Here is a 60,948-nt window from a genome sequence, read left to right as displayed (position 1 = left end):
ACACGACGCACAAAGACATGCAAAAACGTCTATACCATGGCCGACATGGTATTAGGTGTCTGTAATTACTGTTTAGATAATAACAACCAAGCATAAGAAAAGAATGTGCTGAGTTGTGTTATGCTGTAATTAAATTATGCTTTGAAGAACCTGCCTGTGCAAACAAATATCAAAAACACCCAGGTAGCGTGTAAAACCGTAGTTACTGATGACAAACATTAAGATCATAAATTATCCAGCATGCTGCTATTAGAGTTACCTTAAAAAAGTGAGAACCAAACAAGTCTTATTTCTCAGTAAAGTCATTCCTACTAGTGTTTGATGCACAAAACCAAAAAATTATTTGAATCTCCCAAAACCTGTCAAGAATTTCACCTGTCGTATTTCAACCCAAAATAAAAAAAGAATTTTTTTTTGCAATGTTACAATATTGTCATTCATTTTTTCCAATTAATTATATTTATTAAGAACATTTTCTGACAAGTTTTCATTACTGTAATGTGAAAAAAAGTTATTAATACGTTTGTGAATACGAAGAAAAAAAGAAATATTATTTAAAATGTTAAGCATGTATAGATAATTGTAATCTAAATATATATATATATATATATATATATATATATATATATATATATATATATATATTAAAAAAAATCTAGATTACAATTATCTATACATATCTATATATAATTTCTTTTTCATATTACAGTAATTAAAATTACATTTGGGGGGATTTTTTTTTCTTTTGGCTTGAAATATGAGAACCTAGAACTTTTTTATTATAGCTTTGTACTTGTGAAACGTACTATAAATGAAAAAAAAAAAAAAATCATGATAAAAAGCATTCAGGATATTGAGGATTTCATGTGGAAAAACAAATGTGATGACTAATGAAGAAGGTTAAAGCTTTGTTAGGGAAAAATGCAATTAGTTGGATTAATCTGGAAAAAAAAATGAAAAGAAAAAAAGTCTAAAAGAAAAAATGAATGATGGAATGCAAGAGCTGAGAAATATGTAACCTATAGGATTTACAGTTGTGACTTCGCAACGATGTAAAGAACAGAGGTAAAGCTCTTAGTTAAAAAAAAAACAAACAAAAAAAAACAATGGTTCCAATTCCTGTGTGTTTGCATAAACGCGCAGTTAGATTGTAGTCTTTACATATTAATTATAGCAAGCCAGGGCTGCAGGGTCTTTCTCTGCTAGATTCTACCTTAAGCCACAAGAAGCGCTTATATTAAACTCTATTTACACTAATTGAAAAAGGTAAGAATATAGATACCAAGTCCTATTTACAGGTTAGCTGTGTGGCAAGCGCTAATGCTGCCCTAACCACTTTGCAGAGGCGTCAGATAATAGGCCAATCACAGCAGAGGCAAACATTAGAGAAGACAGCCATTGTGTAGCAACCTATCAGAGCTCTGGAGGCAGAGGAAGGGGGCGGAGCTGCCGTTTAATTGGTTAAGTGGCTAGGCGAGGGGTGAGTTGGGTGAGCTGTGTGCTTGCATTAGTATTTTTAACCCTGTGCATTTAAAGGCAGGAGGTGAAGAGATGGGACATCAGCAGTAGTGGACAGCGCTTTGGGGACCATGCAGAGGTTTAGAACAGGACCGCACACTCACACTCTCATCCTACACATGCAGTGTAATACTGTTGGCTATTGATAATACAGTAAAATTATTACTGTATTGAGTTGCCACAGTGAAAAACACCATGACCTTACATACAACAAACAAGAGGAAACATCTATGGCACTCCCTTAGCCGATCTGAAAATGATGAGGGATACACACACACACACAAACACACATCACTCACAAACTTCGTCCTGGAAACTCTGTATGCATTATAAGGTGATTGTCCGTACATTCACTCCACACCTCTCCGGGTCACACCGTTTAACCCGCACATCTTGGATCTGACTCGGGTGAAGTTACTAGGTGACCTGTCCTCCGAATACTTCCAGCACCAGAGGGGTCAGCTGCATGCTGTGTTCGGGCTGGAAAGAAAGGGAGCGGTACTGCTTGGAGTGCTCTTCGTTCAGGCTACGGAGGTCCGCCAGCTTCTGGATCATCTTAGCATAGAGCAGACGGCCCCCAGGGTGATGCGCGAGGATGTACGCCTGCAGGACCTCAGATAACCTGTCCTGCAACGCTTCCACTCGCACGTGGTCCTGCACACCGGGCCGGTCTACGAGCACACAAACACAGACAAATGAGATTCCTGTTTGCAAGCATGGGCATGTTTTTAAAATGTCTAAGTCTGTCTAATGTTTAGCATATTGTGAATACACACTGACCTGGAGACAGCAGACAAATGCCCATCAGCAGCACATGTTCCTCCTCATGTAGGTTGAGCTTTTTTAAGCCCACCTGAAACTTCACCAGAGGCTCCAACAGCTCCAGAGTGTGTCCAGCTGCGCCCCCAAACATACACAAAACCAAGATGATTTCATAAGGCATAACCACGGGTGCTGTTCATCACAAACTAAGGACATTTTTTAAAATTTAATTATTATTTTTGAGAACCCAAATGTGATTGGATTTAAAAAAAAAATGCTGTACAAAAAATAATTAATTGTTAGTTCATGATATCTAATGGTAATGAATTGTAAAAAGTAACCCAAACTTCTTTTTGTAAAGTGTCTGTGCTATATTTCTTTAAAAAAAAAGATTGACTTATTTTGGTATTAATCATCAATACAAAGATTTGCATACATTTTCAAGTGTGGTATAAGTGTCAAAATATTTTTTGCAGCCAGTGTAATTTTCTCCATGCATAAAACTAAAAAAAAAAAAAAAAAAAATGTTTTAAAAATAAAAATAACACATTTCACCTTTAACCTGCAATGCACTTTTAGAAGATTAACTGCTAATGAGAAATAAAATACAGTAAAACTTCCTCTTCAAAATCAAGGAAAACTTAACATAACATGCAACTGTTCAGTGTTATTTTAGTATGATTACATATTACTGCAGTATTTATTAATGTTTTAAATTAGCTTTTATATATATATATATATATATATATATATATATATATATATATATATATATATATATATATATATATATATATATATATATATATATATATATATATATATATATATGTGTGTGTGTGTGTGTGTGTATATATATTTTTTTTTTTTTCTTCAGTTTTCATTTTAATTTTTAGTAATTTTGTTATGCGGTCTTTTCATTTTTATTATAGTTTTTAACATTTATATTTTGCTTCAACTTTTTTTTAATTTAAACTCAACTTCAATTTATTTTATTTTAGTTAGTTGCCAAGGCAACATTTCTAATTTTCGTTCAGTTTTTTAAATTATGTAATATCTATATCTTTTGTTTCAGCTTTCAACAATAACAACACTGCAACCAACTGTCTTATCCCTGTGAGCTTGAGTGTGTACCTTTTGTCACATCATTGACGCAGTATTTAAAATCTGGTCCTCCACAGCTCCAACTCATGTCCTCTAGACTGAAAGACTGGTTAGACCTTAGCATGATCACTTCTATAGCACTGGACTTTAGCAAAGCAATCTGATCTTCAGCTGTCAGCTCTCTGAGACACACAAGAACAGACACAAACACATACACGTCAAATGTTGGCTCATGCTGGATTCTGTGAATGGCAGATGTAGAGGGAGTGGGTGAATCCAGTTCAGATAACATGACACTCCTATGGTTACCACAGCAACCTGCGCTCCGTAATGCATATGTATGTACACACATTCTTAGGAAGCGGGAAAATACATGGACGTGCACAGAGGAAGGCGAGAAACATGTACCGAGAGTGACGGTTTAGAAGGTCAAACCTATTTTTATGTTCCTGAGGAAATCAAATAGATGACAGTCATGTCAACAATAACCTGTTGGGAAAATGGTGGAACTTTCCACAAACGAGCACCACTAAATGGATGAAAGGAATATAGAACACCCTTGCTCAGGGTCCACAAAAGATTTCAGTTCCAGGCCTTGTGAAATTAAGAACCAGCCCTTGCCATCAGGGATATTCTGTTGAATTGAGCAAGACAATTCAATTCTGAATTCAAACAAGACTTAGAATTATAATTTACATTCAAATTTAATCAAAGAATTAAATGAATGGAATGGAATTAAAGAAATATAGCTGCTTTAAATGTAGTTTTTAATAAATGATCTAATATATAATTTAATATAAATTAAATAATACATCATTTAATATTACTTTAGTAATCCTTTAGATTACTGTTGAATTTCTTCAAATTGCAATTCAGAAATGAAAGCCATTGTAAACCTAAAAGTAAATGTAAAACGTAAAAGTAAACGAACTCATGAATTTACTTTACCTGAATCCAGGAATCATCTTAGCAAAGCCGATGACTTTTTGAATGCTGTAGGAAACCAGGTCGGCCAGGTGAGGAAGCATGGAAAGACCGGAGCCCTCATCCTCCTTTGAATCCGGACTAGAGCTCAAACCCTGCTCCTGATACATCATCAACAGATTACTCAGATTCATCTTACAATCTCCTGACTCTACAGATGTGGAGAAAGAGATGGGGGGGGGGGGGGGTAGAGAAGAAAAATAATTAATGCTTTTGTTTCATCCCAGCAACCTTCAACAATTCATGTAACACGTACACTGACTGCAGTCTTCCGTTACTTTGCATGAAATAACATTTTTTTTTAATTAATTATTCTTATGGTGGGCCAGTGAAAATGTTGGTAGGGCATGTAAAAATCTGAATCAATGGCCCAGGAAAAAAAATAAATAAATAGACAGGCACACTATTTTAATACACTGGCTTGTAACTCTGTCTACTTTGCTAAATAACAGAAGCGTTATCTCCCCCTTGTGTCTGTTCCAAAATCTGCCATCACCTTATATAATACAGTTGGATAACATACAACTTCTGTTGTGAATATTTAGTGAATTGTATGGAAATAATGTGAAAAAAAATCTACATTTCAGCAATTTTGTGCACATGTGCTGTCATTTAATTGCATTATGTATTATGACTGCACGATTATGAGAAAAATCATATTTGTTGCTTTTTACCCTTGATATTGTAACTGCTTATTCATCTGGATTTTTTTGTTATTCAGATTTGTAATAAATTATGCAAAGCTTGCAAAAAAATCATTGAAGACATCTTTCCCTGCATGTTTCCAGAGGTACACGTGACTGGTTGAGCCTGCTGCTCAGCACAAGCTCACTGACTGTCAGCGTACTGTGTTCTGCACTCTTGCAAACGCCTTCATGACAATAAACAAAGCTGTCAACAGGCAACACAGCCGAATAAATCTCTTACTTACATTTTCCCTATAGAGCAAACAATATCAACATATCTGAACAGCTGAAAAACAATGTTTTGATACAACACGAATAGATATAATTGTAATGCTGTCATTGACACTTTTCACAACGAAGTAAATCAGAAGCAAAAAGCCAGAAAAAAGGAAACATATAAAAACTATGAGAAAAAAACCCCCAAAAAACTGTGAGAAGTAAGATTATGGTCATACCAATTATGCCTAGTAGAGAATTTATAACACATGTCATATTTAATGTAAAAAACAACAACTTGCTGCTTCCTAAACCCTAAGTTATGGGGACTAAAATGTCCCCACAAAGTATTTTTTTTAACTTGTGGGGTCATTCTTTTGGTCCTGATGAGAAAATCAGCATATAAATCATATTAAATTAGGTTTTTTTTTTTTATGTTAAAATGCAGAAAGTTTTCTGTGATGGTAGGTTTAGGGTTAAGGGATACAATATACAGTTTATATAGTATAAAAATCATTATGTCTATGAAAAGTCCCCATAAAACATGGAAATGTGTGTGTGCACGCATGTGAATAGTCTGTTTGTCATTAGAGTGGCTCTCCTGTGACGTCAGGCATGGCGAGATGGACGGAGCCTGCTGTGCATATAAGACACACAAACCTCTAACACACAAACACTCATGCCTGCCTACGCCTCACACTGGGCTGAAAAACATTTCTCAGAATGAACTTTACAGGTGATTTACGCACAAACGACTGTGTGTACATTTGTTTAGCATGTATACACGGGTGTGTGTGTGTGTGTGTGTGTGTGTGTGTCACCTGGAGAGTGGCTGAAGGAGTCTGAGGAGGCGTCTGATAGTGAATGAAGAGACGCGGCTCGGCTGGCACTACGTGTAACTGGACCCTCTCTAACTGGAGGCTGCAACACAAAACACACACATAGACATATGAACGCACTGAACAAATTAGCAATGTATGAATGCCTAATAAACAAAAAGGTGGACCATAAAAGTATTTGAACACTTAAATTATGAATGTCTCTATATTATATAACAAAATATCAAATCAATTACATTTATTTGACACATAAACATTTGGTCAGAAAAAAAGTCAAGGTATGTTAGGTTTCAAATAATACAAATATTGTTTGAAATTATTGTTCGAAAAGTTATCTGGACACTTCGGTTGTCAAATGTTAGTGGAAAATGTTAACGTACTAAACTATGGTTGCTCTACAAGGAGATATATACACCACAGTTTGGGGTTAATAAGATGTTTTTCATTTTGAAAGAAATCAATACTTTTATTCAGCAAGGACACATTAAATCGACCAAAAGTGACAGTAAAGACTTTTTACATTGTTACAAAAATGTATATTTTAATGCAGTTCTTTGGAACATTCTATTATTCATCAAAGAATCCTGACAAAAATGTAGCACGGTTTGCACAAAAATATTATGCAGCAAAACTGTTTTCTAGGGCTGAACAATACATCGAATTTTCATCGTCATCGCGCGATGAACACATCGCAACAGACAGCCTGACACGATGAATAATGCCTGGTTCAGATGACAAGATTTTTGTGTCTGTTACGATAGTCACGGTGTCAGATTACACGATTTTGACTCCTAAAATCTTGTCGTGTCGTGGACAAGAAACATGTCAGACTACGTTGCTTTCCGACCAGTCATCGCGTGCCGTCACACGCACACATTCACTCGCAAACGTTCACTCGCACGCACACACACACTCGCTCGCTCGCGCACACACACTCTCACTGTCCCTCGCTTACTCACTCACTTCACTTCACTTGCGCTCACTCACTCACTCGCTCACACACACACACACACACACACACATACACACTCACTGTCCCTCGCTCACTCACTCGCGCGCGCGCGCGCGCACGCACACACACACACACACTGCTCGCACTCTCGCTCACATACTCAACCCGACCCGTCGTGGAGGACCGTTAAAAAATTAAACATGCTAGTCTTTCTGTTGTGATGTTGTGAAGCATCGCAGACGCTACGTAGGTTGTAGCCCACATATGAGATGAAACGATCGAATCTTGCGTCCCGACGCCCGTTGTCGTTTACGAATCCCCACGACACCCTACGTCAAACGGATCGTGCCAAAACCGCGCTAAAATCGTGTAATCTGAACCAGGCTGGTAATAAGCGTTTGACCTAACATGCAAAGAACCTATTAAAGCACAGTGGGAACAGTATAGCTAACATTCACATTTGAATATTTATCGTAAGTCATATGGTCATCGCAATATTAAACAATGTTATCGCACATCGCAGCTTTTCCTCATATTGTGCAGCTCTACTGTTTTCAACACAAAAATAATAAGAAATGTTCCTTGAGCAGCAAATCAGCACAGAATTATTTCTGAAGGATTGTGTAAAAGGCTGCTGAAAATTGTAACATTTGACTTAAAATCACTTCAGCACCAGTTGGTAGAGAAAAGTTTGTTCTGCACTTGGTTTGATATTTATTATTATTGTATTTTTTTTTAAAGTCACTCAAGAGTACAAAAACACATTGGGGCCACTGTAAAAGAATATATTAAAACTGGTTGAAAATAAGAGAAAGATATGCAGAGGAAAAGAACATAAAAGATTAGATTTACTCTGAAACGTGAGAAGTCAGAGTAGGAATCGTCATAGGTTTTGTGATGCGCATCCACCAGCGTGTCGATGATGTTGCGCTGCTCCTCTGAGAGCCGGGGCTTCTGCGCCTCCCTCTGTGCCTCCTCATCCTTTCTCCTCTGGATCAGATCCTTTTTCCTCTGAACCTCTTCATCCGTCAGGATAACTGAAGGAAAAGACAGACGAGTATCATCACTATACCCATGTACTATCATTTTATTACAGGTAAAATTCATCTAAAAAATAAAATCGAATATTGCATGTTGTTCTCCAGTGTTCTATTATGACCATAATGCATCATAATTTAGTTGTTTGCTGATGATAATCAATAGCTTTAAATTCAGTCTCACAGACACTGATGAGGGGGAGAACAATTCCATAAGACCAATATTTGTAGAAATATATGAGAAAAAACTGAACCACAATATCAAATATAAAAGACCTTTCCCCCCTTTCTAAAACAGCTAAATCTACTGGATATTTTTCTTCATTTCCTACACTAAGCTGATAATAATAATTACTATTCATTTTCAATCTCTCTGAATAAAAACGTAATTATTAATTTTTAAGTTTAACTGAATTTAACATCATTCTCTGTGCCTTCCCTGATATATTCTGGAGCACCAAACAATTTTACAACATGGGGGCGATGTCCTATATAAGAACCTGCATTACTACCAGGATCAAATTGTGACCTTGAGCAATATTCAGGTTTATAGCTATTATGATTGTTTGGGTCAATAAAACATTTCCATCAAATATTGCCGCTTTATGACTTGTTTACTTCAAATTTATCTTATCTTTCTGTGTGTGGTGTTTGTTTAAAAAAACAAGTAATAAAAACTCAGTGAGTGTTTTAGCGCAATTTTCTCACGTCATGGGATCACAACACTAAGAGATAGTAAATCTTTTCCTGGATTTTTTTGGTGCGTTCCCGAGATTAGACCTTCCTTAACATAATGCCGAAAACCCGAAGTCTCTAGGTGGTCTGGTTGAGGAGTAGATAGAAGTGCAAGTTTGGTGCGCACAGACAGAACAGAAATCATGAGTTAACAATCGCAATTTTGTCCGGTGGAAAATTGCGCTAAAAATGGCAACATATAAGCTACACTTTCCGCTGATGATTCTTCAAAACACAAGAGCAATTGAGCATTTCGAAATCCTGAAGTACCTTTCACTTACAAAATGATTAGCAAAGAACTGCCACTCAGGATCATGTGCTCACAAATGGCAAAACTACTTCCTTATCCGAAATATCACTTTGCTAACAGCTTTGTATAAGGGAACTATCATCAATGAACCACCTTACTCGCTTCTGTCTGAAACAACCTTATAAATAACAGTCCCTTCCTGGAGAGCCCTTCAACCCTTCAACACTGTAAAAATGACAGTTGGGACATGTTGAGACTTAGCAAGGTTAAATAAAATCGAAACTATAATTAAAACATTATATAACAAAGTGACTTTGCTACCCGTGATCACTGTTCCAAGATGTGTCATGTTGGCTAGTAACTCACACTCTTTCATCATGCCAATATCCAGGCAACGCTTGAGTCTGCAGGCCTGGCAGTGGCGACGGTTATCTTTAGTGATGGTGCAGCTTCCATTAAAAGGACAGGTAAAACTGGCCTTCCGCTTCATACTGCGCCTAATGAACACACACGCAAAACGCAGACACACAAATTATAAATAGTCTGGCAGAATCACATTGGTTACAGATAATACATGTTAATGTGTTTCTTAATGAACATCGGTGTAAAAATGTGCGAATACCAAATTGGATGAGAGAAAGTGTGTGCGTGTGTACCTGAAGAAGCCTTTGCATCCCTCGCAGGTCATCGCATTAAAGTGAAAGCCAGTGGCTTTGTCTCCACACACACCACAGATCCGTGGAACATTACGGTCAAACTCATCTGGCACTTGAGTGGATGTACTTACGGCTGACTCCATCACTGTAGGAGACGAAGGAGAAGAGACAGTCAGAGACATAAATACAGAATTGTGCATTTATGGGGGTGATGGGAGGAAGAACACTGACTGTGTAATGTACACTACTGGTCAAAGGTCTGGAGTAATTAAGGTTTTTATTAAAGTCTCTTCTGCTCACCAAGGCTGCATTTATTTGATCAAAGATACAGTAAAACAGTTATATTGTGAAAAATGATTCCAATTTAAAAGAACTATTTGAATAAATTTCATGTCACATGATCCTTCAGAAATCATTCTAATATTCTGAATTGGAGAACATTTATGATCATTATCAATGTTGAAAACTCCATAATTTAAAAGTTTAGTGTGAGTACGATTTAAAAAAGAATAAGAAATTTATACTTTTATTTAACAAAAACATCTTAAAATTATCAAACGTGACAGTAAAGACATTTATCATATTCTTTCGAGCTTCCTATTCATCAAAGAATCCTGAAAAAAGTGTCACATTTTCCATAAAAATATTAAGCAGCAAAATCTGTTTTCAACATCGAAAATATTGAAATATCTTATTATTAATAATAATTGAGCACCAATAATAATTGATAAAAACTGAGCACCAAATCAGCATATTAGAATGATTTCTGAAGGATCATGTGACACTGAAGACTGGAGTATTTATTGCTGAATATTCAGCTTTGCCATCAGTGGAATAAATTACATTTTAAAATAGAAAACATTTATTTTAAATTGTAATAAGATTTCGCTATATTACTGTTTTTACAGCATTGGTGGGCATAAGAGATGTCTTTCAAAACCATTGTATTTATTCCAAAGTTTTGACCGGTAGTGTATGTAAGGCAAAAAAAAAAAAAAAAAAAGGAAATTCCCTATTTCTTCAGCACTGACCGACAGCATAACAAAACCACTAATCATAACTGACATTCTTTAGCAAGTGTTGAATAATTAACAATCCTTTAATAGAACAATATATCATTCTGATTAAAGCCATGAGACCAGTATAAAAAACCGAATGGGGGGAAAACAGAGTTCTTTATATAAGCATCACTAATGTATGCGCATTGATAAACAGCGTACGAGATAGAGGGGAATATTAATTAGCTATCAGTGCTAAACCACTGAGAAAGGGCTGGACCGCTCAGAGAATTGGAGTGGTTGTAGGAGACCGCGCAAATGAAAACAAACAGATGTCAGCTTCAAGATCTCCATAGGAAGCTTTTTTCAAAGAATACAAAAAGAGCAAGGTCAGCAAACACATGAACATGATAAAATCATTATAGCTCGATGGAACAACCCATGAGAAAGGGCAGCCATGCTGAAATAAGCAAGAGGTCACAGTGACACGCCAACTCAAACAGGTTAAAAAGCATCAGGGTGATAAGAATATTGTCACAGTAAATGTGTATATGATAACAGCACGTGATTAACCGTTTCACTGTCGTAGAAAATGAAACCAGTAGTTGAGTTGAGATCTATGTGAAAGGTCGCAGGGACATCACAATTCTGTGTACAAACAGGAACAGCACAAACCAAATAAACACAACTATGCATAGAGAGTGATGTCACGGTTTTCCTGTTTTCACTCCTTTTTGTGAGCTTTTCTGTATAAACGCAAAATCTTTCAAATGGTAAATATGCTGAAAGCTTCATGTAGTGCAAGTTCCACAAACACCAGTTCAGGTCTAGTACATTACACACGCACACACATGACGTGACCTCTTCAAGAGAAAGTTTTATTACTCTATTCAAATTACTCTAACGCACACCGAAATCTCACACTAATAAAACCATTTCAAAACACTTCAGCACATAATGATGCATTTATCTAAATTGGGCTGTTCATTTATTCATCTATTCAAAATGTGTGAAACATTTGCAATCCCAGTTTGTGAAGATTTAGTTGGCAGTCAGCCATAAACATGGCACTACTTATGTGCATATTTTGGAAGGTAACCTGCAGATGGATGTTATTTTTCTTGACTTTTCAAGTAATGATAATGATTGTTATTGGTTGTCAATATTTAGACGTCTTCAAAAAGGTGGATGGAAGTAAATCAAATTCAAATGAATAAATAATAAATAAATTATCTATTTACTTTATTAATCAAATTTGTGAACTTTGAAGTATAGGCCTACTGTCAGGGAATTACCAGACTAAAACACAGGTTTATTGCAGCATTAGGATATGAGCACACAGGTAAGTAAACAGGAAAATAGCAGGTTGGGGAGAATAAGTGGACAATAATAGCAGTCTTTACTGTGTTTTTTTTACTGCAGTCCTTGTTGTAGACCAGACCATCATTGAATATGAAGTGTGCACTCTTATAGTGCCCTAGATGGCTAGTAACTGGTGTTAGGAGCGGACGATAGCTGAATGAGTGCAGGTGAGAACCAGGAGGGATGCTGGGAAATGTAGTCTAAAATGCATGTGACAGAACCCCCTTATCCCTCCTAAACGAGCTTTGATCGGCCTCTGTGCCCGTGACGAGGGAGCTTTGATCGGCCTCCGTGCTCGTGACGAGGGTGCTTAGACACCGTGCCCGTGACGAGGGAGCTTTGATCGGTGACCCTGCCTGTGACGAGGGAGCTTTGACTCCGTGCCCATGACAAGGGAGCTTTGATCGGCCTCCGTGCCCGTGACGAGGGAGTTATGATCGGCCTCCATGCCCGTGACGAGGGAGCTTTGACTCCGTGCCAGTGACGAGGGAGCTTTGATCGGTCACTGTGCCCGTGCGAGGGAGCTTTGATCGGTCCCCGTGCCCGTGACAAGGGAGCTTTGATCGGTCACCGTGCCCGTGACGAGGGAGCTTTGATCGGCCTCCGTGCCCGTGCGAGGGAGCTTTGATCGGTCACCGTGCCCGTGACGAGGGAGCTTTGATCGGCCTCTGTGCCCGTGACGAAGGAGCTTTGATTGGCCTCCGTGCCCGTGACGAAGCCTTTGACTCCGTGCCCGTGACGAGGGAGCTTTGACCGGCCTCCGTGCCTGTGACGAGGGAGCTTTGATCAGTCACCGTGCCCGTGATGAGGGAGCTTTGATCGGCCTCCATGCCCGTGACGAGGGAGCTTTGATCGGCCTCTGTGCCTGTGACGAATCCTTTGACTCCGTGCCTGTGACGAGAGAGCTTTGACCGGCCTCCGTGCCTGTGACGAGGGAGCTTTGATCGGCCTCCATGCCCGTGACGAGGGAGCTTTGATCGGCCTCTGTGCCCGTGACGAAGCCTTTGACTCCGTGCCTGTGACGAGAGAGCTTTGACCGGCCTCCGTGCCTGTGACGAGGGAGCTTTGATCGGCCTCTGTGCCCGTGACGAAGCCTTTGACTCCGTGCCTGTGACGAGAGAGCTTTGACCGGCCTCCGTGCCTGTGACGAGGGAGCTTTGATCGGCCTCCGTGCCTGTGACGAGGGAGCTTTGATCAGCCTCCGTGCCTGTGACGAAGCCTTTGACTCCGTGCCCGTGACGAGGGAACTTTGATCGGCCTCCGTGCCCGTGACGAGGGAGCTTTGATCAGCCTCCGTGCCTGTGACGAAGCCTTTGACTCCGTGCCCGTGACGAGGGAGCTTTGACCGGCCTCCGTGCCCGTGACGAGGGAGCTTTGCCCGGCCTCCGTGCCCGTGACGAGGGAGCTTTGATCTGCCTCCATGCCCGTGACGAGGGAGCTTTGATCGGCCTCCGTGCCTGTGACGAAGCCTTTGACTCCGTGCCCGTGATGAGGGAGCTTTGATCGGTCACCGTGCTCGTGGCGAGGGAGCTTTGATCGGCCTCCGTGCTTGTGACGAGGGAACTTTGATCGGCCTCCGTGCCTGTGACGAAGCCTTTGACTGTGACGAATCCTTTGACTCCGTGCCTGTGACGAGAGAGCTTTGACCGGCCTCCGTGCCTGTGACGAGGGAGCTTTGATCGGCCTCCGTGCCCGTGATGAGGGAGCTTTGATCAGCCTCCGTGCCTGTGACGAAGACTTTGACTCCGTGCCTGTGACGAGGGAGCTTTGACCGGCCTCCGTGCCCGTGACGAGGGAGCTTTGATCAGCCTCCGTGCCTGTGACGAAACCTTTGACTCCGTGCCCGTGACGAGGGAGCTTTGATCTGCCTCCATGCCCATGACGAGGGAGCTTTGATCGGCCTCCGTGCCTGTGACGAAGCCTTTGACTCCGTGCCCGTGACGAGGGAGCTTTGACCGGCCTCCGTGCCTGTGACGAGGGAGCTTTGATCAGTCACCGTGCCCGTGATGAGGGAGCTTTGACCGGCCTCCGTGCCCGTGACGAGGGAGCTTTGATCAGCCTCCGTGCCTGTGACGAAGCCTTTGACTCCGTGCCCGTGACGAGGGAGCTTTGCCCGGCCTCCGTGCCTGTGACGAGGGAGCTTTGATCTGCCTCCATGCCCGTGACGAGGGAGCTTTGATCGGCCTCCGTGCCTGTGACGAAGCCTTTGACTCCGTGCCCGTGATGAGGGAGCTTTGATCGGTCACCGTGCTCGTGGCGAGGGAGCTTTGATCGGCCTCCGTGCTTGTGACGAGGGAGCTTTGATCGGCCTCTGTGCCCGTGACGAAGCCTTTGACTCCGTGCCTGTGACGAGGGAGCTTTGCCCGGCCTCCGTGCCTGTGACGAGGGAGCTTTGATCTGCCTCCATGCCCGTGACGAGGGAGCTTTGATCAGCCTCCGTGCCTGTGACGAAGCCTTTGACTCCGTGCCCGTGACGAGGGAGCTTTGCCCGGCCTCCGTGCCTGTGACGAGGGAGCTTTGATCTGCCTCCATGCCCGTGACGAGGGAGCTTTGATCGGCCTCCGTGCCTGTGACGAAGCCTTTGACTCCGTGCCCGTGATGAGGGAGCTTTGATCGGTCACCGTGCTCGTGGCGAGGGAGCTTTGATCGGCCTCCGTGCTTGTGACGAGGGAACTTTGATCGGCCTCCGTGCCTGTGACGAAGCCTTTGACTCCGTTCCCGTGACGAGGGAGCTTTGACCGGCCTCCATGCCCGTGACGAGGGAGCTTTAACCGGCCTCCGTGCCTGTGACGAGGGAGCTTTGATCGGCCTCCGTGCCCGTGACGAGGGAGCTTTGATGGGCTTCCGTGCCTGTGACGAAGCCTTTGACTCCGTGCCCGTGATGAGGGAGCTTTGATCGGTCACCGTGCTCGTGGCGAGGGAGCTTTGATCGGCCTCCGTGCTTGTGACGAGGGAGCTTTGATCGGCCTCTGTGCCCGTGACGAAGCCTTTGACTCCGTGCCTGTGACGAGAGAGCTTTGACCGGCCTCCGTGCCTGTGACGAGGGAGCTTTGATCGGCCTCCGTGCCTGTGACGAGGGAGCTTTGATCAGCCTCCGTGCGTGTGACGAAGCCTTTGACTCCATGCCCATGACGAGGGAGCTTTGACCGGCCTCCGTGCCCGTGACGAGGGAGCTTTGCCCGGCCTCCGTGCCTGTGACGAGGGAGCTTTGATCTGCCTCCATGCCCGTGACGAGGGAGCTTTGATCGGCCTCCATGCCCGTGACGAGGGAGCTTTGATCGGCCTCTGTGCCCGTGACGAAGCCTTTGACTCCGTGCCTGTGACGAGAGAGCTTTGACCGGCCTCCGTGCCTGTGACGAGGGAGCTTTGATCGGCCTCTGTGCCCGTGACGAAGCCTTTGACTCCGTGCCTGTGACGAGAGAGCTTTGACCGGCCTCCGTGCCTGTGACGAGGGAGCTTTGATCGGCCTCCGTGCCTGTGACGAGGGAGCTTTGATCAGCCTCCGTGCCTGTGACGAAGCCTTTGACTCCGTGCCCGTGACGAGGGAACTTTGATCGGCCTCCGTGCCCGTGACGAGGGAGCTTTGATCAGCCTCCGTGCCTGTGACGAAGCCTTTGACTCCGTGCCCGTGACGAGGGAGCTTTGACCGGCCTCCGTGCCCGTGACGAGGGAGCTTTGCCCGGCCTCCGTGCCCGTGACGAGGGAGCTTTGATCTGCCTCCATGCCCGTGACGAGGGAGCTTTGATCGGCCTCCGTGCCTGTGACGAAGCCTTTGACTCCGTGCCCGTGATGAGGGAGCTTTGATCGGTCACCGTGCTCGTGGCGAGGGAGCTTTGATCGGCCTCCGTGCTTGTGACGAGGGAACTTTGATCGGCCTCCGTGCCTGTGACGAAGCCTTTGACTCCGTTCCCGTGACGAGGGAGCTTTGACCGGCCTCCATGCCCGTGACGAGGGAGCTTTAACCGGCCTCCGTGCCTGTGACGAGGGAGCTTTGATCGGTCACCGTGCTCGTGACGAGGGAACTTTGATCGGCCTCCGTGCCCGTGACGAGGGAGCTTTGATCGGCCTCCGTGCCTGTGACGAAGCCTTTGACTCCGTGCCCGTGACGAGGGAGCTTTGACCGGCCTCCGTGCCCGTGACGAGGGAGCTTTAACCGGCCTCCATGCCTGTGAAGAGGGAGCTTTGATCGGTCACCGTGACGAGGGAGCTTTGATCGGCCTCCGTGCCTGTGACGAAAGCTTTGACTCCGTGCCCGTGACGAGGGAGCTTTGACCGGCCTCCGTGCCCGTGACGAGGGAGCTTTAACCGGCCTCCGTGCCTGTGACGAGGGAGCTTTGATCGGTCACCATGCCCGTGCGAGGGAGCTTTGATCGGTCACCATGCCCGTGACGAGGGAGCTTTGATCGGCCTCCGTGCCTGTGACGAAGCCTTTGACTCCGTGCCCGTGACGAGGGAGCTTTGTTTGGCCTCCGTGACGAGGGAGCTTTGATCGGCCTCCGTGCCTGTGACGAAGCCTTTGACTCCATGCCCGTGACGAGGGAGCTTTGACCGGCCTCCGTGCCCGTGACGAGGGAGCTTTAACCGGCCTCCGTGCCTGTGACGAGGGAGCTTTGATCGGTCACCATGCCCGTGACGAGGGAGCTTTGATCAGCCTCCGTGCCCGTGACGAAGCCTTTGACTCCGTGCCCGTGACGAGGGAGCTTTCACCGGCCTCTGTGCCTGTGACGAGGGACCTTTGATCGGTCACCGTGCCCGTGCGAGGGAGCTTTGATCGGTCACCATGCCCGTGACGAGGGAGCTTTGATCGGCCTCCGTGCCCGTGACGAGGGAGCTTTGATGAGTGATGATGGAGCATGAACTGGGAGGATTTCAGAGACAGGTGGAGATTTGATCGGCCTCCGTGCTCGTGACGAGGGTGCTTAGACACCGTGCTCGTGACGAGGGAGCTTTGACCGGCCTCCGTGCCTGTGGCGAGGGAGCTGTGATCGGTCACCATGCCCGTGCGAGGGAGCTTTGATCGGCCTCCGTGCCCGTGACGAAACCTTTGACTCCGTGCCCATGACGAGGGAGCTTTGACCGGCCTCCGTGCCCGTGACGAAGCCTTTGACTTCCGCTGTGATGACCGCTGGCTCCTGAAGGACTGGAGTGAACTGGGGTGGCTGTGACTGAGGGGCAATGATGTCTTCAATTGTTTCACCTACTGCGAAGGAGGATCCACTCAGCCACTGCACATATTCAATGTATTGCTCCAGGAAACACGTGCTAGTCGCCGCCGAAATTTGTTGCAAAAAGATAATCATCCAAACCACTCCAGAAGATTATAGGGTATCATCGTTCCATGGCACCAATAGGGAGAGCTCAAGGAACTCCTCCACATAGACTTCGACCGGTCAGCCATCTTGTGAGATGAAGAGGAGCAAATCGGCGGGGTGGACTGGTGAATCTGTCTGTGCTCATATTGCTGTTTGCTTTCAGGTAATTATCAGACTCAAAGGCAGATAGACAGTGAAAACCAGACAGGTTTATTGCAACATTAGGATGTGAGTGCATAGGTAAGTAAATGGGAATATAGCAGGTTGAGGAGAATGATTGGATAATAACAGAATAGTGTTGCAGGTGCAGGAGGAGATCGCAGATACATGGACGGTGAACGTGGAGAGAACACTTCCCGGGATGGTCCAGACAGGTGAGTATACTGGTTAGGGTAGAGGCTTACTGGAGTGTAAGAGGGATCACTAGAGAAATGGAGATCAAGGGGCAGGTAGAAGATCGCTGGGGAATTGTTGGGAAATCGTCAAAGTGGAATTTATTTCAAAGAAAGTAATGATAAAGATATAATCTTAAGTCATTTTTACTTTATACATGCTTGTATAAGCATTCACATATCGGTGCGGTCAAGTGCAGGAAAAAAGTCATTGCGTTTCTTTATTCAGGATTGTGCCTAATTTCTCAACAGCCTGTAGAAAAAATAAATATTTTAAATAATGAAGTAGACTTAGTGAAGTGAGCTGTATGACTGATTAGCCTAGCTATACAATACAGTCCTTACCAACTAATATTATAAACAATAACATTCAAGGTGCAACACAAAAAGACAGAAGGATAGGACAATGTTTGGCAACCCCCGGGTAATCATTTAATACTATAATACTATTCACCTGAAAATAAAAACAAGGGTCACACTTTTCAATATAGCTGCTCAATATTGGAAAAAAAACGGACATTGCGATTTTTTTTTTTTTTTGCAATATATTTTGTGGTATGAAAACACGTTCAGATGATAAACTCTCGCTCTATGATGGTTAAACTTTGCAATGGGAATCACATGAATTTCGAACTGTGGTGCCAGGTCTGCACAGATCAACTACGACCCCAATATTTGACATCGCACATCCTGCGATTTGACTTTCGCGGCTACACACATCGCGATATCGATGTTACAAAATATATTGTGCAGCCCAAGTAACACTTAATTTTAGGTGTCTTGTCTTTAACTACTATGTACTAAAATCATACTTTTTAGGGACAATTTTCTTATTAGGTACAATGTTCACTTTTGCTGCTATTGAGGTGGGATATGGAAAAGATTAAGGACAGGTTTGGTGGTATGGTTAGGTCTAAGGGGGGGTTAAGGTGTAAGGGAGGGGTCAACAGTGTAATTATAGATGTAATTACAGAAACTAATTACAGCTGTAATTACATGATGGTATTTTTTAAATATAAGCACAATGTAACAACATGCATATACACAGTAAGTGCTTTCTATCAAATGATTAATTGAAATGTTAGAACATAGTAGTTTAATACACTTGATATAAAGTGGGACCAAAACAAGAATATAAAGCTGAAAGTCTCACAGAATTCTCTTTCCTTTTAAAAAAGGATGCTAATTGCAAATTGTTAGATAAATTTAGTCCTTGCTTTTTCAAGTCTCCAAAATCATTAACTGTGTATGCACACTGTGTGTTTTGTTGAGATTCTGGACTGTGCACAATGCACATGCCACATCTCCACTTTTCGCACTTCAGTATATGGCTCTTGTTATCAATGCACACATAGCATGAAAGAGATAAGAGACTTTCAGAAAATGTTAAATGTGTCTCAACTGGGCAGTCAGGTTAATGTTCCATCTTATGCCACATAGCATCTTATGAACTCTTTTTATTTTAGGTCTGGACATGTGAAGACGGCATGACTGACACTTTGACTGTGGCCTCACTATATGTATGACCGTGCTGCCCTTTAAGGTAGTGCAGAGTTAATGATTGAATGGACTGAAGCATCACATAGCACTAACAAGTATGTAGGCCAAGGTGTACGAGAAAGATTGTCCCTCTTCAGAAGGATGACCTGGTTGTGAATTTAATGGCCTGTTTATTATATAAAAGAACATGATGTACACCGGAGAAGATCAGCATCGAAATGACATGCATTATCATTATCTTTTAATCAAAATTGAAAACAAGGATTGACTGAGAATTGACTTTGACCTTCTCAACACACACAAAAAAAAAAAAGAGCAAAGTCATTGTGGATAAACACGGATTAGCATATTCCATAACATATTGCTAGTGGTAATTGTGTAACATACAGTTTTCATGCTACAGTAACTCTATAACATGTAACTATGGTGATACCTTAACCGTCATGCGTAACTATGGTTCCTTCGCAATAAATACTTCTAGTAACTGCATAATGTGGTTCGACTTTGTAACGAGTGCAACATTTAAACATAGTTAGGTCATAAATTTAAGTAAACAGAGAAAAGCACCACAGCCCTTACAGCAGAGGTCGAGGGGCGCCTGTATGCAGGACAGGACAGAGATGCTGTCAGGGTTTCATAAACCTTCATTAGCTATGACAACAGACAGAGACAGACTCACAAGGCAGGAATGCCAGGCCTGGCATAGAGACCATGTGGAAAACACAGGAACACATGCAACAGCACATACTAAAGCTTCGTAGAAATGTTCTCACACTTGGAGCATCCCGGCAAACTGGCGTTGACGGCTATAATGCAAGAACGATCAGCAGACTCATAAAAACCATAAAAACAGACAGAGACATAGAGACAAACTGTCCTACACATTTCCTCCGCACACACACACGCAAAGGAAATCTGTGCGTATGTGTAGTGTGCAGAGCCAGTTGGGTCAGTTCGGGTCCAGAACACACAGAAACTGCTGTTGTCCTCAAACGAACCTGACTGGAAACACACTGCCAGATTATAACACTGCCACACACTCACACAAAGTCTTTCTCTCACATACACAACACACAAAATTCCACAAGTACACCACACAAATACAAACTTAGACTCATGCCAAGCAACACTCTATGAGGACATGGTAAAGTAATTTTTCTGTCAGATTCTTTCAGAAATTTCCATTTGCTTAAGCTAAAAACATTCACATTATGTGAACATAAGTAATTGTTTATAGTAGATGCTTAACCACAGACAGCATTTACATTAACATACCGCTCAGGAGCCGGAACAGCCGATGTATTCCTTAAAAATCAAGCTGGTTTAGATTTAACTTCAAGAAATGTGGTAAACTTGAGGAGAAACACAAATTCAATCCGGTTCAAATCCGGTCCTGGAGGGCCACTGCCCTGCAGAGTTTATTTCCAGCCCTAATCAAACACGCCTGAACAAGCTAGTCAAAGCCTTCAGATTTACTAGAAAATTGCAGGAACGTGAGTTCGATCATGGTTTGAGCTAAACTCTGCAGGACAGTGGCCCTCCAGGGCTGGATTTGAGGAACCCTGATATAGGCAAACATCACATCCTCAAAGGACAAACATTTTTGCATAAACACTATTTAAAGGGATAGTTCGCCCTAATAGTTCGATAGTTTCTAATGACAGAATTTAAATGAAAATTCTGTCATTAGAAATGGAAATATTTTGAGTTTTTCTTTTCTCAAAACTATCCGTTCTGTTCTGCAAAATGTATTCTTTTATGTTCCATTGAATAAGCAAAAGTCACACAGGTTTGGAACGACATGGTGAGTAAATGATGATAAAATTAAAATTTTGGGGGTACCATCTCTTTAATACAGTGGAGAACGCTGCATTGCTACATTGTGAAGAAGAACCTCAAATGAGCCTCAACAACATCAACTTCTGATTGCGACATTATTTTTGTGTAATGACCATTATAATTATAATTTATGTATTTATCTGGTTATTAATATGTAATTAGGGTGATACAAAATCCCTCCGCTTCATGATAATGACTGACTGAAGGCTATATTATGCCTTACATACTAGAAACTATGCAAGGGAAAGAAATGTAAAAAAAATTATCATACATCTGTGTCAAGCATCTGAGCAAATAGTACCAATCCACAGTAGCTGAAGATATGCTGCGCAAAGACATACATTAATCATTTATCGTTCCATCATGCTGAAAAACCTCCACACACTGAACATCAATTATTTCTGAACTGTTAAATTCACCATAAGCAAACAAATATTATTTATAAAAAGATGCAAAAACAAAGATAGCACTGTAAAACATTAGCCACAGTAAACAAACAAGCATCAGGCCAACACTGTTCAGGTTACATTACTAAATGGCCTGAAGTCAAAATTAGCTGTTTGCTAATGAGAAATCTTTCTCAGCTGTGAATAGTCTCTTTACGTATTCGTCTTTGGTTACCCTTGCCATAACGCGACCACTCACTCTGCTCATGCAAAACACGGGGCAAGAACACACACATGACCAGAAAAGTGTAACTGACTCCTCCTTCCTCTTTCCTCCCTTTTCCCTCCTTCCGTACAGGGGGTCTTTCTACCCTGTGTCCAATCCCAGTGGTCTGCATGCACACACACGCATACACACACACACACACACACACACACACATACAGAGCCAATGTTCCCCTTCAATGGGCCTCTCTACAGGGCTACAGTCAAGGCCTCACAGCTTCTGCCTAGAGTTACAGAAACTACACACAGGCCCACACATTCCAGCCTCTGAAATGAGCACCGCCACAATAACAACCTAAACATCACAATCCAGTTACTTTAAACAAAAGAAACATATCATCAGTGCAACCTACATAGAGCAAGACATGTACAAATGAAGGTCCAGTATGGCACAGGCTCAGACACTATAGTGATTGTGAACATAATATACAGGTGCATGGAAACTCTGGAGCATACTGAACACGTATCCTGTATAGAGTAATATAAATTTTGCTGCTGCGGTACATAATCTGGAGCTCAGCACAAAACAAATCCATGTATTTTTAATAACTTATCCAGCACTGATAATCTAATAAAATTAACAAAAATTAAGAGAAAGAGGACAAAATTAGATATGCGTATAGTTTGTGTATGTATACATTACAGATCAAAAGTTGTATAAAAAACTCTCACTAAGAGAGTAGAAATGTTCATTTTTATTGCATTTATTGGACCAAAAAAGCAGTAAAAACAGTAATTATGTGAAATATTATTACTATTCAAAATAACCGTTTTCTATTTTAATATATTTTAAAGTGTCATTTATTCATGCGATGGATGGCAAAGCTGAATTTTCAGCAGCATCATTACTTTAGTCTTCAGTGTCACATGATCCTTCAGAAATCATTCTAATAGCATATTTGGTGCTCAAGAAACATTTATTTTTTTATCATTGATGATAAAAACAATTGTGCTGCTTAATATTAATGCATCCCTGCTGAATAAAAGTATTCATTTCTTTTTAAAAAAATTACTGACTCCTAACTTTTAAAATGGTAGTGTACAAAAGACAAAGGTACTGAATAAAAGGGAAAGAGGGTTTTGAAATCTTTCCAGGGTATCACGTCTAATCTTGTTACATGGTTGGATATTTCATACTATTTCCACTCAAATTAGAAAATAGCAGACCTGAATTTGCACAATGGAGCATCGTTCACAAAGCAACCACTTTTACCATATGCATTCTAGCCACACAAAACACAAACACATTATCTGATGCAACTAAGGCATAGCCAACCAAGCCATTCAAACGTGGGACAAGGGTAAGCATTACGTTTATTTTGAAAGTCTACTACATGACATAAACCAAATTTTTTTTTTTTTTTTAAATATGTCCAGGTATTTTTCTTTTTACCACGCTTATCTGACATGCCCTAACTAGTTGTCCATTACACTATCAAAATGTCTGTAAAACTAGGGCACAATGTACTCTATAAATATGAAGGAATTTTCTGCATTGTTTTTTACAGGTGTTTTACCTGCATTTTAAATGATGCATTGCATTGTGTTTTAGGGATAGCAGAAATTTCCATAAAATTAATGCATAATGTCCTGGCAGAAAAACTACCAGTACATTTTTCGATTTTATTTCTTTACAGTGTAGGAAAGCTGAAAAAGTCCAAGCCCCGTTCAACAGACATGTTAAACAAACTATGCGGACTACAACAGATTCTCAACATACCAACAGCACAATGTGCTTTCATGTGAGTCACACGCTCTCTCTCCACAAGGGCATTATGTTTAACAATACTGCTGAGGTTAATATGATTTATATAGCAGGGTTTTAATAAAGCACTTTTATCATAAGGTTTTATAAAACATATAGACCTCCATTACAAGAAAGCAGTTGGAATAATTATTTTCACTTCAAATTAAACAGGAACAAATAGGCAAGTGCATAATATATCTTGTATTGATGTACATTTAAAAATGCCCATATGTGAAAGCATATGAATGAAAGTTGAATTATATTGTAACTATTCTAATGTATATTAACTAATGATCTACAAAGCATTAATGTATGGTGATATTATCAAAGTAAGTTATTATAAAATGATACCGCAAATACGCTCTCTCACAAAACACTTGTCGGATGTGAATCAGTAGTACACCAAAACCTGCGTTTTTGTTATGAATTCGTAGTTCAGTATATCTCTGACATTACAGTATGTGGTTAGAAAAGTGAGCTAAATCTCTAAAGCAGTAACTTTTAAAGTGCTGGTAAAGCTATAGAAGCGATATTGTCGCTGTGGCTGTATGATGTCGCAGTTACAAATTACTGCAACAGATGAGCTGATACGCAGCTATACAATCAAACAAAATACACTCTTTTTTATTGCTTAGAATAGGATAAATGCTCATTAGCAGGAATTTTCTGCTTTAAGTCATTCTTCGGAACTATCTGTTCTTGGTGGCATGTGCAAAGTTTTCCACGTTGTATAACTTGCCAAGATCGGTGTTTAAATTGCATTCAATCAGTGCAACGAGAAAGATGCATCGAAGACATACAACGAATGAATAAACAAACAGGTATTATAATGACAAACGTGTTTTATCTCAGCAAGTACCACATAAACTCTCTCTCTCTCGCTCTATCTGGAGCTCATGTGCCATGTTAAAAAACAGTCACTTGAGTAGGTTACCTAACATTAGCAGACTAGCAGCTTTTGTTGTGAATTGCATTAGTGTGAGCACAAGGTTCACTTTGATAATAGTGTGTGTCAGAGTAAACAGCTCGCTTCGTACCTGCGTGCAACTTTTCCGATCAAGCGTGATGTGACTTTTGCTGCTTCACTCTAGCCCGTAACTTGTAAATCTTGTTTTTTTTTCACACCGAGAACTTGGCGCCAGCTCACATGCTAGCACGCCGAGAAAACACGCCCACCGCCTCGGCAGCGCAGCCCGCAGAGGGTCGCCTCGCTCCGCGTCCAGCCGCACCGCAGCCCCGTATTCGCGATCGAGCCTCCGGAGGAGCTAGTCGATGAGATGCTAACGAATTACGCTGGCTATTGCAGATTTGCAATCCATCTCGCTAGTCTATGGATTAACTAAAGACAAATAAATCAAAAATATCGGTCGAATCTAAAAGCACCAACAGTTACCTCCGCGCCCCGTGGGTGATTCGCAGTATCCGGACACAAAACAAACTTTGAACCCACGCTGGTTAGGACTGTAAAAATGTTGTACTTGACCCTAAATAGATGGGACTCCGTGTAATTACGCCCCGCCCCGACTCTACCCTGTACGGCGGATTTTCCTCCAAAGACTGTGCTGTGAGCGTTCGTCCGCTGTTTTGGTTGGTGTGACATCCTCTGCCACGCGAGCACTGTTTGGACAGGTCGGTTGTTCGTAAAGCGCGTGGGGACAACTCCCACATTCCACAAGCAAAACACACTCACACGCACAAACCCCACTGCATTCACAGGCAGAGACTGCGCGCGCACACACACACACACATACACTCACGCGCGCGAGGGGTGTGTCATGACGTCAGAGGCATCAACGAGGTAAACAGTTTGTCCGCATGAGGTCGAACATTATGTTCCTGTATATATGTGGAGAAATGTGTGTCAGCCACTTGATCGGTATTGGACTGCATTCAATTAATTCAAAAGAATTTACTCATCCTGTTGCAAACACAATTTTCTTCTTCGTAACACAAAATATGCAGAAGGACTGCACTATTCACTTTCATTGTATGTCAATAAAAAGCTGCAAGGCTATCATTCCCTATCAGAAGGGTGAGTAAATGGTGAGAGAAATTATTATTTTTGTATTTTACTGTTCCTTTAAGAAAAACAAATACAACGCAAACAATTTATGGCCGAGCCCATACTTAACCTAAATTAGCAGTATGCGATTTCCAGTCAATACAGTAACCGCAGTAATTCATGGAAATGTTCAGCCATGCGTGACGGCCAGTCTTTTTAAATATAATATTTTGGTTTGTAAGATGAGTTCATGTTTTTTGGGTGTGTCTGCCTGAGTAATATAGCAGAGGCTTCTGTTTTAGGCCTCGAACGCAGAACACAATGTTGTGTGCGTGTGTGTGTATGCATAAGATCACATGAGGAAATTCATCGCTGTGACACCCAGTGGGAGAAGAAAGGTTTTGTGTCGTGTTTGTGTGCATATAATATCTTAGCAGTAAGGATTGATGGTGAATGTTTAGATAAAGGGAGAGAAACGTGATGGAATCACGTTTGAAGAAAGTAAGATTTTAGTCGTAGGCATGAACGGAAGTAAAAGATACAGAGAGAGGGCCCCTTATGGTTATCCCCTGGCTGTTTCCGTTGTTCTCTCACGGGAACATATGGGCTATTGTCTGGAAATATAGAGGGGCACGTTTAGGGTACCGAGCATTCTTTGTACATGCAATGCAAAGAGAAATAAAAGATTCGGAGGCTTACGGATATATTCGGAATATGTATAGTCTCATTACAATATTAACAAAATAATATGTGAATATATGTGCTTGTGATGTTTAATCTGGTCTTGTGACCTTCAGATGACTCTTATGGTGTTCACCTATAAAAGATCCCTCTCGCCCCTCCGTTTGCTAAAGACCGATAATAATCTTTTTTTTTCTTTTTGCAAAACCTTTGTTCTCTCTCCATTTCTAATGCACAAAATGTTCTGACGGTTACAGTGATGTAACAGGTCATAACCTCTCATTGACTACAAAGATCGCGTTGGAATGTGTGAGGAACAGGAATGCTTCTTCATTTTAGGTCAAAGGTCAAGGACAGCAAGCTAATCGGGATTCTGCGTGGAAATCATATAAAACATGCCTTAAAATACCTTTTTTTAAAGCTATAAATGATAAAAAATATATCAGCAAAACACTTTGTAAACAGCAATTGTAGGCTATTATCACAGTATGCTTTTGTATATGCTTTAATGTTGTGCAACACAAGGAGTTGTTTGTCGGATTCATAGTTAGCATAGTAGTTAGCATAGTAGTTAGCATTTAGATTAATACGTAAATTCAATTAACCCTTTAGCGTTCCTGTAAAATTTGCCCTAAAACGACTAAAAAAGGCATACCTTTTTTGAAAGGGGACACTTTGAGGTTTGTTCCTAAACAGTCAGAATCACTGTAAGTCTTACTGGTATTGAGTAATAGAACTTTGAACACACTAAAAAAGGGGAAAAATAACTTTCTGCCTACCTTTTTTCTTTTTTGTAAACAGATGCCTGCAGGTAACTATAGCTGAGAGCTATAGCTGGAAAACACAATGGGATCACAGCATGAAGCCTTACCAAGCCCAATTTAAAATTTGATTACAGTTGTGTAAAATTAGATAAAACTGGGGTTACACTTTATTTTAAGGTATCCTTGTTACTATGAAATTGCAAAAAATCTTTTGTTGACTGAACTCATATTTTGTTTCTTTTTTTGCATGGGCTTTTCAAGTTTTACTTTTTTTTTTGGAAAAGTATATCTGACAAATTATAAAGTAATCTGATCAAATTAAGTTATGAAAACTTCACTGTAGATTAATTTAAATTGGATAGTTACGAAATCTTCATTTAGTGTAGCAGCAAATCAATATTGACTGTATTAGACTAAAATGGCGAATTAAAATCACAGCAACACATATTTCAATACACAATTGCATTTATTGCAATAACAAACACCTAAAATCAACCACAAAGCTATCTTACGCCTCACTCAATGAATGGCTTATGCTTGCCTCAGTTTCCAAATAAAGCAATAAGAGCATATATCACCAAGCTGGATTAATTTGCTGTAAAAAAATTAATTTAACAAGCTCACCCCACAACATACATTATAGAAACGTCCTTTGTTCAGAACTTTCCTTTCAAAAAGAAACAGTGAAGATTGTTAAAGACCTTTGAATTGACTTCATGACATTTTGAACTCATCAGTGTGAACTCTCTCAAGCTTCAACAAATTTATTTTGTTCTCTCCACTCAAAAAAGAAAAGAAAAAAGAAAGCAGAGGTTGTATGCGCCAGTGTTTCCTCACTGCATTTTTTTTCCAGGCCATGAATCTTTGCTTTGCATAGCTCTCCCTACCAACCTTCATACAAATTTTGATGGATCACCTCAAAGGTGTATCGTAGCTCTTTGGGATAGTCAATGTACAAAGCATAAAGGAGTCCAAACAGTGTGTCAAAAGCATTTTGAACATCTTGGAGATCCAAAACCTCAATCTCCTCCTCCAGTATCACAGCCACATACAACATCATCTGGGAAGACACTCGTGTCTGGTGTCCTCATTCACGGTCAAGATGTCCACATTAACCCTGCAAACAATGTCTTGCATCATCAATAGGCTGAAAAGAATGAGAGAGAAAAAACTCAGCGGTGGACTACAACTTTCATTAATACTGCAGAAAACAGACAATACCTAAACATTTAAGGAATTCATTGGCATTTTCCCTGCATTTATTTACAGGAGTAAATATTGAATTATGTTGTTCATGCAACAGTTTACATCAGCGGCTTGAACACTGAACAGTATATGTGTTTGCGTGGACAGCTGTTTATTTTTTTCTGAATGTAATCATTCTTGTTGATGATTCAGAACATAAGATTTACACTAAATAATTGGATTGATGTGTCTGTTGGATGAAATCGGAATTATAATATATATTGGAAAATAACTGACATAAGTGCAATATTTTTTGTTTCTATGACAGTGACACATATTTTGATGTGAAAAATGAGAATACAGGAATTTCCAGAATACCTGAATAGCTCTATTTGGAGAGAAATAATAATTCTAGTTATCTAGTAATTATCTAAAAAATAATTACACCTGAATTTCTTCATTTTTAAACCAATCAAGCTCTAATTTTGGCTGAAAACTGCAGGGAGTCCTTAAAGCTTCTCCTTTGTTGGCATTTATTCAAAACCATGCTGCTCTGCAACACTAAACACACCGGATCCTGAGTGACTCGCATTACTCGCATTCAAAGATCATGCTGGAATGTGCGAGGAACATAGAATGTTACTTCATTTTAGGTCAAAGGTCAAGGGCAGCCATCCAATCAGGATTCTGCATGGAAATCATATAAAAACATGATTCATGTTTTTAAAAGCCATAAAATACTTTTACTAAAAAAATAAAAAGACGCTATAAACAATTAAATGTTATCAGCAATACACTTTGTAAACAGTAATAGTTGTTTGATACATGTTTGATAACTTTATGTAGATTAATACATAAATTCAATTAATGTCACGGTTCGCAGATTCATTCTTGTCTTCTGTGATTTGTGTGTGTGTGTGTGTGTGTGTGTGTGTGTGTGTATCACCTGTGTTGCTGGGCAACCTTGATGCTGATTAACAATCAGCTTCATCTGCGGCTCGTCAGCCTTTGCTATATATTGAGTCAGTGTTTGTTCATTACTTGTCGGTTCATCTTGTGCTTACTGTTTGTTCTCTGTTAGTGTCTCAGATTCTCCTGTGTTCCAGTTTGCCTGCTGCTTGTGGAATTGTTCCTGCCCGCCTAAGGACTTTACTTTTGATTTTTGGAATATTTGACTGACTTTGGGTTTCTGCCTGGGTGGATGGTCTATTTTGGATTTCTGCTGGAAATTCATCCTCACTGCCCACTGTAGTCGCTGTGCTACCGAGGATATTCCATTTTCACCCACGACACTCAAACTCTCTCTGTATCTGTTCACTTATCTTCCATTAAATGTCTTGTGCACTTGCAAGTGAATCTCGTGTTTTGTATCCTGACAATTAAGAGTTGTGTAAAATTAGATAAAACTGAGGTTACGTTTTATTTTAAGGTATCCTTGTTACTGTGTAATTACAGTAAGTAATTTTAAGAAGACTATAATACTTAGTATAGGGTTTGGTTATGGGTTAGTTATTGCTTAATGGTGTAATGTACTGTAGTAAGTAGCCTACATGTAACATAGGCTTAGGCCTACTACAAGGGATTGTAAAATAGTGTTGCCAAAATTGGTTAGAATTTTTAGTCTGTTATTTGACCCTTATTTAGTAATTAAAATATTTTCTTAGATTAGCTCAAAAGGGAAACTGAAAGAGATAATCTTCTACATCTTTGTTCATAAACTGCACAACGAAAAAAGGCATTTGATTTCCTGGAGAAAGTGTGGATCACAGCGAAAAAAAATGAAAATTTCAGTTTCAGCCTCAGATTCTACTCTTGCAAATAAAGAATCTGCTGCAGATGTTTTTGTCACAATTATACATTTAATAAGCAGGCTATAGGCTACCCTGGATTGTTCGTGCACGACAGTCGTCTCTTGTTTTTGATTTGAGATTTGAAAATAATAAGAGGCATGCCGTTTTGTAATCTGATGTGCCTGTTGCTCGGTAGAAAGGTGTAAATAATACTATTAAAACCTTTTTCGACAGAGGAGATTGTGAGTTTGAGATTCCCTTCAGTCCGAGCCACTGACTGTAGGCTACAAGGTGAGCTTAATTTACAGCTGAGGTAACGATATGCTATGTTAGCGCTTATGAAAATACATAATAGCCATACTATAAATAAAGTAAAGCAAAAAAGTTGATAAAATTCGACAAATATGAAAGTCAGTAGAAGGAAAGAAAAGTCAGCCTAGGTTATAGCTTATACAACGGTTAAAACTACTTAACAAGCTAAATACTGTTGGTTTGAGTGAACCTGCAATTGACGCGGCCGTAGCTAAATAAAATAGGCACGCGCCATATGCCCGAATTAAGGAAACATCGCAAATTCACAATAAACACATATACACACGCACAATTTTATACTATATAGCTATATATAACAGCACTCATATTGACATAATGAATAAGTGTCGTTGTGCTGCTCCTCGCGGCAGTGCGGTCCCATGGTGTAATGGTTAGCACTCTGGACTTTGAATCCAGCGATCCGAGTTCAAATCTCGGTGGGACCTCGTCCTTTTGAAAAAGCAGAAAAAGCCACAATAGTCGAAGATTGAAAACAAATGCTGTCGTGTTGAATTAGAAAACCTAAGGTTAAAGCATCAGCTTTGCACCTTCATAAAAATCATTCATCATGTGTACGTTTACAAAATAAACAATGATACAGTGTCTCCAAGAAGTCACTCGTGAGTATGCTCATATTTAATTTACTGATGAGGATGGACCGGTTTTGATATTTGATAGCTGCTTATCTAAGTCATAAAACTTGTGACAGTAAAATAAATTCACATCAGCACAACAGCCCATCAGTTGATTCCTTGTTGCAATGGCCATTCTTTTTTCTTTTTTTTTTTTGTCACAGTAAGACTATGTGTTTAAAGGGTTCTCAAGTTTTATCAAAAGCTTGGAGTGAGATCACATGCGGTTGGGGGTGGGGCCCTAATGAAGCCCCGGCCCCACCTGTCCCCGCCCACCAATTTCACCCATTGTTCATATTAACCAGCACAAATTCAAATTATAACAATTGGTCAATCTGATAAATGACAGAGCAATTCATCACATCAAATATACTCTTTAATGTTATATTTCAAAATTACAAATAAGTTATACAAAAATTACAAAAATATAACAAATTGCTCCAAACAGTTTGGAAAAACAAATATTTTTGCATTTTGAATGTGTCTAGTTGAAATGGTATAATGATGTATTGTGTGGTGGGACATTGTGAACAAATTACATATTAAAGTATTATTATGGTGTGTGTGTGTGTGTGTGTGTGTGTGTGTGTGTGTGTGTGTGTGTACACAAGAGTACACACTCCAGCTTATGAAATGTGTTTTGTGTTGTAAGTGTTTGAAAAATACAAATACAAATGCAATGGCAATGATTATGTTTTGACAGTATATAAAAATATTACCCAGAGCACTCTGCTTTAATACATGTAGCCTTAATGTAACTTGAAAGACTATTAATACAGTATAATATATAATTTAAAATTAAATTAAATAAATAAATTTAAATTTATTTAAAATAAAATGAAGAAATACATCTTCATTCCTTCCCATACCCACTAACATTTCCCTTAGTTTCAGATAACGTAAGCTAGCCAAACTGAGCCAAAGCTTCTGGCCTGGTTGCAAAGTAGTTGTAGAGTTTTTGACTGCATCAATAATAATGTATACGATGGTTTATATATTAAATGTTCTAGCCTAAAATTGTTAGACGAGCTTTCTTCCAACTTACCTTCTCCATCGTCACGACGTGTGTTCGCGCGATGTTGTTGGTTACCTAGTAACGAACGTACGGTGGCCAAGAATGTTCCGTCAACTTCCGTGTGTTCGCGCATCTATGTTGCCCATTAACGAACGCAATCTGGCCGAGATACGTGCTGGCGGCAGGAAACTTCACTTTGTGTGCCCGCGCCTCGTATACAACGTTATATAAAGCTTGCAGGACAACTTGGTTGGCATTGCCTTTTCAGCGTGAGAAATACACGGTGTGGCGTGTGAGCGTGTGAACTGGTTGAATTGCGTGTGTCTCACGGCCAATGCGTGAGACTTGAGAACTTTAAATATGAAATATATATTTTTGCTCTATTACCAGACTGATGTAAAAATGTTTAAAATTTCCAAAATAATTATAAATATATTATTAATTTACACTTTGCAGACCACATAAGTTGATTTAATGTTGATTTACAGTCTGATGGTTACTGTGAGATATTGAGCCCAATTAAATGGCTGAATTCATAAGTTTAGGATTGTATGCCACACCTTAGCAAACTATGTTTAAAGGGCAACAAGCAAAGACTAGCAGTGCTTGTCAGTTTGAACGTAAGAAAGTGACGCCCAACATGATTAACAAATTTAGAAAAACAAAAACAAAGAAACATGACTGAAAACCTTTATTAAATAACTGGAAATCAGATCATTTCTATATAAAAATGAGAGTCTAGACATTGTAGTTCTTCATATTTTCCATTTTTATTCATATTTTATTTAAATACCAAAAAAGTATACATTTTAAAATGCATCAGTTGCTAAAAAATATGATTGTCTTGTAAAGGCCATTTTGAATAGAAAACAAACAACCAAAACATTCTGACCATTAAACTGAAACCAAACACACAAGTCAAAATTAAAAATCAATGAAAATAAAAACAGAACACAGTTGTTGTTCTGTTCAGTCATACACTTTGGCATCCTGAGTGGTAGGATTAAAAAGGCCCATTTACTTAACCCAAAAAAGGTTTGTGTTAAAAAAACTTTCTCTACCTTTTATGTATCCATTAGATATACTTTACCAGGAAAATGTCCAGTTGTTGTTTTTCTCATAGAATTCATTTTTATTCAATAAAAAGGCATATAATTTAAAATCACTTCATAATGCACTCAATTTTAACCTGACCTTATCACACTGATTTTTACTACATGTGAACATGACAGAAAAAGTGGAAGCTTGCATACTGAGTTGTTTTTTTGTCCATCCTAATGACAAACACTCCTCTGATTCTGTGTATAAATGTAACAATATCCACTGCACTACCCTCTTTTCCTTTGTTCTCTCAATTTTGTTTTTCTCCATCTCTCTATACTGTGTTCATTTTCGCAGCTGTTGAGGTCCCAGCATGACTTTATTGATGAAGTTCACAATGGCTGTGGCTGGTTGCTCTGGGTCGAGCTCTGCAAACAGGTGACACACGTTTCCCAAACCACCACTGCGCCGTGCAACAAATCCAAACATCCTATAGAAAACAAGTAAGAATCAGACCATGACAGATTGTTAAAGTGCTTAACAATCCTTAATATACTATTTTAAAGGTTCCTAATTTTGTTTTGGAGGTCTTCTACAATAGGTTTACATGCATCAAAGGTAAATTTTAGGTCATTTTCTCATAATATACATTGCAGCATCACCTCTTTTCTCACAGTGTCTGAAACGGTTCAATGATTCGATCAAGGATCTGATCGGTCTAAACCCCTCCTTTCCGATAGCTGCTTTGCTCTGATTGGTCAGCTGGCCCAGTCTATTGTGATTGGTCTACCTCTTACAGCGCGTTTCGAAAACGAAATAGGCTTTACTATATCTGAATTTCAGCTCCGGAGCCTGTATTTTCAGCCAGTGAAGACCATAGGCGGGCTTTATGCAAGTTCGTTACAAACCATACGTAGGTTCGTCAAGGAAGTATGACTGGAGTTACTGACGACTCGTTTCAGGCAGTTCAGAATTGGTTCTTTCTTTTGGGAGACAATAACTTTGATCTTTGCAGATCTAAACAGCTATATAGCACACTACATGAAAGGTAATATCCGAAAAAACATAAAGGGGCACTTTAGAAATCAGAAATCTGAGTGGGCAAAAAAACAAGTTGTCTCACTCCTAAATTTACATATTTAGGAATAAACTTCCAGAAAACATGAGAAATGCTACACCAAAAGAGAAATTGTGTAAGTGTAAGTGTATAAGTAGAAGCACTTACTTGCAGGAAGTGTTATCAGCATCAATCCACCTGGCACGCACACAAACACACACACACACACACACACACACACACACACACACGCACGCACACACATACACACGCAGAGGCTAAGCAACATGTGCAAGCAGAGCAAATAAGAGAGAAGCTTAAAGAGGGCAGGAGAGCCCTTGTGCAAAATAATGGCACGTTGATAGACTTGATGGATCAGCATGAGAGTCAAACCCTCTCCTCTAGACATGTTCACTATACTACGTTCAAAGCGATACACGTTGGCTTGGCAATTGGCAGAGTATATGAACGATGCAGTCTGTTGTAGATTGGAGTTGTATTTTTCTAATCATTCCATCTTGAGTTTTACCTTTGATCCAGCGGATCCACGCTGCTGAAAGTCACTGTATGAATAGGGTAATGTCGCCTAAAAAAGAGTCTGTATAAAGAGAGAGAGAGAGAGAGAGAGAGAGAGAGAAGAGAGAGAGAGAATGAGGATATGGATTAGATTCTTATCTGTGTCATGACTATGAAGACTGTTTTTACTTTTCAGTGTCTCCGATTAATGTCTTGGGAATGAGCCATAAAGGCATGTGGTTTGCTTGAATGTCTAAAATAAGTAACTTTAATCTCATACTTGAAGGACGGTACTAAAAATATGCTTGGGGAGTGTTATTAATAAAGCCATGATACAATGAATGTTGTTTTGCTTGGCGAAGCAAAACATACGTGTTATTCAACATGTGTGTTTGTACCTGCGCTGATTATCAGTGAGGGTGATGCCCTGTTTGGACACTTTGAAGTGGACGACTGTTGGCGAAGGACGAGGCTCCTGGGTCAAAGTACACTTGGTTGCCTTGGAGACGGCTTGCGGGCCAGTCAAAGATTCCGTTTCCACTGAATTTAGGTAGAGAACATTACAAGCTGACAATGAGAGAGAGAGAGAGAGAGAGAGAGAGAGAGAGAGAGAGAGAGAGAGAGAGAGAGAGAGAGAGAGAGAGAGAGAGAGAGTGAGAGAGTAAAAAAATTATATTAGAGGGAGAAAAGGGACATTTCTGCCATGACAACTCTCTCAATGGAGCTGTGATCGCAAATAGATTGAGTAAAGGCCCTATCAGCCTGTGCTATCTAGAGTTTCATGACAGAACTTTGTATTAATTTGTTTCATATTTTTATTTTTAATGAAATATAATTAATATAAACTTTGAAGTTTATCATCAAGCTCTTTTTTTTATAAACTACCATTCAAATGTTTGGGGTCAGTACGATTTTTTTTATTCTGCAAGGATGCATTAAATTGATCGGAAATGACAATAAAGACTTTTACATCGTTACAACATTTCAAATAAATGCTGTTCTTTTGAAGTTTCTATTAATCAAATAATAACAAAGTATCATAGTGTACACAAAATATTAAGAAGCACAACTATGTACAGTATCTTGAGCACCAAATCAGCATATTAGAATGATTTATCAAAGATCATGTGACACTGAACACTGGAGTAATGGCTGCTGAAATTTAGCTTTGTCATCACAGAAATAAATTACATTAAAATAGAAAAAAATTATGAAAAAAATGTTTACTGTATTTTTGTTTAAATAAGTGAAGACTTGGTGAGCTTAGGAAACTTTCAAGAACAAAAATCTTACCAACCCCAAACTTTTATATATAGCTTTTTTCCTCCAACCATTTATACATAGAAAAATAAAATAAAAAATAAACTCACCTGCCCCCTGTTTCAATAGGTCAGCAGCTGTGCTGGTATTAGTTCCACTTTGCAACTCCTGCAATTCACCAACAAGATCTGAAACACAATCAGACAGTTATACACTCACTATGAAAAAAAAGAGAATGCATTGGCAAAGGTTTAAATGTTTGTATGACCTCTATCTGGGATTCGCAGTACACACGGAAGAGACACAGGAGTAATGGAGTGCTGATACACCAAAGCAGACAGGGAGCCTGGGAGGAAAGAGAAGAATCATAATACAAAATCAACAGGAGTCACTGTTTTCAACGCAGAGCATTAGAAAAACACCCATAAACCAATCATAATCGTCTTTGTCTCACCAAAATATGTTTCATTTTGGCATCCTTTGATCTTGACACCTTTAGCGCCACTCTCAATCAGGAAGTGCCTAACTAGCTGCTCCTGTGGGTTGCCCGTCTCACCATGGTTACTAGCGTGGGCTGGAGGTGTGGTGACTTTGAGGGCCAATCCATATGCGCCTTGGAATGAATTACTATCCCTAATGAGAAAGCAGCCAGGCTCCTTATCTTTCAATACTGCAATAGCTAAATGGGGAAAGAGATATTTTGTACTTCTGTTAATAGAGGCACAGCAATATTTCTGTAATATGCATCATCTCCTATAGAATGATAATTTAATACAACTATATTTTTAAATGTATTAATTCCTACAATTTATTTGCTCATTCAAATATGCTCAGGTTTTTCATTTTTTTTATTGTATTACTATGCAGTTGTTAGGGTGTTCCTGGGTAGATGGTAGTTTCTTCATGGCCGCTTAAATTAATAACACAAACACCTGGGTGTTTAATGCTTGCGCTGAGATTAATCGTATTCGATAAAATTCTGACCAATAAGAAAACTCGATAATTGTTTTCATGTTATGGCTAATAACTGATAAATGGCCTATATTAAAATTCGAGTCCATTTTGCCTAAGGCTAAGCAATAAAAAAAAAAAATGGAAAAATGCGGTAAATACTTTAAATAGCAAATATCAACTGCTCAATTGTTAATATTATTGCAAAATGTAAACTATATCATTGCTCAGCTCTAATCTGCTAAATTCGACTATAAGGCATGAGGATCATGATTTTCTGTAAAGCTGCTTTGAAACAATATGTTTTGTAAAAAGCACTACAAATAAAACTGTGTTACTAGATTATTATTGTTTTTAAGGATTAAATTTAGGTGAGCGTTAGATAACAGCAAGGTAATCTAAACGTAAAAACAGGAAATGAGCATTTGCAATTAAATATCTAATATAATTAAATACTAAAAAAATCAAAGAAATTTCTAATGGTACCTATATATTGTGTATCCCTAGTAATATATAATAGTTAAACTGTGTAGAGCATAGCATGCCATAATCATGGGTTCGACTGCCAGAGAATGCATACAAAATCTGCCAATTGAATAAATGTAAATGTACAAAATATTGAAGCAAGCACCATTAAACACGCAGATGTTCTCACCCTGGTCTCTGGAGATGCCCGGTTTGTACCAGTACTTGGAGCTGTCTTGAACAAACTTGGAGCTGAGGCGGTTCTCTGGCTCCTCTACACCACTAGAGGGGGTTACTTTGCAACTAGAAGTGGGAGGCAATTCACTGGTGGTAGAGGAGAAGGACACATGGAACTGGGCAGATAAAATAGAAGGTTTTCCAGCTGATTTTTCTGAGGAAGTGCCAGTGCTATCAGACATGTTCTGAAGGGGGGGTGAACGTTGTTTTTCAGGAAGAGGAGGTTGAGGTAAGGAGGCCGGGATGGTGATTGCAGTGTAGCCTGTGTATGGTACATGAGGCACTGTCAGAAGAGGGTAGCAGTATGACACTATAGGGAATGAGGGTGTGATGTAGCCATCAGGGTCAGGTGACAATGTTGTCAGGTCACTATTGCTGCTTCCCTCTTTGCAGTTGGTCAAGGGTGTCAGGCTTCGCCTTTCAGCATTTATGTCGAATGAAGGGAATTCAGAAGTGGAATTTCTCTCTGAAGAGCAAAGAGGCGGCTGAGGACTTGTTGAGGTTGAAGTTGAGGTGTAGCATGAGCCAGGGCGCTCCCCTTTATCCTGCACTGATTCTGGGACTCGGTTACTGAGAGCTCTGGGGTTGTGCGTTTGTACATGCACTGACTCCACACCCTTGGATAATGGTGGGTTACTAGTGACAGCGGTGTTAGATGTAGAATCTATTATCTGTGTTTTCTTCATCTTTTCCTCTGCTCCACTGGCAGTGGAAACAACTGTGATCAGAGATCCAGGGAAAGTTTCACCCTCTGGGGCTTTGCTTTTTATTGGATCTCTTGCCTCCAATGGTCCACTGTTAGAATACACAGATGGATTTAGGTTGAAATTCAATCTTCAACTATCAAAATAAAGACCGTGGTTGACATGAGATTAATGCACATGAAGAAACATAATTACCTGTCCCGGGTAGGATGAGAAAAGGCCTCAATTTGACTTTTATCAGCATCTAAGACCTTAATACTCCTATCTACAAAACACACAATATAGAAAGAAAAATGGAACAGATTAGAAATGAGAAGAAAGCTGAAAGTTAAAGGGATGATTCACCCAAAAATGAAAATTCTATCACTGTTTACATCATTTAGTCATATGGACTTTTTACTATGCAACTTTTTTGCCACTTTTCTGTCCTTTTCAGGGCTAGACAGTATCAATCACCAATTAATTTTGTTTACATTGTACAAAATATCTGGTTGGAAAAAAAATACTGGTTTGGATGACTTGAGAGTGATGAACAGAAGTATCTTTTTGTTGTTGTTGTTGAACTATCCCTTTAAATATACACTACTATTCAAAATTTGGGCTTTTGGAAAAGGTTTCGTATGCTGACCAAGGCTGCATTTATTTGATCAAAAATACAGTAAAAAATGTGATATAGTGAAATATTATTGCAGTTTAAAATATCTGTTTTCTATTTTGATATATTGTAAAATATAATTTATTCCTGTGATGCATGGCAATCTGAATTTTCAGTAGAAATTACTCCAGTCTTCAGTGTCACATGATCCTAAGAGAACTCATAATATGTTAATTTGCTCAAGAAACATTTCTTATTACTATCAATGTTGAAAACAGTGCTACTTAATATTTTTGTGAAAAGTCTTTTTTCAGGATTATTTGATGAATAGACAGTTCAAAAGATCAGCATTCATTTGAAATAGAAATCTTAAACATTAGAAATGTTTTAAATCTTACTGACCCCAAACGTTTGAATGGTAGTGTACAGTCTGACACTTCATTTGCATTATATAATACCACAAATATTCCTATTATATACATCTAATAAAAATTGTTTTAGGAACACAATGTTTGGCATAATTTAATGACTAATGACAAACTGTGTCAATGTGATTACCATTAAGGCCATTCTGACTCTCTTCAGTTAAGGCACTGTTGTGATTGGCTCGTTTTGGAGATGGCGTGACAGCAATTGGGGAGGAGTTTGAGGAATGACTGATGGAGGCGTAACCAGGACTCTCTCTGATCGCTTGTGGAGAGCAGGGACAAGGTGGATGCGGACTGTGGTAGCCACTGCTTTGAGGGCTGGGATATGGACTGAGTGGTGTAATATTTTCGGGTTGGGTGGCTGTGACATATGCCGCTTGATCTTGTTTTGGGATAGCGTGGCAATGTCCGTATGATAATGTTACTGGTGACATCGCTATTTTGCGGCGCCAGTATTCGGCTTCTTGAACTCCCTCCCAATGAGACTCCACTCTTCCATCCCTCCAGTGCATAGGCACCTCCGTCCTAATCCCAAACTCCGCCTCTCTAGACCAAGGTAGAGCTTCTAATTCTCTGCCACGTAAAGAGTGGAGGGCAACGTCCTCTCGTAAGCGAGAACAATCCCTGCAGGAGCACGATGTTGGCGATGTCGTGCTGTAACGTAACTCTCTGTATGGACTGGAGAGCAGTGACTGATTAGGGGATAGAGAAGGAGGGATGATGGCATGGCCCTGAGGGAGGGCGGAGCAATGGAACAGAGGACATGCCTCCCCAGTGAAGAACGCACGTGTCTGTGGAGGAAGTGTGTGGGAATGGGAGGACTGTGAGTGGGAAAGTGGCGAATGAGGGTGAGCTTCTTTAGGGGGAAATGAGTACAGGTGTCTAATGGTGTCTGGGCAGGGATGGTGCAGACAGCGCCCTCTTTCCCATAAAAGATCCGGGTGGGTTACACACAGGTCTCGGACTGACAGTGGGGCAGTGCGGCTGCAGGGAAGTGTGTAGTGTTTGGGGTGGAGGGTTTGTGCAAGTGCATTCGGGTTGGTCAGGTCTGGGCCACAGAATGAATGAGTGTGGGAATACGGACGACCATAACAAGACTGAACGGGCCGATCTGGTCTCAGGGGAGAGCCGTCGCAATCGTCAAGAATTGCGGTTTCTCTGTGTCTTTCCCTGTCTTTGTCCTTCTCTTTTTTTTCTCTTGGAAGTGGAGAGAGGGATTCTGGCGGTGCAGATGAGCGACTTGCATCTTTGCTGAGTGAGAGAGGCTGGATGGAGAGATGAATGGGAGGACGAGGGGAGGAATTACTGGGTAAGTGTGTGGAGGTTTTGATGGAGGTAGGGCATCCGCTGGGACTGGAGCCTTGTGCTCGACGCTTCTTCACTTGAGCATACAGGCTACCGTCCAAAGGCCCACGTGTGTGACAGATATCTAGAGATCACAGGGAAATACATAGACAAAACCATATTATTTACAGTGTCATGACTTTGGATTGAATGAAAAATGTCTCAGTGTGTTTTTGTCCCAGAACGCATTTTTTTACCAGTAGGGAACCCCTCAAATAAACAATTCTCTGATTCTCAAAAAAAAAGATTGATTTTTTTTTTTGTCCTTTCTCTATTGCTGTCCACACTAGTGTGTTTTCATTTTAACACAGAACTGTCCATACTAGACTGAGTGCACATACCCTCAACACTATCCTCATGGTGAAGGTTAAAGTTCTCATACGAGTCCCAGCGCACAACAGGATCTGTGGTGCCATAATCCACAGATACTCCCGGCTCATTTCCCTGTACCTCCCCACCTCAGAACACACAAACACACACATACAGCATTAAGACAGTGCTAATACATGGAAAAATGGTGGAAGAGTTAAGTTGATAGATGTTTACCTCTCCTTTGCGGGCCAGAAGAAAACAGCAACTCCACTGTGGCGTCTGCAGGGAAACGCTCGTCTACACATAAACACAAATCAGAATGATAAAACAGAAAACATCTGTTATTTCTCTGCTTTTGAGAAGCTGAGGCACTGGAGTGGGCAGTCAAACAAACAGTGCAAGTATTTACCTGTGCAAGCATGGTCAAGTTCCGCTTTGCCAAAAGCAAGCTGAGATCCATGAACACTACAGGTGTGAAACTGGACTCTGAACACACATTCTCTCATACACATATCTGAGAGACGGTGATAACACTTCACCTAAAGACAGACAGCAAAAAGAACATTTTTACTGAAGGAAATGTGTTGCTATTCCGCACAAAACTTGCAAATACTTTGCTTGGGTGTTATGGGTGGTTGCCAGGGCGTTGCTATGTGGTTCTTATAAGGTGTTCTGAGTGGTTATAAAAGTGTTGCTATGCAGCTGAGAGGGTGTTCTGGTTGGTTGGTTGCTTGGTGGTTAATGGCCCACCAGGTGTCTGTGAGATTCTTATCCAGATATATGGCTTGGATTTTTCACATTTTTTATCTTTAAAGGGATAATTCACACAAAAATGAAAATTCTGTCATCATTTACTAACCCTCATGTCTTTCCAAACCAATTAGACATCCGTTCATCTTCGAAACACAAATTAAGATATTTTAATGAAACCTGAGCCTAAATTAAATCTATTCATCATATAAGGTGATCATATCTCTTCACAAGACTTGTATTAAACCATTCAATTCATGTGGATTCTTTTTACAATGCCTTCATGATTTTTTAGAATTTTCTATATTTCGGTTAGCTGGACTTTCCATGGAGGGACAGAAACATCTCAGGTTTCATTAAAGTGATCTTAAAAGTCTTATGGGTTTGAAATGACATGAGGGCAAGTAAATGATGACAGAATTAAAAAATTTGTAATAATAATAATAAAAAAAATAATAAAAATTCTGTCATTAATTACTCACCCTTAAGACGGAACACAAATTAAGACATTTTTTATGAAATCTGAGAGATTTCTGTCCCTCCATTGACAGTCTAGGCAACTGACACTTTCAAGCCCCAGAAAGGTTGTAAAGACATCATAAAAGTAATCCATGTGACTCCAGTGGTTTAACCTCAATTTTACGAAGTGATGTGAGTGCTTTGTTTGAGCAAAAAACATAATTTACCACTTTATTTACAAAATATTAATCTCCATCGCGTGTTCACGCAACAATGTCTGCTCTCACGTCAACACAACATGCATCTGCTGTGGTGCTCTCGTGAACGCGCGATGGACATTAATATTTTGTGAATAAAGTGATAAATTATGTTTTTTGTACAAACAAAGCACTCGCATCGCTTCATAAAATGGAGGTTAAACCACTGGAGTCACATGGATTACTTTTATGATGTCTTTACTACCTTTCTGGGGCCTGGAAGTGGTAGTTGTGTAGGCTGTGAATGGAGGGAAAGAAAGCTCTCAGATTTCATTAAAAAGATGTTCATTTGTGTTCAGAAGATGAACGAAAGTCTTACGGGTTTGGAACGACATAACCCTTTAAGCCAGATAACTTGGCAAACTAATAGCACACACTTTTTCTCATATAAGTTTAATACCTAGCATTAAAGCTTTTGATCAATTCTAACCCCAAGCATTGCACGCAATATTCTGTTTTTTTTTATCATACGCTTAATAATGGAATGATATTTTTAAATATGTATTTTAAAATAGTTTCTCTCTTCAAAGCAATGGCTAGTGAACAGGTTTTAGGAGCATCTAATATAACAAGAATGTATTCATGTGAAATTCGTTAGTGTCCTCACCAGGATGTCTCCCTTCAGCAGTAGAGCTGGTTCAATATTCACACACAACATCTTACTGTTATGGTTCTGAATATCACTGTAACACAAGCAACAAGAAGTCAGCAAATTATGATATCTGATTTGTTTTCATAGGTCAGTCAAGAGAGGACATGACATGTGGAGAAGAGAGAGGAAATGTGATTTGGAGTTTTGAAACTCACATTGCTTGGATTTCCTGCAGAAAAAAAACAATCTTAAACCAGCCTAAGCTGGTAAGGTAGGTCTTTGGGCTGGTTTTAGAGGGGTTTTGAACACTTTTCAGCTGGAAAGCCAGCCTGTTGACCAGCATAATACCAGCTTTGCACAGCTGGGAGACTAGCAACATTAGTATGGCCAGAGTGAGATCAAGATCAACTTAAAACAGCCAAGACCAGCTGAATGATGGTTAATAAAATAGATATTTTGCAGGGTTATGTGCCACAGGTCAATATATCAGAACGCACAGTGCCACCATGCCACAGCTCTGAAAAACATGTAACACTTAATGAGACTGATAAAATAGACCCACTTACTATTTGCCTGAAGAATAGACCAGCTGTAATGACTGATAAATCTTCAGAAAGGGAGAGTAACCTTCAAAATGTAATGGAAAAAATTAGGCAATGCAATGATGCTACATTCTGTCATCCTTTACTCACGCTCATGCCATTCCAATCCTGAATGACTTTCTTTAAACATAAAAGAACATAAAAGAAGATTTAAAAAAAAAATTTTTTAAAGGGTTGGATACCAATGGCATTTATTGCCATCCATAGGCAAAATCATTTGAAACATTATTCAAAATATCTTCTTTTGTATTCTGCAGAGGAAAGGAAGTCATGGAATGACATGAGGATGTGTAAATGATCCTTTCATTTTTGGTTCAAGTATCACTTTTACACATTTTAACATTTAAAACATTTACATAGAATTCTATACTTTTTCCCTCCCCAAACTTAGTACAGACATTGCAAAATAAGGCCTTGGTTCGATTGAAAAGGGGTTTGTGTACCTCCTCCAGACTGGTAGTTATGCAAAGCTGGAATATGAATCTGATGCAGGAAAAGTGGTGAGCTGTTCATCTTTATTGCACCCGAGAGAAGACCAGCAAAATAATGTATATACCTGCGATGACAGAGAGAACATCATGACCAAACTAGAACAAGTTATTCTGGAACAAACATAAATAAACATTGGTCATACCTGTTCTGAGATGGCTGGAGAGAGGAAGAGATTTTATCCTCACAAAATTTCCTCATAGCAACTGTCGAGAGAGCCTGATCTGCCCTGCACGCATACACCATGAATTATAATAAAAAAATACATAATAAAAAATATTTATAAATAATAATAATAAAATAAAATATAAAAGTGTGTGTGTGTGTAAGTACCCAGCTGATATTTTGCTATAGTGCATGTAAGCTGCCACAATCACCCCCGTGTTTCCTTTGTTTCCCTAAGAAAGTAAAAGTTAGAGAGAAAGGAAGACAGATAGAGAAGAAAAAAATATATATAACAACTAATACTAATTTGGGGTTATGATTTCTATTACATGAAAATTTGATATTTAAATTCTCTCATCATTTACAAGTCTATATATTGGATCAGACGGATCTGGTTATTGAGTTTACAAAAGGGGAAGATAATCTTAGGAATTATACTAGAAATACAGTTGTATGGACTACTTTTATGTTACTTTTATAGTGCTTTTCTGTCACTTCAGTCCAAATTCATTGCAACTGCACGAAAAAGAGAGTACATTAGTCTAAACTTTTCCATTAGAAAGACAGTCATATGAGTTTGGAATGACTTTGGAGTAAGTAAGTGATGAAAGAATCTCATTTTTGGATGATCTATTCTTTTAATAAGACTATGATGACATTTAGACACTTTTAGCTCTTATATTAAACATTAAATAACTTCTGATCTCAACCTTGCAGTGAAGTACAACCACGTTGTGGGGGTCAGAGTTAAGCCAGTTCTCCATGGTCTTGCACACAGCGCATATTTTATCGAGGGGCGGGGCATGCAGATCGGGCCACCCAAACTCCTCAACCTGAGGCAGGGGAAGGGGTCATCCCAAAAATACAGAAACAGAGCCATACGTCAAAACAAGCAAGCTACAGAGTGACTTATAATATAGTATGCAAATCTAGATAATAGAATAACAAAGAGCAAGACACCTTTGGATTTAGGCTGCAGATGTCATGACGTTTCTCTGACAGATTTATAAGCTGAGAAGAAGTGAAAGAGACATGAGAGTGCTAATTCATATGGAATTAAATCTCAATGATTTTAAACAACAATACAACTGACCAAGAACTTGTCTTGATGTTTAGATTTCAACATGGCCGCCACTTCCTTAAGGTTAGCGCTGTAATGCTGTTCTTCCAGGTCAGACAGGTAGAGGACAGAGATGATGCGCTCAGTGATGTAGGTCAGATCGAAACCATAATGACTGCCCATTAACTTCTCCATAACACTTTCCATGCTGTCTCTACTGTGAAACACACACACAAAAGAGACAAACACATGCAAACTTAAAGGAACGGTACGTCTGGAAAATTAGACATTTGCATATTGTCACCCACATGTCATTCCAAACAGGTTGATTTTCAAAGTGATGACAGACTGTCCCTTTTTCGGTGAACTATTCATTGCATTCATGATGTTGTTCTTTTGTCTGTCATTCAGAGTTAGCTTTATAAAATTTGCTCTTACCTGGGAGGGATGTTCAGCTGGTTTTGAAATGGAGGCTAGGAGAGATCAGAGTTAATGTGAGAAAAAGGCAGGCAGATATGATACAGACATTGCTTTTTAATTGCAATACATCAAACACAATTCATTTAACCGTTCTTTTCTGTTAATAATGACTTGTTTTGTGTTTGACTCCAGTTGTGTCTTTGTAAAAAATAGTAGTAATTTAAAATGAACTTCTTATTTCCTTTCCAAATGTTTTATTACATTCCTCTGATACAACCAAAAACAACAACATAAACAACAATGTATTTTACAATATAATTACATTGTTTCTGCTTGGGGTCTATTTAATCCCAGCAAAAAAACACTGTAGAAAATACAAGAAAACAACCGGCAGGAGTGGACTACAGTGTGTATAATCAATCAGAAAATCTTAACATGTGAAAATGCATTGCATTTATTCATGTTTCATACCTGGCGTCTCTGTGACCCCAAACATAAGACTTCAACTTTAACCAAACATAAGACAAACAACTTCCATTTTTCCCCAGACAAATTCTATTTTAAAGGTTGATTGAACAAGTGAATGCATAAAAAGTTGACATTACACAAACACATGTCCTAAAGCTGGTTGCTTCAAGTTTTTGAGTATCTAGGTGAGATTTTGTTTATTATCAGTTCTTATACGATTCATGAAGTCTCAATCAGATCCTTCAATATCAATCGCTATTGAGTTAATGTAAATGTAATGTAGATGCACTGATTTTTTAAAAATATATATTTGTTAAATGTTGGGTTAAATACAAATTCACCCATAGACATTATGGAAGTAAATATCTGTAAATTAGTAATACTCACTGGATCTGAGATAACTTCACAGGCGAAAGTGACCTGGAAGAATGGAAACCAGATACACAGAATCAAACATCCTTGACACATAATATGGGTTTAGACATCAGAGACCATGACAGAGACACATAACAGTGTTTTAAACATACACATACGCAGCTAGCATACTTTGGGGCCACTGGGTGACTCTCCATTTAAAGACATCCTCTCTGTCCTCATTAGGTTATCATCACACCAGGGGACATCTGGTACTGTTTAACACTGTGTGCGAGTGTGTGGGTGCGCACATATTTGCACACGTTTACTCTGCTTCCTTTCCAGTAATTAGTTTAGACTTAACATTTTAACATACACACTCACTCTAACACACATGACTTTGCATAGGCTATATAAGGCTTTAATACGTTATGTAAAAGTTTGAGAATCCGTCACTGAAACCTGACCACCATTCTGGATATTGGAGGGTGAAAGTGTGATATTCTGATAGACTGACAGACATGGAGGCTGATGTGGACAGAGGGTGGAGACACGTATATAAAGAGAAACAAAAGCAGCTGATCTCTCCATCCAGGACGGATGAAATGCCTGCTGCATGGCTTTGTGAACTATTTCCACTACTCTATTTCAGATGATCAGCTGGCCTGTGCCTCCTCCTAATCATGAGTCTGTTTGTACGAGTGTATTTTTTTCACCATGTAAGTCACGAATGTTCACTGCATTGCTGCCTTACATTGAAGAAAAGTCATTTTGTTCATTATTTGAGCTCTATAGACTTAAGTAGATTGACTGTGGATTGCCCTGCTGGAAAACACAATGAAACGAACATGAGTTTTTACCTATTTTTGGTTCCCCTAAGAACCTTTCAGTGAACCATATTTTTTTAGTGTGAAGAATAAAGCAGTGGAAAGGTTCTGTGGATGTTAAAGGTTCTTCATGGAACCATCGATGACAATAAAGAACCTTTGTTTTTAAGCGTGTAATGATACAATTATATTACAGCAGACAAAACAGATCCTTTATGTGGGATGAGGAAACACACAGGGGTTCATTAACTACATCCTGTTTAGCAGGTAGCAACTAATTGCTAGACACAGACACAATAACATGCTCTCACCCACACAATCTCGATCACTAAAAAAAGTTCAAAGATAAATGTTCATTTATAATCCTTAATAACAATCTGATTGTATCTCTCATATGTCAGTGTCTTACACTCTTGTCTTCACTTTCATCAAATGGTGATTCTGACTTTTCTACAGTATTTCTCTCTGTGCCAAACAGATCATTTTTTTACTACAAAGATAAAAAAAAATACTATACAAAATTAAAAGTACATTAAAAGTATACTTAACTTTTGCAATAAGCAATATGAAATCCCTGTTTAAACAGTAAAAGTGTCAGTACCTTTCTCAGACGTGTCCAGTTTTCTAGAGTTCATATAACACACACACACACACACGAGTGCTCTCCTCTCTTTCTCTCTCTCTTTCTGATCCTCTCACTCTCTTGCTCCCACCCAACTCTTCCTCTCTCTCTCTAAAACCAGAGGGCATGCACTGTAAAAAGTATTCTAAGATCAAGTAAATGATGCTTTAAAAATGTCCAAAGATTTACTTGATTATTGTAGTTTTTCATTGTTAGCTCATGATGCATTAATTGAACCTGTAACACTTTTCAATAAGGTCCCATTAATTAATGCCTAAACATAATGCATCACCTAACAATAAGCAATACATTTGTTAAAATATTTATTATTCTTTGTTATAGACCTTATGTATCGCCGCCCCTTTTCAGTCTTTGTCTTCCAGTCTGTATTTCCACAGAATGAAAGTAAGATCTTACTAATTTATGAATGAACCGCTCGTTTAAAAATCTTCCCGTCTACTGACACATCTTATGACATCCGCTTAAAGGAGAACTCCGGTCAATTTTAACATTGAGCTCATTTTTTTGTAAATTTGGAGTGCTGTCAGTACAGAGAACAACGACAAAAATCGGTGTTGCCTACACCGTGTTATCCTCTTTTTAAAATTTGCACCCTGTTGACTTCAATGGGGCAAGTTTTAAACCTGCTTTTAGCCTCTTAACATCCTTGATGTGTCATTACAAGTGCACAGGTCATGTGAGTGATTCCTTCAGAGTGAACACGGGTGAATCTGACTGCAGTAGATGTGAAAGATATTAATAAAAATGATGTTATTTCAGCCAGCGCACATACCTGTATTTTCTTCCTGTTTTCGGTCGAAGTCCAAAGTAGTCGATTGTCGAGTTCACACGCATAGGTTTAGTTACCTATGATCACGCGCGTGAACTCGACAATCGATTACTATGGACTTCGACCGAAAACAGGAAGAAAATACAGGTATGTGCGCTGGCTGAAATAACATCATTTTTATTCATATCTTTCACATCTACTGCAGTCAGATTCACCCGTGTTGACTCTGAAGGAATCACTCACATTAGCTGTGCACTTGTAATGACACATCAAGGATGTTAAGAGGCTAAAAGCAGGTTTAAAACTTGCCCCATTGAAGTCAACAGGGTGCAAAAAAGAGGATAACATGGTGTAGGCAACACCGATTTTTGTCGTTGTTCTCTGTATTGACAGCACTCCAAATTTACAAAAAAATTAGCTCAATGTTAAAATTGACCGGAGTTCTCCTTTAAAACATTACAATGCTCATGATACCTTTTCTTAACTCTACAATAAGTAATCTACTTCACCGATGCGATACCATAGAAATATACAGAGCTATTCTGAAGATTGCACATAAGTTCATAAATTCTAAAGATCCGCTGGCGCATTAAGGTCTAATACTATGGGGCTGTTGAATGCTTGAATCTGATTGGTTGATGAATGTTCAAAGGTGTGCAATTATTTTCAGGGAAACGCACAGCTAAAGTAGTTCCAGGCAGGTCTTGACCGCATCACAGTTCCATATGACTTCACCAAATGATTTCAGTTATTACAAATTATTTCCATTTTTTGCCACAAAATTACATTTTATTATGTATGGAAAGCCCATACCCTCTTTCTCCCGCTCTCTCTCGCACTCAAACACAAACACACACAGTACGGACAAGCACTGGCACAGAAACATGTTGTCAGCGTTGCTCTGATGATATTATCAGTAAAATATTAAAAGCCACATGACATTTCTTACTAGTGAGTTAATAACAGCGCTGTTTTTGAAGCGGATAAACTTAGTTGTTTCGCTATTAGTAGAGACGATGTTGCTGAACAGTTACTTTTTTCCAGCATGCATTGGGGCATGAATAGTTATGTTTGCATTGTTTTGACACTTGACATATTATGTCCATGGAAACTGTTGCCTTAATTTATTTAGGTTCGATGAACACAATTTTTTTAATTGAAAGAAATAATAAGAAAGAGAAGGAGAGAACAAGAGGAACAGCTGTGGCGTGTATAACGCGTGGATACACTAGTGTATATCCGTGTGATGCACTGATTGCAATTTCTATTAATACCAAAGATAACCAGAGTTCATAACTCATCGGATTTAGACCTATTTGTACTATATTTGTGAGTGACACAGATCACAAGACCAAAAGCCACGAAGATCATAGATGAACATTTGGTGCTACAAGGACACACACAGTCATTACCAAGAAGTGGACTTATTTTTCAGCCGAATTTCCTTATTGTTTATAGCCAAATCCAGTGCCAATCACAGTTTAGCAATATTCACGTACTTCACATTATAAGCAAACAGTAACAACATTTCAGCTGCGAGAGAAAGAAACATACCTTTTCCTCGCATTTCGTATGCACTGCAGTTTTACACTCTGCAAGGAGAAAATGTGGATTATATAAATAAATATGAATGTACATTATGTTATATGTGTGTACATTATGTGTATGTGATAGGTTTTGCCTTATGTGGGGACCAAATGTCCCACAAAGATAGTAAAACCTGAAATCACATTCATTGTGTGGAGCAACCAACATGAGTAATTTTACCATGAGTAAACGGCTCAATAAACATGATAAAAAATATATTTAAAAAAAAAACAATAGAAGTAAATGTAAAGTATGATAGAAAAGCAAATGTGTGTTTTACCTCTGCAGTACATGCCATGGCTGTCGAGGGTTTGTCTGCAAACAGCACAGTGGTGTTTCTTCTTGAAGTTTCTCTCTTTAAAGGAGTGTGAAGCCACTTTCTCCAACTATGTATGTAAGCACACACACACACACACACACACACACACACACACACACACACACACACACACACACACACACACACACACACACACACACACACACACACGATATTAATGAGAACTGAGCACACATGTCCACACGCCCCCAGTCGTGGTGATATGAAGAGCATAAATCAATCACTCATACTGTAGATGATGAATGAAATGTATGTTTGTATTGGGGAAGAGTACTGTGATGATAGAACTGTTTTTGATGCACTGAGCAGATATTGTGAAAGACAGTTGGATGATTTGACAATCACTGAATGACAAAACTCTTTATTCTGTTCTACCCTACAAACTACCTGACTTTTTCCAACTTAATTAATGACGTCTACATATTACCACCATTTCATCAACAAATTATTATGAATCCTATAGGAAAGCTTTAACTCCGTTCATAGCAATTATAATATTTTGTTTATAAAATTAGATAAGATTTTTAAATAAGTCTCTTATGTTCACCAAAGCTGTACTTATTTGATTAAACATACAGTAAAAAAAGTAAACTTTAAAATAACTATTTTAAATTTGAATAATTTTTTTAATGTAATTCAGCAAAGCTGACGTTTCAGCATCATTACTCCAGTCTTCAGTTTCACATGATCCTTCAGAAATCAGTCGAATTTGCTATTTGGTGCTCAAGTAACATTTTTATTATTATTATTACCATTGTTGAACAGTTGTGCTGCTTAACATATTTTTGTGGTAGCCTAATCATGATAAATGTAAGATGCTTTTATGAATAGAAAGTTCAAAAGAATAGCGTTTAATCGAAATATATTTATATCTCTGTAACAATATTACAATCACTTTTGACAGTCTTTATTTTCACTTTCGTAAGATTCTTACAATTCTTTAAATCTTACTGACCACAACCTTTGAAAGGCTCAGCTTGACAATGCTGCCATCTACAGCCTGTAAATGGGAAGTAGCCTAAACAATCGTTATAATATTAGGAAGCACGTGCTAATTCATATGGGTTGTATAAAACCTTAATCGATCTGCCCAAAAGTTTTAGAGGAAATATAACTGTTCAACAATCACACAGGATGTTTTAAAAAGCACGCGTTCACTAATGAACTAGTGCAAAAGTTCCCTTCATAGAGGTTATGTTTCCATACTACGAGCCTGTGACATCCAGATATTAAATGTAAAAAAACGCAGATATAAGAGAAACTTTTTTTCTTTTCTTTTTAAACGTGGTTCTTAACAGGCACATGTTCAGCTCTCCACCCTTCTCTCTTGCTCTCTGCAGCCAAAGTTTGGCTCATGGATAAAGCATTTCCCTTCACATATCCAACACCACAGCTTTCTCCTCATGCCTTTTTGAAGATAGCAGACTGAACTCACTGTTTAGGTTTCTAGAATTCTCCCAAAGTCAAATGTAGAGGCTATAATAAAAAATAAAAAATAAAAAAAATACTCTGCTACTGTTACTGCTTACATTCTGAAATAGAGTTTTGCTAATAGGAATTCTCTTACACATACACACTCACATTCCGGGCAGGAGTAGACGGGAGCAGGTGGGAAGGCCGAGGTATGCTTCCACCGTTCCAGAATTCCACGTCTATTTTTAACCTCTTTCTGACCACAGGATCCCTGGGAAACCTATGTGTTTGTGTGCATGCTTGCATGTGTATGATAATCTGGCTATTTGTCAGAGTTATGGAAATATAGCCCTTTTTTTATGTCAACACCATTACACCCTTATGACATGGAAGAGTTTGTCACTGCTTACAATGAATTGTGAAGTGGAAATATTCTCTTATTCTATTTCCATGCATTTAAATCTCTAAGGAGGTCAATTTTCCACCCTATAGGTTAGTTTTCTAAGGGCACATAACATGCTAAAGCTGTCTGACCCCAAAGAGTCAACCTGCCACCAAATGACGGACATGGAAGTGTGATTGTGAGTGAGCGTTTGTGTGTGGGGGTGAATGTTCACTGACAGGAATATCCCTTCAGCTACTATTCAACCTTTGTGGCAAAAAATAGTTTTACATACACTTCATTCACTTTCAATTGCACTGTACATTAGACTGCATTATAAGCAGAGACAGGGGTCTAAATATTCTAAACAGAACCACTTAAAACAAGAGACAGCTAACAGCACTTAAAATATACACTTTAACCTGAAATTTTGTTAAAAAAAAAAAATACTCCTATGGAATGTCAACCAACTCGGGAACCCCAAGAGTAAACAAAAAAGACACTTTATAATAAGTTAATATGGCTAGGCTATATAGCAAAAAATTATAGCCAATATAAATACGCGCCAACATAATATAATGAATAATATCAAATATAATGGATAATAATAATATATTATATAACAATTATGGTTGATGCATTTGGAAACAAACAGTACTCTTACATAATTTATAAATCTAGATTAATGTTAACATGTCAAGCTATATTTAATGAATATTAATGTATCATGAATGAACATGAATTTCTAATGAACAAAAGTATATTAACGTTAAAGTAGGTTAATGAAATTAATCTTTTTTTTTTTTTTTTTTACAAATGTTTGTTAGTTCATGATGACAATAATGCATTCACTAATTTTAATTAACTGAACCTCATTTTGAAGTTTTACTGTGATAACTTTTATAAAGTACATTAACTAAACATTATTAGTTATAAAGTTACAAATAGTGAAAACAGTACTATATGTTTTACATTTGTTCTCCATGGACAAACCTCTGATTCTAAAGATTGCAAATATGGAATGATTTACAGAAGACATAAAACATAAGCATTGAGGGAGACCCAATGCAATCATTGCCTGGAGAGCTTCTTACCTATGACCCCATGTGTGCACGCAGACACACACACACACACACACACGTACCTCTGTTAAGCTGAGAATCTCTGCATCATCTGTGAGGTCTCGTGTTTTCGGGGGGTCCGAGGGCTGGGAATTCCTCTGTTTAGCCCACCGCTGCTTGCTGAAGACACAACCCATTCTACTTCACTTGCTTTATTCCTCCTTAGATATCCTTTCCTTCTCCTCTTTACACTTTCTTAGCACTTGTTTTCCTTGGTCTTCAGTCCAGGTTGCTCTTTGTTTTATGTTTCCCGTGTCCTCAAGGACGTCTCCTTGTTCCTCAGTGTCTTAGCGTCCAGTTCCAACACAGAATCATATCTCTCAGACCATCTTTTCCACACATTCTCTCCAACTTCCAACGTCTCCCTCTAAGTGTCTCTCGGGGTGTCCTCCCTTTGACTGTCTCTTGCCCCCTCACATGCACACTATGTAACGCCCTCCTCCGTCTCTATCGCAGCTGTTTTTGGCAGGCTTACGTCAGACCCTTCCTCTTCTCAGGCACTTGAGCTCTGCTCACCCACTGGGAGCCATCACACACACACACACGCACAACCCCTAAGGCTTGTATTCCAACATCTCTCCACCACCCAGTCCCTAAGTCTGCACACAGAGAGAAGCATTAGGTCTTCTGTTCCTCCTCATCTCTGTTTTTTTATTGGCAGATTGAGACAACAAAGCATCTGTTCTTGTTCCTTCACATCCGCTCTCTAGCAGTACTCGCCTCGCATCTGCATGTGTGGGTGCAATACTGAATAAGTTACTGTGGAGCACATGAAACCACAAAACTGTTCCATGAATAAAATTCCATTCATAATTTTTTTGTAAAACAGGGTGAGCACAGTAGCTCCAATTAAATGAATAAAAAGCTACAGGGACCAACTGGGGTGACCGTAGAAGTTGTATAACTGCAATTAATGAAGTTAATGAAGGTTACATGACTGAATCAGCATACTATAATACACATCAGAAATATGGCTGACTTTTCAATGTACATTTACTGGACTATAGCCTACTCCTGCTGTGTGATACTGCAATTAAATGAATTGTGTCAAATAAAATGCGTCTGATTATTGCATAATTGCCATAAATATACAATGCTGGAATTGCATAATCAGATTCCATAAAGTAGGTAGGCCTACTTGTAATTAGATGTTTTAAAATACTCATAATCAGACTACAGAACTTTTTTCTTGATTACAAAGTCTTCTAGTTTTGTGGAATTGCACACACAGACCAGCCACTAATCAGATGGCTAATTACATGGAAAATTGAGAGGCCACAAAGCATTCGACCACTGGATTTACAGAAATCATTTCACTTTTAAGAAGTTTTTTCTCAAAATTTTTCTTTCCAAACCACTGATCTATAGAAAGACTGGATAGCTATGTGGATAGCCTGGATAGCCTATTTATGACTGTGTGACGTCATAAATAGGTGAAGCCACCGCGCCGCCATATTGGTATTCCCTAGTGAGCTCACGCGTTCTATTGAATCAGTAGGAAATTTTATGATTTGACTGAAAAAACATTGCCTAACGAGACACAGTTTTTAAATCTAAAGTCTCCCCGTACATTCTCACAACGCAAACATCCTAAGCATTTAAATGGGTATTTGTTTAAAGTCGGAAATTTTTCCTGCTTATTAAAAAATGGCAATTTCTTTGCAAAAGGAATAAAAAGCTGTACGAGAACAATAGTCGGCCTTCACTGAAAAGCTATCTTCACAGGTAAGAAAAACAGTCATTATATAGATCAGTGTTTTTAAACACATTTTTAAAAACTATTTATTTAAATTGTAATGATTTATTTAAAAGCTTTTCATTAACCTCACAAATCCCCTCCAGTTCCTTAACGAACCCTGACATAATGTAATATTTAATAAAAAAAAAAAAATTCTTTGTGTTGTTGACAAAAATGGAATATATTTTGTTTCTGTTTCTATTTTTATATCAATATGGTACGAGTTAGGTCAAAAGTCATTTAAAAGTAATCAAAAATCAGTCGTTATATTACTTTAAATGTGTAATGTAACGGATTACTGTAACGTTAATTTGTAATCAGTAACTGACTACAATTTGTAGGCTAAGTAATCTACCCAGCACTGCACATATATTATATAATTAAACCTTTATGACCTTATGTTAGTCACAAGACGAGGTCAGAACGTTCTTATGATCATGCAATTATGCAGTTTTCTTTTAAACATTTGTTTGTATACACCACAAGGCTATTTAAGTGATCTGAAATAAAGTTAATAGATTGAAAACTTTTTATATATCAAAAAATACCTTGAACCATTACCAAAAACTTATTTGTGAACTACCAATACATAGGCTACCTGTTATTTGGTCGCTTCAGTAGACCACCAGTTAGCACCAACTGTCATTCTACAGACAACAGAAACAACACTCATACATGCACCTGACACAGCAGAAAACACACAGTAAACACACAAAGCACAGCACCTGTCACTAAAAGCTGAAAACACACAGGATTGCAGTCTCGCATCAGTCTCACATAGGCTCCGTTGATTCTGCTTTTTGTTCGTTCGTCAGCGATTAGCTTGGCTTTTTCGCGTCGTGCTCAGTGTGAAAGGGCCTTTATAGTTTACACCCAAGTTTTTAAAGTCTCAATGCTATAGTTCGGAGATTGTTAATACTAAAATATAAATCATCAATCAGCGACACAGAGGAATATAGTTGAAATCGCATTCAGAACAATTTTACGATGAATCGTTATTAAAAAATTCACAGCCAATCAGAATCTCAACGCCATCACACGTAAGCGTGGGCGCTGAAATATGAATCGTTTGATAATAAAATGGCTTAAATCATTATACATATACACGTATGTATTTATATATATTTATGTGTACATACTACACATACATGCACACAGAGCTTTAGAAATAGAGTTGAGTTTCTGACTTGGCATTTTTGCATATTCAGTGTGTGTGTGTGTGTGTGTGTGTGTGTAGATCCGTATAGGCTACATATATGAGCTACAATGTATTGTTTCACAGCAGCTTCACAATAGTAACAAATTGAAAAATCGCCTGAGAAGCAGCTTGGCCAACAAGCCAATAGTGTCAATATTCAGTTAATATTCAGTTCAGTTCAATAACTGTAACATTCATCAAACATACTGTATAATATACAGTGTATTTGTGCACATGTAGCCTACGTATAACTCCTATACACTCCATCCACTGCACACTGAACAAGCAAAAGACACAAGATAGTAGTGTTTTACATAATTCATATCTGTGTGTAGTTTGATGTGTATGTTACTACGCACATTTTTTTTGGAAGAGTTAAAATAGTTTTGAATGTTGACAATACACATTAACATTTTGTAGTGTGGATCATTCATTGCAACATTTATCCTCATTCTCATGTTTAAGAATCTGTTATCTGCTTGATAAATCATTTCTGCTACTGCTGCCCACTAACATGCCTTTAAAGCTTTTGTTATCCAATTTTTTGGCCTTCAAACACCTTAAAATACACATATGTAGGTCCGAGAAATCCACATTTTCTCGGTGGAGCATGCCCCCAAACCCCCCTAAATTACCCAACTACCCAGCCTGGTGAAACAAACGCCCCTGCCTGCAGCACTGTATAGCACAGAAAATAAACACATTGTTGTGTTCTGTACTACTGTCTTTGTTTGTGATAGCAATTAATCATTCTTTCGGATATGAAATGTATGTTTAGTTGACCTAGTTGAAGCCACGGCCTCCTTAGTTACTGTTGCTATCTCAGACAAACAATGGAGGACCTGTGCCCCAGTAGAGCTTTATGTCTAGCAACGCCCCTGATCTGAACACTTACCATATTGTACTGTATTATAACAAAAAGTAGTAAAGGCCTGTTCACACCAAGAACGATAGCTTTAACTATCGGAATGAGTCGAAACTATATCTAATTTGCATAAATTTAGTGGAAAGTTGTTGTTTTTTTATTAGCATGAAGCTAAGTAAACCTTATGTTCCATCTAAAAGAAACCTTAATGGCAGGCCTGGCAGACCACAAGAGCCATGGTACATGGCTTGTTTATAAAAGCCATAAGGATGACAAAAACATTTGGTTATACTTTATTTTAAGGTGTCATTGTTAGTGTAATTATGTATTTAATAAGTACTGGGTAATATGAATTAGCATGTACTTACTATAGGTTTAGGGTAGGATTAGGGTTTGGTTGAGGGTTAGTTGCATGTAATTATGTATAATTTACGATTTTTACAATGATTTTTACAAGTAATATGTAATAAGGCCACTTAAAGTGTTACCAAACATTTCATAACAGGACCAGAGTTCAGGTATCTCCATGTGTGGACACCGTGACAATGCACTCATGATAGATTGCAAGAGTCCATCTGAGTAAAAAAATGCCAGACCACCAGACAACTTTTTCTCCGCCAATAAAAAGAAATTGCAGTATTTGTGTGTAGCTAGAACAACCCAGGTTACAGGCAGGAGAGTTTCAGTTAGGGCAGCTGGGAAAACATAGGCGGACAGCACAATATGACCACACAAAGAATGCAACAAGCATTGCAAAGATCCCACCCTAGAATGGGCCGTAAAATCCATCTAATAAAGCAGTATGTGGAAGACACCTCGAGAAACACATGGCTCAGTTTTTCAAAGCTCAGAGTAAATGGCTCTAAAATGTAACCAAACTAGATTTCTTGTGGCACACATGCAGCTTATTTCAATACTCAATCACCAAGAGACTGGGAGGATCTGCACAGCCTCAGTGTTGGATCATTATTGGTTTGAGAGCACTTTGAGGGAGTTCACTAACCTTGCCTTCTGAGAAAACAACAACGCTATGCAGGTTTGAGGAGAACAGATTAACAAAATAAAACAGAAACCTTGAGTTTCAGTCTGAGGCATTAAGAGGATTTGAGAAGAAAGCCTATCCTGCTGCCTACACCTCATTCAGTACTAAGGGTGTCTCTGCTAATGAACTCTTCAGTGGAAAATTAACGTACAAGCCCTTTTCAACAAATATACACCATGGTTTATGACATTACAAGACAATACAGAGCATTGAATGACCAATTAAATTAGACTTATGCATCATATTGGAAATGCTGACAATTAAATCAGAGGAATTCAGAGGCAAGTTATAGTATCTTACATACTTTATTTATAACAATGACTTTCAAGTTAACAATGATTTTTAAATGTCTACATGAATGCATTTATCTACTTACTGCACTGATTGTTTTCATTTTATTTTTTTAATTAAAATGGACCAGTTTTGGGAATACTTGTATACATTTCCATAAACGTGACACAGAACAGCATTGTGGGTACCTTAGCCATCATCCCCTTAAACTACGCCACACCATCATCATGAGGGAATTCTAATTTAACCCCTCATTTGATCGTTCAGTTGCTCTTTTTCTTCTGTTCTGTAGTTAGTTGATCCTTCCTAATTGTTCATTCCTCTCCACCTTCTCCCTGTTCTCCATCCATTAGTAGGGCAGCATATTTACTAGCTGAGCTGAATTGCTGTAGGGACAAAAAGAAATGTAATGACCACAATGTCTGTGATGAACAAATTAGAGTGGCATGAAGAAAATAATGTTCCAGTATTTGTTTCTGTACAAGTTATTCCCAAAGTTCTACACAACAGTGGGCTGAACACCACCACTCATTTGTAGTTTCTACAAATCAATCATCTTTGGGGTCTAACTGTTCTTGCAACGTAGCCTACATTGAAAATGCTACATGAAAAAACTGATTCAGAGGTCAGGACCAGGTGAGGTACTCACAGGAGGAACACTCTCTTCATATTTCTTTGGTTCTGAGGCTATTCTGGGATCTTTGCCCCGCCTGACCTCCTTCCTGTTAATACAAGAAGGAGTTTAAGAATAGTTCACTCAAAAGCTAAAATTTAGTCATCCTCAAGATGTTACAAATCCATATTTTTTTCCTTCCACATAACACAAAGAGGACTGATCTGCTCTTTTCTATACTAGCCTGGGTTTCCCCATGCTGCTTTGCGTGCAGCGTGATTTTATTCACGCTGTTAGGCAGCCTGGATTCCATGGACCAGATTTTCGCCTCAGCGAGGGGACCAATCACAGAACGGGGAGGGAGCAGCAAGACGATGACGACGTCTATGCGACACACCGAGGCAGTTTGTTTATATCTATGGATTCAACATGGCAGCAGACGCGAAGTTACCTTTCGATGCAGCCTTAGATAGTGTTCTAAGTAGTTTAGAACGCAAGTTTATTTCGTCTTCTTCCTCGTCGAATTTCTGTCGCTCTACATACGTCATCTGGTATAATTGAAACGATTGGCTATGAGCTACGTGCAGGCGCATTTGATAGACATTCGTAGCGCCCAATAAACGGCTCTGGGCATTCGTAAACCACGCCTCAAATACGAGAAAATGCACATGTGGTTCCCAGACCACGTCTCATGACGTTAGCCAGGCTATTTCTATACAATGAAAGAATAAGGACTGAGGCTGTCGAGCTCCAAAAAGGGGGTGGGTGGGTGGGGGGGGGGCATATTTCCAAAGGCATGATTAATCTATTTATTATTATATTTTCCCCTAACAGAAAGCCTGAATGAAATCTGTTAATTATAAACAAGATAGACTAATTATCTCTTTACACAACTCAAATTAAACTGCTCCATTCATGTACATTTACCTTATAGATGACCTATATAAATTATAGATTACCTTTTTGGACCTTCTAAGTTTTGGTTACCTGAACTTTCAAAGGTGAGACAGAAACCTCTCAGATTTTATAAAAATAATATCAATTTGTGTTTCTAAAGCACTAGTCGCACTGGATTAGCAATACATGACGCCGGTCACCAGGTACACTTGGCGAATGGTAGAATGGGGGCTGCATCGGACTGTTTTGATAGTATTTTGGGTGCTGGGTCATATCGTTATGCAACATACAACTATACAATTTGGCGAAAGAGAAAGCTGAAAACCATTAGAAGAGTGAAAAAAAAAATGATTAGATGGAGATGGATGACATGTATAGCAGCATGCAGTAAAGAACATTCTTCTGTTTATAATATATCAAACAGCTAGACCTATGACAAGACATTTCCAAGCAATAGCCAATTGACATCACATCCGGGGGATAAGTCAATAAATTCGAATAAAATCACAGGCTTCACTTATCTTCACTTCACTTAATGCGCAACACGAAATTCAGATGTGGGTGGGTAATTTCTAGGGGTGACCCCGAATAGTCGAAGATTCGATGCTTCGATGGGAGGAGCCTGATTCGACTACCGATCTCACGGTCGAATCTTCGCAGAGGTGTTATGAAACGAGGATTATGCCACTTTGGCTATATGAGGGCGCTTAATTTCTGATTTCACATAGAACTACCAGTTTTCTGTCAATACGTTA

At 39.3% G+C, this 60,948-nt stretch overlaps 3 protein-coding genes across 6 annotated transcripts in view; all 3 read right to left on the bottom strand.

Annotated features, from left to right (window-relative positions):
* Nucleotides 1-684: 684 nt before the first annotated feature.
* On the bottom strand, nt 685-27,785 carry vdrb (vitamin D receptor b). The gene is made up of 9 exons (XM_081379977.1): nt 24,598-27,785; nt 9,740-9,884; nt 9,450-9,580; nt 7,914-8,098; nt 6,092-6,191; nt 4,333-4,519; nt 3,415-3,566; nt 2,299-2,415; nt 685-2,189 (listed from the first exon to the last, which is right to left on the bottom strand). The coding sequence occupies exons 2-9, from the start codon at nt 9,880-9,882 to the stop codon at nt 1,936-1,938; spliced, it is 1,269 nt and encodes a 422-aa protein (XP_081236103.1). The 5' UTR covers nt 9,883-9,884; nt 24,598-27,785; the 3' UTR covers nt 685-1,935.
* Nucleotides 27,786-32,686: 4,901 nt separating this feature from the next.
* On the bottom strand, nt 32,687-53,987 carry tns2b (tensin 2b). 3 transcript variants are annotated; one of them, XM_081379953.1, is made up of 26 exons: nt 53,573-53,987; nt 50,574-50,679; nt 50,261-50,298; nt 46,501-46,533; nt 45,664-45,698; nt 45,259-45,442; nt 45,126-45,176; nt 44,876-44,998; nt 44,334-44,398; nt 44,146-44,229; nt 43,955-44,067; nt 43,476-43,536; nt 42,925-43,000; nt 41,261-41,390; nt 41,086-41,148; nt 40,881-40,997; nt 39,326-40,624; nt 38,368-38,437; nt 37,422-38,263; nt 36,270-36,494; nt 36,084-36,161; nt 35,926-36,003; nt 34,954-35,122; nt 34,569-34,637; nt 34,208-34,317; nt 32,687-33,472 (listed from the first exon to the last, which is right to left on the bottom strand). In XM_081379953.1, exons 1-26 carry the CDS (start codon nt 53,684-53,686, stop codon nt 33,375-33,377), a joined length of 4,431 nt encoding a protein of 1,476 aa, XP_081236079.1. In that variant the 5' UTR covers nt 53,687-53,987; the 3' UTR covers nt 32,687-33,374. The 3 variants fall into 3 exon arrangements, with proteins under 3 accessions (XP_081236079.1, XP_081236080.1, XP_081236081.1); XM_081379954.1 differs by having other exon boundaries at nt 34,208-34,237; XM_081379955.1 differs by lacking the exon at nt 34,208-34,317.
* A 3,634-nt stretch (nt 53,988-57,621) lies between these two features.
* Nucleotides 57,622-60,948, bottom strand: part of eif4bb (eukaryotic translation initiation factor 4Bb) — a 15,230-nt gene continuing 11,903 nt past the window's right edge. The window contains exons 13-14 of one of the 2 annotated variants that reach the window (XM_081379967.1): nt 59,333-59,405; nt 57,622-59,069 (exon numbers count right to left, since the gene is read on the bottom strand). In XM_081379967.1, coding sequence (XP_081236093.1) covers nt 58,998-59,069; nt 59,333-59,405 — 145 coding nt within the window. In that variant the 3' untranslated portion in view covers nt 57,622-58,997. The remainder of the gene's footprint in view (nt 59,070-59,332; nt 59,406-60,948) is intronic. The other variant, XM_081379968.1, reaches the window with a different exon arrangement.

Source organism: Scardinius erythrophthalmus (assembly GCF_964197995.2).
Source record: "Scardinius erythrophthalmus genome assembly, chromosome: 12".
NCBI classification, from domain to species: domain Eukaryota; kingdom Metazoa; phylum Chordata; class Actinopteri; order Cypriniformes; family Leuciscidae; genus Scardinius; species Scardinius erythrophthalmus.
Note: the sequence above shows the minus strand (reverse complement) of the source record. Positions and strands in the feature narration are given on the sequence as shown.

Bases quoted from the DNA above. Each gene is read 5' to 3' on its own strand.
- vdrb (XM_081379977.1), bottom strand. From the start codon at position 9,882: ATGGAGTCAGCCGTAAGTACATCCACTCAAGTGCCAGATGAGTTTGAC. The intron at 4,520-6,091 runs GTGACACACACA...CCACATCTGTAG, and splicing joins CTCCTTCAGCCACTCTCCAG to AGTCAGGAGATTGTAAGATG. The intron at 2,416-3,414 runs GTACACACTCAA...TTGGGGGCGCAG, and splicing joins CGTCAATGATGTGACAAAAG to CTGGACACACTCTGGAGCTG.
- tns2b (XM_081379953.1), bottom strand. From the start codon at position 53,686: ATGGGTTGTGTCTTCAGCAAGCAGCGGTGGGCTAAACAGAGGAATTCC. The intron at 40,998-41,085 runs GTAAACATCTAT...GTGTGTTCTGAG, and splicing joins TTCTGGCCCGCAAAGGAGAG to GTGGGGAGGTACAGGGAAAT. The intron at 36,162-36,269 runs GTGAGACAAAGA...CTTTCCTCCCAG, and splicing joins CCAAAATGAAACATATTTTG to GCTCCCTGTCTGCTTTGGTG.